Source organism: Bombina bombina, chromosome 7, assembly GCF_027579735.1.
Source record: "Bombina bombina isolate aBomBom1 chromosome 7, aBomBom1.pri, whole genome shotgun sequence".
NCBI lineage: Eukaryota > Metazoa > Chordata > Amphibia > Anura > Bombinatoridae > Bombina > Bombina bombina.
In genome coordinates this window covers 298,197,552-298,269,640 of record NC_069505.1, presented here as the reverse complement: position 1 = coordinate 298,269,640, position 72,089 = coordinate 298,197,552, and the positions used below count along the sequence as shown (strand labels likewise).

At 38.5% G+C, this 72,089-nt stretch overlaps 1 protein-coding gene across 3 annotated transcripts; it reads left to right on the top strand.

The window, feature by feature from the left end:
• Nucleotides 1-14,981: 14,981 nt before the first annotated feature.
• Nucleotides 14,982-43,569, top strand: CCDC51 (coiled-coil domain containing 51). Of its 3 annotated transcripts, none has more exons than XM_053720876.1 (4): nucleotides 14,982-15,205; nucleotides 32,657-32,993; nucleotides 34,708-34,872; nucleotides 42,397-43,569. In XM_053720876.1, the coding sequence occupies exons 2-4, from the start codon at nucleotides 32,721-32,723 to the stop codon at nucleotides 43,171-43,173; spliced, it is 1,215 nt and encodes a 404-aa protein (XP_053576851.1). In that variant the 5' UTR covers nucleotides 14,982-15,205; nucleotides 32,657-32,720; the 3' UTR covers nucleotides 43,174-43,569. The 3 variants fall into 3 exon arrangements, with proteins under 3 accessions (XP_053576851.1, XP_053576852.1, XP_053576850.1); XM_053720875.1 differs by lacking the exon at nucleotides 14,982-15,205 and adding an exon at nucleotides 15,323-15,541; XM_053720877.1 differs by lacking the exons at nucleotides 14,982-15,205; nucleotides 32,657-32,993 and adding an exon at nucleotides 15,322-15,541.
• Nucleotides 43,570-72,089: the final 28,520 nt, after the last annotated feature.

The following is a 72,089-nucleotide window of genomic DNA, read 5'->3' as shown; positions in this document are numbered from 1 at the left end:
ATTTCTCCTTAGAATTCTTAGGATTAGGACATAATGAAGGAACCACAATGTCTCTACTAATGTTGTTGGAATTCACAACTTAGGTAAAAATTCAAAAGAAGTTCGCAACACCGCCTTATCCTGATGAAAAATCAGAAAAGGAGACTCACAAGAAAGAGCAGATAATTCAGAAACTCTTCTGGCAGAAGAGATGGCCAAAAGGAACAAAACTTTCCAAGAAAGTAATTTAATGTCCAATGAATGCATAGGTTCAAATGGAGGAGCTTGAAGAGCCCCCAGAACCAAATTCAAACTCCAAGGAGGAGAAATTGACTTAATGACAGGCTTTATATGAACCAAAGCTTGTACAAAACAATGAATATCAGGAAGAATAGCAATCTTTCTGTGAAAAAGAACAGAAAGAGCAGAGATTTGTCCTTTCAAGGAACTTGCGGACAAACCCTTATCTAAACCATCCTGAAGAAACTAATATTCTCGGTATTCTAAAAGAATGCCAAGAAAAATGTTGAGAAAGACACCAAGAAATATAAGTCTTCCAGACTCTATAATATATCTCTCTGGATACAGATTTACGAGCCTGAAACATAGTATTAATCACAGAGTCAGAGAAACCTCTTTGACCAAGAATCAAGCGTTCAATCTCCATACCTTTAAATTTAAGGATTTCAGATCCTGATGGAAAAAAGGACCTTGAGACAGAAGGTCTGGTCTTAACGGAAGAGTCCACGGTTGGCAAGAGGCCATCCGGACAAGATCTGCATACCAAAACCTGTGAGGCCATGCCGGAGCTACCAGCAGAACAAACGAGCATTCCTTCAGAATCTTGGAGATTACTCTTGGAAGAAGAACTAGAGGCGGAAAGATATAGGCAGGATGATACTTCCAAGGAAGTGATAATGCATCCACTGCCTCCGCCTGAGGATCCCGGGATCTGGACAGATACCTGGGAAGTTTCTTGTTTAGATGAGAAGCCATCAGATCTATTTCTGGAAGTTCCCACATTTGAATAATCTGAAGAAATACCTCTGGGTGAAGAGACCATTCGCCCGGATGCAACGTTTGGCGACTGAGATAATCCGCTTTCCAATTGTCCATACCTGGGATATGAACCGCAGAGATTAGACAGGAGCTGGATTCCGCCCAAACCAAAATTCGAGATACTTCTTTCATAGCCAGAGGACTGTGAGTCCCTCCTTGATGATTGATGTATGCCACAGTTGTGACATTGTCTATCTGAAAACAAATGAACAACTCTCTCTTCAGAAGAGGCCAAGACTGAAGAGCTCTGAAAATTGCACGGAGTTCCAAAATATTGATCGGAAATCTCACCTCCTGAGATTCCCAAACCCCTTGTGCCGTCAGATACCCCCACACAGCTCCCCAACCTGTAAGACTTGCATCTGTTGAGATTATAGTCCAGGTCGGAAGAACAAGAAGCCCCCTGAACTAAACGATGGTGATCTGTCGACCATGTCAGAGAGTGTCGTAAAATCAGTTTAAAGATATTAATTGAGATATCTTTGAGTAATCCCTGCACCATTGGTTCAGCATACAGAGCTGAAGAGGTCGCATGTGAAAACGAGCAAAGGAGATCGCATCTGATGCGGCAGTCCTAAGACCCAACATTTCCATGCATAAGGCTACCAAAGGGAATGATTGTGACTGAAGGTTTTGACAAGCTGATATCAATGTTAAACTTCTCTTGTCTGACAAGGACAGAGTCATAGACACTGAATCTATCTAGAAACCTAAAAAGGTTACCCTTGTCTGAGGAATCAATGAATTGATTGGTAAATTGATCCTCCAACCATGAACTTGAAGAAACACTACAAGTCGATTCGTATGAGATTCTTCGAAAATGAGAAGACTGAGCAAGTACCAAGATATCGTCCAAATAAGGAAATACCAAAACCCTGTTCTCTGATTACAGAAAGAAGGGCACGAGAACCTTTGAAAAAAATTCTTGGAACTGAGGCTAGGCCAAACGGTAGAGCCAAAAAACTGGTAATGCTTGTCTAAAAAGAGAATCTCAGACACTAAAAGTGATCTGGATGAATCGGAATATGCAGATACACATCCTGTAAATCTATTGTAGACATATAATGCCCTTGCTAAACAAAAGGCAGGATAGTCCTACAGTAACCATCTTGAATGTTGGTATCCTAACATAACGATTCAATAATGATAGATCCGGAACTGGTCTGAAGGAATTGACCTTCTTTGGTACAATGAAGAGATAAAATAAAACCCCAGCCCCTGTTCCAGAACTGGAACTGGCATAAATACTCCAGCCAACTCTAGATCTGAAACACATTTCAGAAATGCTGAGCCTTTGCTGTGTTAACTGGGACACGGGAAAGAAAAAAATCTCTTAGCAGGAGGCCTTAACTTGAAGCCAATTCTGTACCTTTCTGAAACAATGTTCTGAAACCAGAGATTGAGAACGGAATTGATCCAAATTTCTTTGAAGAAAACGTAATCTGCCCCATACCAGCTGAGCTGGAATAAGGGCCGCACCTTCATAGGTACTTAGGAGCTGGCTATAGGTTTCTATAAGGCTTGGATATATTCCAAACTGGAAATAGTTTCCAAACTGATACCGCTCCTGAGGATGAAGGATCAGGCTTTTGTTCCTTGTTGTGAGGAAAGGAATGAAAATGATTATTTGCCCTGGAAAGAAAGGGAAAGCAAAGTTGACTTAGAAGACATATCAGCATTCCAAGTTTAATCCATAAAGCTTTTCTAGCTAAAATAGCTAGAGACATATACCTGACATCAACTCTAATGATATCAAAAGATGGTATCACCAATAAAATTATTAGCATGTTATAGAATAATAATAATGCTATAAAATTATGATCTGTTACTTGTTGCGCTAAAGCTTCTAACCAAAAAGTTGAAGCTGCAGCAACATCAGCTAAAAATATAGCAGGTCTAAGAAGATTACCTGAACATAAGTAAGCTTTTCTTAGAAAGGATTCAATTTTCCTATCTAAAGGATCCTTAAATGAAGTACTATCTGCCGTAGGAATAGTAGTACATTAGCAGGAGTAGAGACAGCCCCATAACCTTAGGGATTTTTGTCCCAAAAAACTCTAATCTGTCAGATGGCACAGGATATAATTGCTTAAACGTCTAGAAGGAGTAAATAAATTACCCAAATTATTCCATTCCCTGGAAATTACTTCAGAAATAGCATCAGGGAGATAAAACACTTCTGGAATAACTACAGGAGATTTAAAAACCTTATTTAAACGTTTACATTTAGTATCAAGAGGACCAGAATCCTCTATTTCTAATGCAAATAATACTTCTTTAAGTAAAGAACGAATAAATTCCATCTTGAACAAATACAAAGATTTATCAGCATCAACCTCTGAGACAGAAACCTCTGAACCAGAAGAACCATTATCAGTATCAGAATGATGATGTTCATTTAAAAATTCATCTGAAAAAAAGAGAAGTTTTAAAAGACTTTTATGTATACTAGAAGGAGAAATAACAGACATAGCCTTCTTAATGGATTTAAAAATAAAATCTCTTATGTTATCAGGAACACTCTGAAAATTAGATGTTGACGGAACAGCAACAGGTAATGTAACAGTACTAAAGGAAATTTTATCTGCATTAATAAGTTTGTCATGACATGCAATACAAACAACAGCTGGAGAAACAGATACCAAAAGTTTATAGCAGATACACTTAGCTTGGTAGCTCCAGCACTGGGCAGTGATTTTCCTGAAGTATCTTCTGACTCAGTTGCAACGTGGAACATCTTGCAATATGTAAAAGAAAAAAAAACAACATATAAAGCAAAATTGATCAAATTCCTTAAATGACAGTTTCAGGAATGGGAAAAAAATGCCAGTGAACAAGCTTCTAGCAACCAGAAGCAATAAATAATGTGACTTAAATAATGTGGAGACAAAAGTGACGCCCATATTTTTTAGCGCCAAAAAAAGACGCCCACATTATTTGGCGCCTAAATGCTTTTGGCACCAAAAATGACGCCACATCCGGAACGCCGACATTTTTGACGCAAAAAAAGTCAAAAAATGACGCAACTTCCGGCGACACGTATGACGCCGGAAACAGAAAAAAAATTTTGCACCAAAAAAGTCCGTGCCAAGAATGACGCAATAAAATGAAGCATTTTCTGCCCCCGCGAGCCTAACAGCCCACAGGGAAAAAAGTCAAATTTTTTAAGGTAAGAAAAAATGATTGAAACAAATGCATTTATCCCAAATATGAAACGGACTGTCTGAAAAATAAGGAATGTTGAACATTCTGAGTCAAGGCAAATAAATGTTTGAATACATATATTTAGAACTTTATAAACAAAGTGCCCAACCATAGTTTAGAGTGTCACAGAAAATAAGATTTACTTACCCCAGGACACTCATCTACATGTTTGTAGAAAGCCAAACCAGTACTGAAACGAGAATCAGCAGAGGTAATGGTATATATAAGAGTATATCGTCGATCTGAAAAGGGAGGTAAGAGATGAATCTCTACGACCGATAACAGAGAACCTATGAAATAGACCCCGTAGAAGGAGATCACTGCATTCAAATAGGCAATACTCTCCTCACATCCCTCTGACATTCACTGCACGCTGAGAGGAAAACCGGGCTCCAACTTGCTGCGGAGCGCATATCAACGTAGAATCTAGCACAAACTTACTTCACCACCTCCATCGGAGGCAAAGTTTGTAAAACTGAATTGTGGGTGTGGTGAGGGGTGTATTTATAGGCATTTTAAGGTTTGGGAAACTTTGCCCCTCCTGGTAGGAATGTATATCCCATACGTCACTAGCTCATGGACTCTTGCTAATTACATGAAAGAAACTAACTTTTATGTCTTATATTGGTATATTTGTAGAGTGCTTTAAGTCTCACAGGGAGAAAAGCGCCATATAAATCGCAAATTATTATTATATTATATATTTACATTATAGACCTAAATAATTCTTAGTCCTATGACAATACACACACCTTTGTCATTAGTAATACTGAAATGTGAATACACATACTGTACACTTATTCATGTATTTACGATGTTGTTCTGTCCCAAATTTGCTAATATTAAACACAAAAAAGTTATATAGTTAAAGGTTTAGGAGCATTGCATCGTACGTTATAGAATTTAAATTATTTTGAGTCTATTCTGTTTCCAAGTGTACCTTTGATGTTATGAATGTTGGTTTAAATGGACATAACCAAAAAAACCACATTTAAACTTTTATTCTCTTTGTGTCATTAAAAAGCAGGTAGGTGCTATATGACAGAGAAAGTAAATTTAACAGACGTAAATAAAGTTTATAAAATTGTACATTCTTTCTAAATCAAGAAAGAAATGTTGGATTTGATGTCCCTTTAACAGGGATCAGTTTGTCTGCTTTGTAGATAATAAATAACGTATAGCACATAATACACTGTAAAATTGTACCCTCTACACTGAGTGTATTGAATAATTCCAACATCAGATAAAAAACGCAACAAAAAATGTTTATTATCGCTGTACACAAAGAGAAACAAGAGTTTCAGGACAAGTATCTATTAAACAAGGGAAATTCTCACTGTCCAACTCAGCTGCTAAAGCAACGTCTTCATCAACCATGTTAGGCTGCAGTTTAAATAATTATTTCTTCCCAGACTTCTTAATCCCACCGCCAGCTGTAAGTACAACAAAAAAGTATTAAACAGAAGGTTTGGTAAACCTATACAAATCAGTGTTAAAGGGACAGTTAATGTATTGCCAATAACTTGTTATACCAGCTACAGAGTATAATATGTATGAAAATTGCAGTTTCAGGTTTGTGTATATGAATTAGCTGGTTTTGTGCTTTTAAACCACAGCCTGTTACAATGGGTTGAGCTTGCAGGTAATATCAGCTCTCATTATGTTATCACTATGTGTACACAAACTTGCAATTTGTGATAAAGGATTGCAACAAGATGGAAATATGAAAATAAAAAGGTTTTGTGAAAAAATGTCACATTTTTACGATCTCTTGAATGCTGCAAACTTTATTTTTACGTTTAATTCTCAGCATGTTTTCTCCCTTATCAAGCTGCAGGCAGTGGCTACACTGAGAATTTGTAAATTACCAGTTTGCAAGCAAACAAGTTGTTTGACGTTTAATACGATCTGCTTCTTTTAGCTTTACTTTTATTTATTATTTTATTTTTTACTAAAAGGAGCATTGTTTCATATCCCTTTGACAAGTCAACTCAAAATTTGTTCATATTCCAACAGATAAAGTTTCAAATGCTTAATATTGCCAACTGTAGCCCAATTTTGTAAAGATATATATTTTTCCAGTAAAAACACTTACAATTTGTGCCTCATCGTTTTGAAATAGCTGCCTGCCCCCTCCCTCTTTCGTCACCAGCAACTTCCTCATCTGCCTGTGAACGCAGTCATTTTTTGATACGTCCCTGTGTTTGGCACATGTGCAATGCGCCGATTTTATTGAAGGGGGACGTTTCAAAAAAAGGAACTAAAAACAGCTCATTCTCTTCAATAAAATCAGCGTATTGAGTATGCGCCAAACACGGGGACGTGTACAATCGCAAAGTTACTGCGATCACAGGCAGATGAGGAAGATGCTGGTGAGGAGGGGGGCAGGTGGCCATTTCAAAATAGCCAAGGGACAAATTGTAAGTGTTTTTACTGGAAATATCAGTAGGAATTTAGTAGTTGACTTGCCCTTTAAATATGCAGCAATGTGCTGCATATAAAGAAATGATGGACACACAGTTACAGTGAAAGTGCTACTAAAAAAAAAATCAATGGTCTCAACACACTGAGGGAAATGGTGTAACCAGAGGAGAGAAAAACCACACACGTTAGCACAGGAAGTTAAAGGGACAGTAAACATTCAAAATAATGATATATAAATTCTGAACATAGTGCAGAATTATATAGCATTATCTTAGCGGCACCTTTAAACATCTAAAAGCATTTCCTGATTTTTTTTTATCCCAAAGTTGGACTCCGTTCAAGGTTCTACTGAGCGGGTCTAGTTTTTTTTCAAATGCGCTTCTTGGGTGCGTTGTCTAGTCACAGCCTGCCCGATCGCGCCATTGAAGTGAATGTAGCTTGCTACCGCTACCAGATCAGAGCGGGAGCAAACTGCATTCACTTCAATGGCGCAATCGGGCAGGCTGTGACTAAACAGCACGCCCACGAAGAGCATTTGGGGGAAAAAAACAAGACCCTCTCAGTAGAACCTTGAGCGGAGTCCAACTTTGGGATAATAAAAAAAATAAATCAGGAAATACTTAATGATGTAAAAAAGGTGGCCACTAAGATAATGCTATAGAATACTGCACTATGTGCAGAATTATCTCATTATTTTAAATGTTTACCGTCTCTTTAAGACAAAATCACACATTAACGCTGATTTTTTTTTGTTTCTCTCATTTTGCCAAACCTACACGTTCAGTTTGGAAGCCCGGGGGCAAATCACATGACTTACTCAGAGGGCCCTTTTGAGACGCTTTGCTCTTTAGTTCATCGAGCTTCTTCTGCTCTTCTTTCTGCTTCTGCTTGAACGCAGCATCCTCCTGTTCAGAGATGAAAGGAAGAAGAAATAGATTGAGATCACAGTGATGCTCGCTGTATGCTGTGGCCCTTACAGAGTAAGTTTAATAGAGATATTCAAACTATTTGTCTTCTTTGCTGCATCTAATATTGAACATTTTAAAAGAACATAGTGCAAAAAAAATAAATTAAAAAAAGGTTGCATGCATGTAAAAAGGTCAGAGTATGTAATTTGAACACTAGCGACCCAGCAATGCTGTGTGTTTAACACTCACAAAAGGGGTTAAACATAGTTAAAAGGGACAGTCTACTGTAAAATTGGTTACCCCTTCTTGTGATTCCAATGACTTGTTATACCAGCTGCAGAGTTTAAAATGGATGAGAAATTACTCCTTTTGGTATACTTTTGTATATGAAATAGCCGGGGGTTTTTTTTTTACTAATTGCTGGGGTTAAGCACACAGCATTTTCCAGGCACTAGCACTAAAGTTACATGGTCTAATAAATTACAGCATGTCATTTTTGCACTAACGTCCCTTTAAAGGAATAGAAAGGTAAAAAAAAAAAATTTTAGATGTTCATGGGTGCATTTCGATTTGAAATAGAAGCATTTTTGCAATATACTTTCATAAGAAAAAATGCTTCTAGGTTAAGTTATTACTGTTTTTCGGTGGCATACGCACATATCCTGTGAGGGCCCAGTGCACCAGTATTCAAACACCATGCCTGCTCAGAGAGGTGGCTGTGGTGTGTATTGCTTCTGAAGATGTAATTTGTATCATACAAGCCACTGCTGACCCACTGAGAATATGTGGTTCACAGGCCCTCACAGGATATGTGCGTATGCCGCAGAAAAACAGTAAACACATTTATTAGAGGCATTTTTGCTAAAGAAAGTATATTGCAAAAAAATGCTTCTACAAACTGAGATGCACCCATGCACATAATTTTTTTACCCATCTATCCCTTTTAAAGGGACATTATAGTGCAAAAATGACATGCTGTAAATTTATTGGACCATGTAACTTTAGTGCTAGTGACCGGAAAATGCGTGTGTGTTTAACCCCTGCAATTAACAGTAACAGCTATTTCATATACAAAAATATACCCAAAGAAGCAATTTTCCATCCATTTTAAACTCTTCAGCCAGTATAAATATAACATTTAAAATAAAAACTATGGATTCAGTGTTTTATAGGTTAAAATGGTATTTTGTAGTTATGCACTTTATACTTTAAAGGGATAGTAAATCCAAAATGTTTTCTTTCATGATTCAGATAGAGCATACAATTTTAAGCAACTTTCTAATGTACTCCTATTTTCTTCTTCATTCTCTTGCTATATTTATTTGAAAAGCAAGAATGTAAGCTTAAAAGCCGGCCCATTTTTGGTTCAGAACATGGGTTGCACTTGCTAATTGGTGGCTAACAGCCACCAATCAGCAAGTGCAACCTTGGTGCTGAACGTGCAGTCTCCTTAAAATTGTATGCTCTATCCGAACCAAGAAAGAAAAAACATTTGGGTTTACTATCCTTCTAAACTGAGAGCATTACCTGTATGAGATAGAGATATATACACACACAGTATCTCACATAAGCGAGTACACCCCTCAAATTTTTGTAAATATTTTATTATATATTTTCATGTGACAACACTGAAGAATTGACACTTTGCTACAATGTAAAGTAGTGAGTGCACAGCCTGTATAACAGTGTAAATTTGCTGTCCCCTCAAAATAACTCAACACACAGCCATTAATGTCTAAACTGTTGGCAACAAAAGTGAGTACACCCCTAAGTGGAAATGTCCAAATTGGGCCCAGAGTGTCAATATTTTGTGTGGCCACCATTATTTTAAAGCACTGCCTTAACCCTCTTGGGAATGGAGTTCACCAGAGCTTCACAGGTTGCCATTGGAGTCCTCTTCCACTCCTCCATGACGAAATCACGTAGCTGGTGGATGTTAGAGACCTTCTGCTCCCCCAGATGCTCAATAGGGTTTAGGTCTGGAGACATGCTTGGCCAGTCCTTCACCTTTACCCTCAGCTTCTATAGCAAGGCAGTGTTCGTCTTGGAGGTGTGTTTGGGGTCGTTATGTTGGAATACTGCCCTGCGGCCCAGTCTCCGAAGGGAGGGGATCATGCTCTGCTTCAGTATGTCACAGTACATGTTGGCATTTACAATTCCCTCAATGAACAGTAGCTCCCCTGTGCCGGCAGCACTCATGCAGGCCCAGACCATGACACTCCCACCACCATGTTTGAATGTAGGCAAGACACACTTGTCTTTGAACTCCTCACCTGATTGCCGCCACACATGCTTGACACCATCTAAACCAAATAAGTTTATCTTGGTCTCATCAGACTTCCAGCGACCAGTATGAGAGAGTGTGAGAGCGATCACACCAAATTAACACACCTGTTCCCCATTCACACCTGAGACCTTGTAACACTAACGAGTCACATGACACCAGGGAGGGAAATGGCTGAATGGGCCCAAATTGGACATTTCCACTTAGGGGTGTACTCACTTTTGTTGCCAACGGTTTAGACATTAATGGCTGTGTGTTGAGTTATTTTTAGGGGACAGCAAATTTACACTGTTATACAGACTGTACACTCACTACTTTACATTGTAGCAAAGTGTCATTTCTTCAGTGTTGTCACATGAAAATATATAATAAAATATTTACAAAAATGTGAGGGGTGTACTCACTTTTGTAAGAGATAGAGATAGAGATATAGATATAGATATAATATTTTAAGTTTATTCCTGTAAATTATATACAATTATGGTAAAGATTACAAAAAACAATCTTCATAGAATGACTCATTACAGATGATTAAAGGGATAGGAAAGTCAAAATTAAATGTGCATGATTCAGATAGAGCATGTAATTCAACACACTTTTAAATTCACTTCTATTTTCAAATGTGCTTTGTTCTCTTCGTATCCCTTATTGAAAGGATATGCACATATCCTACACTAGTGGGAGCTAGCTGCTGATTGGTGTCTGCACACATTTGTCTCTTGTGATTGGCTAACTAGATGTTTTCAGCTACCTGCAATGTTATTCCTTCAGCAAAGGATAAGAGAATGACGCAAATTTTATAATATAAGTAAATTGGAAAGTTATTTAAAACTGTATGTTCTATCCAAATACTGGATGAAAATGTTGTGGTTTTCTGTCCCTTTAAAAACTTTCCTCTCTGGGCAAACGTAGGTGCCACTCCTTTATTTTATGCCCTTTGAATTTAAATTAGAAACAAAGTTGCGCTTATATATAAAAGCATCTTAAATAAAGGTTATAAATGTTTTTCAATAAATATTCTCTTGGAGGCAAAATCATGTTTTGACCACAACTTTGAGAATTTTACTATGTACTTAAACACTAGAAAAAAATAATACAGACAAAGAAAAGATTAGTCTAAGAATAACATGTAGATGTATTTTTAAGTTTCATTAGCCATTTAAATATTGACAAATTAACTGTAAAGTTTTAAATGTCTATAAAGCAATGGGAGCTGCCATGTTGTAACTTAGGTTACTTTCTCTGCTGTGGCCAATTAGGGACAGTTATAAATAGGTCACTAGAGAGAGAAGCCAATGGCTGTGTGGAATATAACAGTGTTCTGCACTTCCATTTCTAACAGAAACGTTTACAATTTCATAAGGGATTTACAGGAAAAGGGGACAAAAAGAATATTGCAGAGTTATATATATAATTTGTCATTTTATATTACCATCTCAAAGTGTTTCCCTTTAAAGTGATTGTAAATTTTAAGGAATTAGTCCCCAGTATCTAAAAATAATCTTAAAACAGAGGCACTTTAATTCATTAAACTTTACAGAAGAGGATTCTTTTTAAAAATATTTACCATTGTGTTATGGTAAGCATACCGCTGATCCCCCGCCCGCATCTCCTACTGTATTGAGCAGATCAATGACTAATCCAGCTTCCTTCAATCGTTGCATGCCCCCTTTAGCGTCCAGCATGTAGCGATTGGAGGAAGCTAGATTTGTCATGGATATGCTAACTACAAGTAGGAAATGCAGGCGGAGGATCTGCGGTATGTTTACCATAACACAATGGTAAAAATTTTTTAAAGATGCGTCTTTGTAAAGTTTAACTTACTAAGTGCACCTGTTTAAAAAGATTATTTTTACATACTGGACAGTAATTAAACTTTACAATCACTTGTTAAAACAAAGACACCAGGGTGATTAATAATTTAGACGGGTTTTGTAAATCGTAGTATAAACCAAGCTTTTGTACACATGTAATACATCATGGGCTGCAATCGTATCAGTTTTGATGAATGTGCAGGAAATACAGGCGCATACCTCATCTAACTCTCTTGCTTGTTTTTTCGGCTGTTTCAAGGGCTTTTTCTTTCCTCCTACATTAGAAAAGAGAATATTAATTGTATACATTTAAGAACTAAAATGTCACATATCCGTATTAACATGGGACAACAACAAATTAAAGAAAATGTACACATCTAGAACAGTGCACCCCAAAAGGATAGGACCATCCTGAAAAGAACACAAGGAAACACAACTGAGCAGTATAACTGGCAGATAAGGGAAATTGTACACGCATTCCTGAACAATAACCACCTCCACAAACAAACATAAATTAATTAATTAAAAAAATACAATTTAAAATACTCTGATATGCACAAGGCAATAAATGTTTTTAGGTTTCCAGCAACAATATTTTGGCAAATACTGTGATAAGTTTGTGATTTGTTTTTGGAGAAACAAGAAACACTTTTCCCTCCTTCCTTTAAATGATCTGCAACATGTTTCTCAGTAAACGCACTGTTTATTGAAGAAGAAAAGGTGTTGCAGATATAGGTTTTTCAGGCGTACCCTCCTGTTTGCATTTCCTGGAATACATTCCGAATTTTTTTACAGCTACATTGTATTTACAGCTACCTGAATGCAAGACTATCACTTAAAGGGACACTAAAGTAAAAATTTAAAGGGACACTGAATCCAATTTTTTTCTTTCATGATTCAGATAGAGCATGCAGATTTAAACAACTTTCTAATTTACTCCTATTATAAATTTTTCTTGATTCTCTTGCTTTCTTTATTTGAAAAAGAAGGCATCTAAGCTATTTTTCTGGTTCAGAACCATGGAAAGCACTTGTTTATTGGTAGGTGAATTTATCCACCAATCAGCAAGAACACAGTGTGTTCACTAAAAATGGGCCGGCATCTAAACTTCCATTCTTGCATTTCAAATAAAGATACCAAGAGAATGAAAAGAATTTGATAATAGGAGTAAATTAGAAAGTTGCTTAAAATTGCATGCTAAGCATGAATTTAAAATGAGAAAAAAAAAAACCCAGTATACTTCCATTATCCAAATGTTCAGTCTTCTTATATGAATACTTTCGGAGGCTCCAGCTACTACTGAGCATGTGCAAAATGCACAGTATATACATATATGCATTTTGTGATTGGCTGACGACTGTCACATGATACAGGAAAATTTGATTAACCCCTTCAACACTGGAGCAAGTGGATGAGACCCGAAGTAAACAAACTAGAAAAACGGAAAAATGCTGATTGGATCCTGGGATACTGCCTACTTTTACAAGACACGTCCCCCCAGTAAGATCTTCCGTTTACTCATTGAAGAGGGTAGCAGGACGCCATAAAACTTAAAGGACCAGTCAATACAGTAGATTTGCATAATCAACAAATGCATGATAAGAAGACAATGCAATAGCACTTAATCTGAACTTCAAATGAGTAGTTGATTTTTTTTAAATAAATTGCAAAGTTATGTCTATTTCCACTCCCCCTGTATCATGTGACAGCCATCAGCCAATCACAAATGCATATACGTATATGCTGTGAATTTTTGCACATGCTCAGTAGGAGCTGGTGACTCAAAAAGTGTAAATATAAAAAGACTGTGCACATTTTGTTAACGGAAGTAAATTGGAAAGTTGTTTACAATTGCATGCTCTATGTGAATCAGGAAGTTTAATTTTGACTTGAGTGTCCCTTTAAGTTCCATGTCTTCCTAAGGTTGTTAAAGCCCAGTGCTTTTAGGATGGCATGGAACCTGGAAAGGCATCAAAAAGGGATAACTTTGAAAATTGCTAGAAAATATTATACTGCTAATTTGTAACAAAGTGCTATTGATTTGTTTTTATTTTGTATTTGCCAATTATTAAATTCTACTTTATTTAGTGATCCTTTAAAGGGACAGTAATGCCAAAATTAAACGTTCCAATTAGCATGTCATGTTATACATCTTTCCACTTTCATCAGCATCACATTTACTTTGTTCTCTTGGTATAATTTTAGAGCATACCTAGGTAGGTGCTGGAGCAGCAACTACTCGGGAGGTAGCTGCACATATATGCCCTGTCATTGGATCCCTGTAGAGCATTGCTGCTCCTTCAACAATGAATATCAAGAGAATGAAGCAAATGTGATAACTGAAATAAATTGTAAAGTTGTTTAAAATGACATGCTATATCTGGACTGTGAAAGTTAAATTTTTACTGTCAAATCCCTGTAAATACCTACATTTACGTGACCTTAGCAGCCTTTAACAAGAATGGGAATTATTTCATCCTATCCTATAAATAGATTGTAACACTAGTGAGATGGAAAGTCGCACTTTAATGGGTTAGCTCCTCTCCAATAACATCTAGTTTAGCTCTTAGGTTGGTGAGGGTTAAATAGCATTCGCCTATCTGCTAATGTTCACACCCACTAAGGTGTAAGGAAACATGGGAGTGCTATTTAACCCTTACCAACCCTCGCCTTCATTTTTAAATAACTGTTCTTGCCTGCTAAAACCACCGCCAAGACTAAATATAGTCAGTTGAGAAAGGCTATGCAAACAAGAGTGCATATTTTCCCAGGCAGCATATTCTCCCAAAATATCCATTTTCAATTGTTCTATTTTAATGTGCAGCATGCTCATTGTGTGTGTGTGTGAGACAGAGAGAAACAGACAGGAGAGGATAGAGAGAAGTGTAGACTCCCACATTTTATTTTTGTATTGTTTTTAAAACACTGATCTAAATTCCAGGGATAAGCAATAACCAGCTGTGGTTGCTGTTATAAGCAATAGACCTGGACCATACTCCTGTTTGAACATTGGGGAAAGAGGCTAAGCTCAGGAGGATGTGTGATGTAGTAGGTTGGTGTTGCAGCCTATACGGTATAACAATGAAGCCAAATAACAATTTGCTGCCTTACCTCAGACTCCATACTTCTACCCCAGACCCCAAACAACGCCCCGCAACAGACACTCAGTGAGGATGCAAACAGATCCTATACAGCCCTTCTCCTCTTACCGTCTCTGCCAGACATCTCTGCAATCAACTCTTCCCCGCTCAGGCAGCTGAACCGGAAGTAATAGAGCTACTCAGTGTCAGAACCAATGCACTTCCGGTTTAGACTCCTTGCTTGTACAACTTTATGAAATCACGTAATGAGCAAATATCTTGCTGGTGATGTGTGTCCGCAACAAGTATAATAAATATCGGTTACATTATTGAATAAATACATAGGGGACGTGTTGCTCCTCCTTTGTACAAAAAACTGGAAACACCGGAAGTGCAGAATCGCCATCTTTAAACTCCTAGAGGAATGGGAAATTCAAAAGCAACATAAGAGTTGTAAGATATTAATAATACATATATTCCACTATACGATATGATGTTATTTCGTATACATTTATAACAATGTATAAAACAATATTGATTCAGCCATGTATGTACACCAGGAGTCGTAGTGCGGATAATTTGCACCGGAAGTACACCTGGCGCCATGTTACTACACCCGATAATATAGGAAGCTAGCACTGGTGTCATGCTCTTGTCAACCGATAACATGGTGCTATGATGGTTGCTGGGGCGAGGAATGAATGATTTTTTATTTATATCTAAACAGGCGAGCAAAGATATAAAGGTCACAGTGTGATATGGGGTTGTGTTGTCATGAGTATTAAGGAGGTGAGTTATAACCCTATATACAAATCGTTTATCCCTAAGGTAATATATGAAGTTGCACAGTAATTATTAATTACAGGGTTATAAAAATGTTTTGACCAATGCAAATGTGTTAAACACATAGTTAAAAGTCAGATCAATATGCACGACTGGGACTTTACTCATCACATCTTTTAAGCCAATGTCAAGTGGCATATGGGTGTAGCCACCAATCATTAACTAAAATTCTAGTAGTGCATTGTTGCTCTAGAGCTAGTTAGCTGAGCACATTAGGTGATCCAGTAACAAAACATAAATGTGTGTATCCACCAATCACCAGCTAGCTCCCAGCAGTGTAGGATGTTTATGTATTCATTTTCAACAAAGGATACCAAGTGAACAAAGGGAATTTGAAAACTGAAGTAAACGTAAAAGTACATGTTCTATCTTAATCTCCCTTCCAAACTTGTTTTCTGTAGAGTAGGATCCTGTCTTTGCTGGTGTTCTGGGAAAATGGCAAACTTGTTAAATTAGCTGGCATCAGCTGTTTCACAAAGTTTGACCATAATGCGCATGCGTGTCAGCATCATTACATCAGCACACAATTATTGCAGCACCTGTCTAATTCACCAAGATCAAAAATAGTCCATATAGCAGTGTATTTATCGGGCCTGTTTAATACCCACAACAATTGGACTGCATAGTCCTGCCATAAGAAAGTATCAGTAGCACAGGATCCCCAATCGGCTTATAACTTTCAGTTAGCCCCTTGACTTAATATGTCCAATTCAACAGTACCTCTCCCCTTCTTTTAGTCTCCTGATCATACCGAGACTCAAATCTGCACATTCAGTCACTGTTACATGCACCGGAATATCAATTATAATAAATTGCAATAAGAAATTCTTCATTAAAACTTTAGGCTCACCCACATGATCTGATCTGGAAGACGAGTCCGTGACGGTCTTTGGGGCAGTAAGGTATGTCCTCAGCGTCCTCCGAGCCCACTAGCCCGCAGCTGCAAGACCCTAATACCTGTGGCCCCTCTTTCAGCACGCCGTCATAGAGCCCATCCGCATGTGCAATCCATATGTTCCATTGCTCGTCCTCGATGCCGTGAAGCGTGCAGCGTGTGTTATGGGGAGGTGGAGCTTACATGCCGTTCACTCCGGGAATGCTCATCGAGGTACCTGTGCTACAGTTGGGGAATAGGGAAAGACAAGGCCCGTAGCTGCCCTCTTTATTCCGTGCTCTCAATCGTGAGATCCTGCTCTCCAAAAGAGAAGTTTTTTTGATCCATAGACTTAAAGGGACACTGTACCCAAATTTTTTCTTTTGTGATTCAGATAGAGCATGCAATTTGAAGCAACTTTCTAATGTACTCCTATTTTTAAATTTTCTTCATTCTCTTGATATGTTTATTTGAAAAGCAAGAATTTAAGTTTAGATGCCGGCCCATTTTTTTGTGTACAACCTAGGTTGTCCTTGCTGATTGGGCAGCACCAATAAACAATTGCTGTCCATGGTTCTGAACCACAAATGTGCTGGCTCCTCAGCTTAGATGCCTTCTTTTTCAAATAAAGATATCAAGAGAACGAAGAAAATTGATAATAGAAGTAAATTAGAAAGTTGCTTAAAATTGCATGCTCTATCTGAATCAAAAAAGAAAAAAATTGGGTACAGTGTCCCTTTAACACAAGGGTCCCAAATGGATTCAATTCTGAATTTGACCTCATAAATCATTGGCACTAGAGATAGCACCAACAAGTTCCTTACCTACACATTAAGATCAAGATTCAATATGGTTTCAGCACTGAACTCTGATGATGATAATATATGACACTAATTGACAATTCTTTGCAACTAGGTTGCAGTCACTCGTACATTTAAGATCTGTGTGGGTCACTACAACTCACTTTACGTAAATACAATTTGCTTAAGTATGTCAATTTTGGATAACAAGCAGATTGGGGTTAATTTTGATGCCCAGTAACGTATAGATAGAAGCATAGAGAGTGTAGTTCATATAGGCTTGGCACCTTATGATCATAAATGTGATAGTGTAAACGGTACTGCTGCACTAATCCGTTGTATATGAATACAATATGTTCACAATGACCCCTTATGATAAAAAGCCTAAAAGTGTGATGCCCTCACTCATATAGGTATATTTTCAGTAGTGAGGATAACATAATCCTGTTGGAATCAGAAAGATGCCAATAGAGAGCGCTACAATATCCCTGCTAAGGGGATAAGTTGCTTAAGGTGGTGTCCACAATATATATTAACATATAATATAAGATGAATCTTGATAATAAAGCTGGATGTTAGAGATATGTGTAGTACAATATATAAAAATAATTTAATGAACAATATGCTAAAAATACAATATATTGATATACAATGTTTAAAACTTACAATATTCAAAATTATTAGGAATAATACAAATATATGCAATGTGGTACAGATAAAAGTCTCAATACATGGCGTTCTATTGTCTAATGCTCAGTAAAAAGGCATAAGAAAGGCATAAGATATGCGATTCTGGAGGACATATACAGTTCTAGCAAAATTGGCCGGTGAATAGTTCAAGAAATGTCCAAAGAAAACAAGTCCCACAATCAATTGTCCAGAAAATAAGTTCTATTCAAATTGCATCAAAAAAGATATCAGTGGTGGTGATGGTGAATCCGTGTATGGTGGGTAATGTGAAAAAATCCAAAATGTCAAAAAATCTATATCCAAAAGGTAATCCAAAAAATATGTGTATTCAAAAATTATATTCCAAATAAAAATAAAAAAAATGTAAAATGTGTTTTGTGAAAAAAATGTGGCTAAATGTGAAAAAAGGTTGTACACCTAAAAATATGGAAGTCTTAAAAAAGCCCTAAAAAATAAGAGAAGTGCTAAGGATGTACCTTCAGACTGGTATATGTCTGAGGATCCTTTTGTATGTGAATCCTTATTATCCCATTGAGTGTAATATCCCAAATATGATGATAGTTGTGATGTTTTTGTCTGATAATTTTAACCTCTATTGATATTCTTCTTCCAGATGTGGTTTTGGTAATATAAAAGTGACATCAAAATCCTATAAAGAAATAAAAAATGGACATAGTGCAATAATGCCTCTATATTGGAACAGAATAGGTATTGTACTTACCAAATATGCCTGAGCCGTAATACTAGTAACAATCTACACGTTTCGGTCGGTAGGGACCTTTCTCAAGACCAGTCTTGAGACCAGGGGGTGCACTGCTTACAGGGCTGTGTACTTTTTAACAATAACAAATGATCACATTTTCAAAGTGAACATTTTATAAGTGAGGCACTAATTTTTAAGAATTATACAAGAATTGAACAAGGATTGGGGAAGGGGTAAGACACAAGGCAAGTACTCTTGTAATACTATGTTTTATGTATCTCATTGTATCCTTTTGCAAGTGCTGCGGTTACACTGTGTCTTATGTGTTTACTTGGTTCCCACTTTCATAATAATGCTCAGTATCTTCATACTCCTTTTTGCTACCTCTTGTCTCTAACAAACTACATTACTCACTTACTCCTTCTCCCTCTCCACCTGCACTGTTCATTAGCCCATCTCTCTTATACTCACCTTACTTTTGTACTCATGAACTTTACCTATTCCTAAACACTCTCTCCCCCCTGCACTTCAACCAAACAACAGTCTCATTACTGTAAATCTGCTTCTCATCTCATGTCACTCTCCCTCTTGCTCATACTAGCTGCTGGCGACATCTCCCCTAATCCTGGTCCCTCACAACCTCCTAACCTTTCACATCCTTGTGTGCCTTTCAATAGACTTCATAAACTAAACTCTGGTAACCTTAATCGCATTCCTCTGACATCTAAAAACCCCTTCACTTGTGCACTCTGGAACTCTCGCTCTGTTTGCAACAAGCTCACTTCTATCCATGATTTCTTTATCTCCCACTCTCTTAACCTTCTGGCTCTTACCGAAACCTGGCTCTCTGCTTCAGACACAGCATCCACTGCTGCACTGTCACATGGGGGTCTCCATTTCAGCCACACTCCTTGGTCTGTCAATAGACAAGGAGGTGGTGTCGGTATTTTACTTTCCTCTCGTTGCACCTTCCAACAAATACAGCCCTTCTCTTCACTCACATTTTCTTCATTTGAAGCACACATGATTTGGTTATTCTCTCCCCTCTCTATATGTGTTGCAGTCATATACTGCCCCCCTGGCTCCCCAACTCAATTTTTAAATCACTTTGCTGCCTGGCTTCCTTATTTTCTTTCCTCAGACACCCCTGCCCTCATTCTTGGCGACTTTAACATCCCTCTTGACAATCCCAATGCCTCCTCTGCAATACAAATTCTTCAACTGACTTCATCTTTCGGCCTGTCACAATGGACTGACTCTCCCACTCACAAAGATGGTCATTCCCTTGATCTGATTTTCACCTATCGATGCACTCTTTCAAATTTAACAAACTCCCCTTTTCCTCTCTCTGACCATCATCTCCTAACTTGCAACATCACTTCCCTACCTACAACTCCCCCTCCCTCTACACCTCACACCAAACTTCACAGAAGCACTAAGTCACTAGATCTGCATCAGCTTGCTAGCTCTCTCAAACCTCTCCTCTCATCCATCACCTCCTTTTCCTGCCCTGACCAATCTATCTGCCAGTATAATTCCACCCTTACATCAGTCATTGACACTCTGGCCCCTCCAACCTTAGCTCAGAAACCACACTCTCATCCTCAGCCCTGGCATACTCCTCTGACACGATACCTACGCAGATGCTCCCGTACTGCTGAGCGACATTGGAGGAAATCTCGGAGTTCAGCTGACTTTCTTCACTAAAAGTTCATCCTGAACTCCTACTATTCTGCCCTTAATCTTTATAAGCAACAATATTTTTCTAATCTCATCTCTACTCTTTCCTCTAACCCTAAACGTCTGTTCTCCACGTTCAACACTCTTCTCTGCCCACCCCCACCTCCTAACACAATCTCTCTCTCAGCTCAAGATTTTGCAAGCCACTTCAAAAACAAAATTGACTCCATCAGAAGTGAAATCAGCTCTCAACATACTTCCAATCTCCCACCCCCTCAAAAGCTCACGATCACCCAAAACCCAAATATCCAAAAATGCAGCTTTTGCCCCTGTTAATGAGGATGAAGTTTCTGCCCTTATACTGTCCTCCCACCTCACTACCTGTCCCCTCGACCCCATCCCCTCACAGCTACTCCTCTCCCTCTCTTCTACCCTCACCCCCATACTCACACACATTTTCAACCTCTCCCTCAGCACTGGTATATTTCCCTCATCTCTAAAACATGCACTGGTCACACCTATCCTCAAAAAACCTTCCTTCGATCCAACCTCCCCTTCCAATTACCGCCCTATTTCCCTACTCCCTCTGCCTCAAAGCTCCTTGAAAAGCTAGTTTACGCACTTCTATCCCATTTCCTTATACTAAACTCTCTTCTTGACCCACTGCAATCTGGATTTCGTTCCCATCACTCTACAGAGACGGCAATTATCAAGGTTACCAATGACCTACTTACAGCAAAATCCAAAGGCCACTTCTCTCTGCTTATCCTCCTTGACTTGTCTGCAGCCTTTAACACTGTTGACCACCCTCTTCTGCTCCAAACCCTCCAATCCTTCGGCATCTGTGACACAGCTCTCTCGTGGTTCTCTTCCTATCTGACTAACCGTACATTTAGTGTAGCCTTCTCCGGAGCATCCTCTGCCCCGTTACCACTTTCTGTTCTGGTACCTCAAGGCTCTGTCCTTGGTCCCCTTCTCTTTTCAATATACACGTCGTCACTAGGTTCCTTAATAAAGTGCCATGGGTTTCAATACCATTTTGTATGCTGATGACACCCAAATCTACCTCTCTGCACCAGACCTACCTCCTTCCTTACTAACTCGTGTCACTAACTGTCTTTCTCACATCTCATCTTGGATGTCCTCTCACTACCTTAAGCTAAATCTCTCCAAAACTGAACTCCTTATTTTTCCCCCTTCTTCCAATGTCTCCACCCCCAAAATTTCTATAACTGTTGATAATTCCATCATTACTCCTACCCCGCACGCCCGTTGTCTTGGGGTCACACTTGACTCAGATCTTTCCTTCACTCCTCACATTCAGTCCTTGGCTAAAGCCTGGCACTTTCAGCTTAAAAACATTGCTAAAATTAGACATTTCCTTACACAAGATACAACCAAGATTTTAATCCACTCATCTTTTCCCGCCTCGACTACTGCAATTCCGTCCTCTCTGGTCTCCCCAGCTGCCGCATAGCTCCTTTACAATCCATTATGAATCCCTCTGCCAGGCTCATCTTCCTTACTCGTCGCTCTTCATCTGCTGCACCTCTCTGCCAATCCCTTCACTGGCTTTCTCTTGCCTCTAGGATTAAACATAAAATCCTCACCCTCACATATAAAGCTCTCAACTGCACTGCTCCCCCCTACATCTCAGAACTTGTCTCTAGAAACTTTCCCTCCCGTCCCCTTCGTTCAGCTCAGGATCTCCGCCTCTCTTGTTACTTCCTCACATTCACGTTTACAGGACTTCTCCAGACTGGCCCCCATCTTGTGGAATTCCATAAGACTCTCCCCTAGTTTTAACAGCTTCAAGCACTCCCTAAAAAATCTACTATTCAGGGATGCATACAACCAACACTAACCTTTCCTAACGCCATTGCTTTCCCCTTGAACCCCTTAGATTGTAAGCCTATGGGCCCAGCTGTTTACAGATGGCTTCATAAGAGCCGACTACAACAGGGAAACTCTCGGCAGAGCCCTCTACCCACTTGACCCCTACAAAAGCTATCCTGTACACCGACTATGTTTACAGCGCTGCGGAATCTGTTGGCGCTCTACAAATACCTGATGATGATGATAATAATCTAGAATATTGTTTTATATTGTAAGTTTTAAACATTGTATATCAATATATTGTATTTTTGGCATATTGTTCATTAAATTATTTTTATATATTGTACTACACATATCTCTAACATCCAGCTTTATTATTAAGATTCATCTTATATTATATGTTAATATATATCGTGGACACCACCTTAAGTAACTTATCCCTTAGCAGGGATATTGAAGCGCTCTCTCTTGGCATCTTTCTGATTCTTTCATTGAGACCCAGTTGGGAGATCTCGCCGTTTTGAGAAGGAGTTTGTGTGGTTGTATCTTTTGGCGCTGTTTGATAACATTTCTGTTAACATAATCCTGTTGGTCAGATACACATAGAAGGGTTAGTTGACATTGAGGATGTTTTAGTGTTAGCGGGAGCAGCTAGCTCATAATCTCATTATGATAACCTTTAGCATTTCCCTTTTACATTTATATTTGTTCACAGGTAACATGAATTTCTTGTAGATACATTAGGCATATGGTAAGGCCAGTGTAGAGCTATAAAGGATCATGATAGAAGCTAATTCTCAAGCAGCTAGCGCACAGTAACCAGGATGTTAACACGCATTCTAGTATATGCAAGGAGCGAGAATGGAACATGATGTGAGCCTATCCTCAATCAGCTAGCGTGTCATTTCTAGGATATTTATAAGCATGCTAAAACTGTTTTGCAGGTAGTGCACAGAAACAAAACAGTTAAGTTAGAACATTTTGTCAGGGAATTAAACAATGAGACCCATAAGTAGGGATTGACTGGAGCGGCGTGTCTTTATTTATGAATACAATCTACCTCCAATATAGGCGTGTTTAGTGTTCCAAACTACAGGTGTAAGGGTGAAGTCACAAGTGTTTTAACCTATGAGCACTGTTTAGATTTTAGCATTTAAAGGGTGTGGATACAGGTACCCATTAGCTACGAATACGGCTAAAGACGAAACGCGTCAGCCAGAGGGTACGTGATTACCCACACCTCAGAGATACGCCTGTCCGGTTATGTGTTGTATCCGGGCCTTTTTCATGTTTTAACAAACAAATAAAGAAGTTTTTTTTTTTTCACTTTTTTCATATTCCAGTGCTCTCGTCTGTGTATTTTTTGTACAGCATCATTTCATACCTGGCCACATACTACATTGCTACAGTTTGGAGACTGGTGAAATTCCTGGACCCTCTGTACTGCACATGCATTTGAACCTGTCAATACCGTGCCCCGCTTTGCCATACATCTATATGCATTCCCATTACAGTACAGTATTTAGTTTATTTAATGTCACTGTTTAACTGTAATGGGAATGCATACAAATGTAAGGCAAAGCGGGCGTGGCATTGGCAGGTTCAAATGCTGCACATGCGCGGTAGAGAGGGTCCAGAAATTTCACGGGTCTCCAGACTGTAGCAGTGACGTATGCGGCCAGGTATGTAATGATGCTGATGCGCATTATGGTCAAACCTTGTGAAACAGCTGATGCCACATCGGTTCGCAAATTTCACAAGTTCGCCGCTTGTGTCGCTGTCTGTGAGAATCTGGCAATCTGCCTTCATATGTTAACAGGGCACTGATCATGCTCCTGTTACCATATGAAGGCAGATGCTGGAAAGACAAAAAAAACAGCAAGTCTCGTTTGTCAATTTACAACCAAGGATGCTTGGGCTTCCAGCATTATTGATGTAGATCTACGTTTTGTGGTATGTGCTATGTACCACATAATGTAGATCAATGTCCATTTGGGCAAAGGGGTTAAAGGGTCATGTAGCCCAATATTCTTTCATGATTCAGATTGTACAATTTTCAACAACTTTCCAATTTACTTCTGTTATCAAATTTACTTTGTTCTTCTGGCATTCTTTATTGAAAAACAGGCAGCTAAACAAAAGCCTGGGCATTTTGCAAAAATACCTTTATCAAAATTATATATTGCGTAACCACTGCTGCCATCTAGTGTTCAAAAGCATTCTTACAAAATTGCTGCCATATAGTCTTCCAGGTATTTTCTGTTTTATAAAACTTTTTTTTTTTTTTTTTTAAGATCTTTTGTAATGCAGTGTTAATTGCTTAAAGTGAAGGTCAAGTCTGGCTTAGTTGATAGCTCCGTTCTGCAGTTAATTAAAAATCACCTTGATGTTTATTCATAATTTTTACTCAATTTGTTCATAAGCTTTTATATTATACCTTTCAATTATTGCTCGTTTTACCTTTATTGTCCGCCCGCCATCTTGCCAGTTTTGATTGACAGTGTTTTACAATTTAATCTCCAATAGCCGTTTCCCCGTTCAGCCCCTTTTTACTAACGTCATTCTTTATGTGCATGCGTTAGTCCCACTAGCATCATCAACCTGTCATGCTCGTGCATGAGATGCGCATACGTTTTTGAAGCAGGGGAAATATAGAGCGCTTACAGTCTTCACAAAGTTCTAGCGAGTATCACGATTGCATAGTAATCAATGAATGAATGTTTTCATTCATTGAATACTATGTTTCTATGTTATGGACTGTAATATTGTAACGCATGCGCGATTGCGGGGACTGTACGCATGCGCAGTTCTCTGTATTGTGCACAAGCTTTGCGGTGACGCTGCGTCACTAGTGCCGAATAAGGAAGTGGTGGAGGGGAGGAGAAAACATGTAAAACAGAGGTATAATATACTTTTAATTTATATAAAAAAACGACAAATAAAAAATTAAGTTAGCGACTTTAATGCTGATAGGTTAATAGGTAAATAGATGCATTCCAGTATCATAAAACTGACCTTCACTTTACAGGAGCATTATACTCAACATTTCTTTCTTTCATGTAATTGGCAAGAGTCCATGAGCTAGTGACGTATGGGATATATAATCCTACCAGGAGGGGCAAAGTTTCCCAAACCTCAAAATGCCTATAAATACACCCCTCACCACACCCACAATTCAGTTTTACAAACTTTGCCTCCTATGGAGGTGGTGAAGTAAGTTTGTGCTAAGATTTCTACGTTGATATGCGCTTCTCAGCATTGTTGAAGCCCGATTCCTCTCATAGTACAGCGAATGTCAGAGGGACGTGAAGGGAGTATCACTTATTGAATACGATGATTTCCCTAACGGGGGTCTATTTCATGGGTTCTCTGTTATCGGTCGTAGAGATTCATCTCCTAGCTCCCTTTTCAGATCGACGATATACTCTCAAATTACCATTACCTCTACTGATAACTGTTTCTGTACTGGTTTGGCTATCTGCTATATGTGGATGGGTGTCTTTTGGTAAGTATGTTTTTTATTACTTAAGACACCCCAGCTATGGTCTGGCACTTAATGCATTTATATAAAGTTCTAAATATATGTATTGTACTTATATTTGCCATGAGTCAGGTTCATGTATTTCCTTGTGCAGACTGTCAGTTTCATATATGGGGAAATTAAACATATTAAGAAATATTTTTTTCTTACCTGGGTTTTTTTTTTTTCAAATTGACTTTTTACTTTCAAATTGCGGGCAGCATTAGGCCCGCGGGTGCGCCAAATGCTAGACTTTATTGCGTCATTCTTGGTGCAGGAATTTTTTTGGAGCGGAAAATACGTTCGTTGACACTAGTTCATCACTTCCAGCGTCGTAGTTGACGCGGGAGTCTTACACACGGTTGCGTTGTTAGTAACGCAAATGTGTCATTTCCAGATGTTGGCGCCAAAAATTTTTATCTCACGTTGGGCGTCATACTTGGCGCCAAATTTTTCAGTAGTTTTATACCCCATTGCTGTTTTGCCTCTTGCCTTTCTCTATGTCAGAGGGCTATGCTGTTTGCATTTATTTCCCATTCCTGAAACTGTCATATAAGAAAATTGATAATTTTGCTTAATATGTTGTTTTTTCTTTTACATTTTGCAAGATGTCTCAATCTGATCCTGCCTCAGAAGTATCTGTTGGAACGTTGCTGCCTGACATTGGTTCTACCAAAGCTAAGTGCATTTGTTGTAAGATTGTGGAAATTATATCTCCGAATGTCATTGTAATAGTTGTCATGATAAACTTTTAGACGCAGAGAATGTATCCATCAGTAATAGTGCATTGCCAGTTGCAGTTCCTTCAACTTCTAATGTACATGATATACCTATGAATTTTAAGGAATTTGTTACTAATTCTATTCAGAAGGCTTTGTCTGCATTTCCGCCTTCTAATAAATGTAAAAGGTCTTTTAAAACTTCTCATAAAGTTGATGAAATTTCAAATGACCGACAACATAATGATTTATCCTCCTCTGATGAGGATCTATCTGATTCAGAAGATCCTTCCTCAGATATTGACACTGACAAATCTACTTATTTAGTTAAAACTAGTACTAAAGCCCGTGTACACGAGCCATTTTTTTGCAGTACAGCGGTCCCAACCCTTGCTCTCTCTCCCCCTCTCTTTTGCTCTCTCTCCCCCCTCTCTTTTGCTCTCTCTCCCCCTCTCTTTTGCTCTCTCTCCCCCCTCTTTTGCTTTCTCTCGACCCTCTCCCCCCTCTTTGGCTCTCTCCCCCCTCTTTGGCTCTCTCCCCCCTTTCTTTGGCTCTCTCCCCCCTTTCTTTGGCTCTCTCTCTCTCCCCCCTTTCTTTGGCTCTCTCTCTCTCCCCCCTTTCTTTGGCTCTCTCTCTCCTCCCTTTCTTTGGCTCTCTCTGCCCCCTCTTTTGTTCTCTCTGCCCCCTCTTTGGCTCTCTCTCCCCTTTCTTTTGCTCTCTCTCCCCCCCCCCTCTTTTGCTCTCTTTCTCCCCCCCCCTCTTTTGCTCTCTTTCTCCCCCCCCCTCTTTTGCTCTCTTTTCCCCCCCTCTTTTGGCTCTCTCTCCTCTTTTGGCTCTCTCTCCTCTTTTGGCTCTCTCTCCTCTTTTGGCTCTCTCTCTTTTGGCTCTCTCTCTCCTCTTTTCTCTCTCTCTCTCCTCTTTTTGGCTCTCTCTCTTTTGGCTCTCTCTCTCCTCTTTTCTCTCTCTCTCTCCTCTTTTTGGCTCTCTCTCTCCTCTTTTTGGCTCTCTCTCTCCTCTTTTTGGCTCTCTCTCTCCTCTTTTTGGCTCTCTCTCTCCTCTTTTTGGCTCTCTCTCTCCTCTTTTTGGCTCTCTTTCCCCTCCCTCTTTTTGGCTCTCTTTCCCCTCCCTCTTTTTGGCTCTCTTTCCCCTCCCTCTTTTTGGCCCTTCTCCCTCCCCCCTCTCTTGCTCCCTCTCTGGCTCTGTCTTTCAAACCCTTTGACTCTGACCACGCCCCCATCGCGGCGGCACCCACCCGGCCGCGTCCGACCGCGCCCCTCATCGCGTCCGGTCATGCCCTTTGCCGTGCCCGGTCACGCCCCCACCGCGACGCTCCCGTCGGCCACGCCCCCTGACACTCCGCTTCAGCCTTGCTCTGTGCTGAGTGTTAGGATCCAAACGACCAGGTATGTTTGTCATGTGTAGTCTCTACTGCGCATGACTGCATCTGACAAACATACTTGGCCTTTTATTATATAGGATAGAGTATATTCGTTCTTTGTTAAAAGAAGTGTTAATTACTTTTAATGTGAAGAGGACTAGCTTCCTCAATATCCAGACTAGTAAGCGTTTTTAAACCTCCTGTGGTTACTCCAGAGGTTTTTCCTATTCCTGATGCTATTTCTGATATGATTTCTAAGGAATGGAATAAGCCAGGTACTCCTTTTATTCCTTCTTCAAGGTTTAAAAAAATGTATCCTTTACCAGCAAAATCTATAGAGTTTTGGGAAAAAATCCCCAAAGTTGATGGGGCTATTTCTACTCTTGCTAAACGTACCACTATCCCTATGGAAGACAGTACTTCGTTTAAAGATCCTTTAGATAGGAAACTTGAATCCTATCTAAGGAAAGCCTATTTATATTCAGGTCATCTTCTCAGGCCTGCAATTTCTTTGGCTGATGTTGCGGCTGCATCAACTTTTTGGTTGGAGAATTTAGCGCAACAAGAGTTGGATTCTGACATACCTGGCATTGTTCGTTTACTGCAACATGCTAATCATTTTATTTGTGATACCATTTTTGATATTATCAAAATTGATGTTAGATCCAAGTCTTTAGCTATTTTAGCTAGAAGAGCTTTGTGGCTTAAATCTTGGAATTCTGATATGACATCTAAATCTAGATTATTATCTCTTTCTTTCCAAGGTAATAATTTATTTGGTTCTCAGTTGGATTCTATTATTTCAACTGTTACTGGAGGGAAAGGGGGGTTTTCTGCCTCAGGATAAAAAACCTAAGGGTAAATCTAAGGCTTCTAACCGTTTTCGTTCCTTTCGTCAGAATAAGGAACAACAATATAATCCTTCCCCCAAGGAATCTGCTTCCAATTGGAAGCCTTCCTCAAATTGGAATAAATCCAAGCCATTTAAGAAACCAAAGTCAGCCCCTAAGTCCGCATGAAGGTGCGGCCCTCATGCCAGCTCAGCTGGTAGGGGGCAGATTAAGGTTTTTCAAGGATTTTTGGATAAATTCTGTCCAAAATCAATGGATTCAGAGCATTGTCTCTGAATAGGATTCAGAGTAAGACCTCCTGTGAGAAGATTCTTTCTCTCACGTATCCCAGCAAATCCAGTAAATCCAGCAAATCCAGTAAAAGCTCAGAAAAAAGAAAGTGTGTTTCAGACCTGGAGTCTTCAGGGGTAATCATGCCGGTTCCTTTTCAGGGACTGGGGTTTTATTCAAATCTATTCATTGTCCCAAAGAAGGAAAATTCACTCAGACCAGTTCTGGATCTGAAATTTTTTATTGCTATGTAAGAGTACCAACTTTCAAGATGGTGACTATAAGGAGTATTCTTCCTTTTGTTCAGCAAGGACATTATATGTCTACAATAGACTTGCAGGATGCATACCTTCATATTCCGATTCATCAGAACATTATCAGTTCCTGAGATTCTCTTTTCTAGACAAGCATTACCAATTTGTTGCTCTTCCATTTGGCCTAGCAACAGCTCCAAGAATCTTTTCTAAGGTTCTAGGTGCCCTACTTTCTGTAATCGGAGAGCAGGGTATTGCAGTGTTTCCTTATTTGGACGATATCTTGGTACTAGCTCAGTCTTTACGTTCTGCAGAATCTCACACAAATCAACTAGTGTTGTTTCTTCAAAGACATGGTTGAAGGATCAATTTACCAAAAAGTTTCTTGATTCCTCAGACAAGGGTCACCTTTTTAGGTTTCCAAATAGATTCAGTGTCCATGACTCTGTCTCTAACAGACAAGAGACGTTTGAAATTGGCTGCAGCCTGTCGGCACCTTCAGTCTCAGTCATTCCCTTCAGTGGCTTTGTGCATGGAAGTTTTAGGCCTCATGACTGCAGCATCGGACGCGATTCCTTTTGCTCTTTTGCACATGAGACCGCTCCAGCTTTGCATGTTGAATCAATGGTGCAGGGATTATACAAAGATATTAAAGTTAATATCCTTAAATCAAAATATTCGACACTCTCTGACGTGGTGGTTAAATCACCAACGTTTAGTTCAAGGGGCCTCCTTTTGTTCTGCCAACCTGGACTGTGATCACTACAGACGCAAGTTTTTCAGGTTGGGGAGCTGTTTGGGGATCTCTAATAGCACAAGGGGTTTGGAAATCTGAAGAGGCGAGATCACCAATCAATATTTTAGAATTCTGTGCAATTTTCAGAGCTCTTCAGTTTTGGCCTCTGTTGAAGAGAGAACTGTTCATTTGCTTTCAGACAGACAATATCACAACTGTGGCATATGTCAATCATCAGGGTGGGACTCAGTCACCAAGCAATGAAAGAAGTATCTTGGATACTTGCTTGGGCGGAATCCAGCTCCTGTCTAATCTCTGCTGTGCATATCCCAGGTGTAGACAATTGGGAGGCGGATTATCTCAGCTGTCAGACTTTACATTCAGGGGAGTGGTCTCTCCATCCGGATGTGTTTTCTCAGATTGTTCAGATGTGGGGTCTTCCTGAGATAGATCTCATGGCCTCTCATCTAAACAAGAAACTTCCCAGATACCTGTCCAGGTTCAGGGATGTTCAGGCGGAAGCAGTGGATGCGCTGACACTTCCTTGGTGTTATCATCCTGCTTACATTTTTCTGCCTCTAGTTCTTCTTCCAAGAGTGATATCCAATATCATCATGGAACAATCGTTTGTGTTGCTGGTGACTCCAGCGTGGCCACACAGGTTTTGGCATGCGGATCTTGTTCGGATGTCCAGTTGCCAACCTTGGCTACTTCCATTAAGGCCGGACCTTCTGTCTCAAGGTCCATTTTTCCATCAGGATCTCAAATCATTAAATTTGAAGGTATGGAAATTGAACGATTAGTACTAAGTCATAGAGGTTTCTCTGACTCAGTAATTTATACTATGTTACAAGCTCGTAAATCTGTCTCTAGGAAGATTTATTATCGAGTTTGGAAGACCTACATTTCCTGGTGTTCTTCTCATAAATTTTCTTGGCATTCTTTCAGAATTCCTAGATTTCTACAGTTTTTTTTAGGATGGTTTGGATAAGGGTTTGTCTGCCAGTTCCTTGAAGGGACAAATCTCTGCCCTTTCTGTTTTATTTCATAGAAAGATTGCTAAACTTCCTGATATTTACTGTTTTGTACAGGCTTTAGTCATTAAATCAATTTCTCCTCCTTGGAGTCTTAATTTGGTTTTGAAGTCGTTACAGGCTCCTCCATTTGAGCCTATGCATTCTTTGGACATTAAATGACTTTCTTGGAAAGTGTTGTTCCTTTTGGCCATCTCTTCTGCTAGAAGAGTTTCGGAGCTATCTGCTCTTTCTTGTGAATCTCCTTTTCTGACTTCATCAGGATAAGGCGGTTTTGCGGACTTCATTTAAATTTTTGCCTAAAGTTGTGAAGTCTAACAACATTAGTAGAGAAATTGCTGTCCCTTCCTTGTGTCCTAATCCTAAGAATTCTATGGAAATATCCTTACATTCTTTGGATGTGGTAAGAGCTTTGAAATATTATGTTGAAGTTACTAAAGATTTCAGGAAGACTTTTAGTCTATTTGTTATATTTTCGGGTCCTAGGAAAGGTCAGAAGGCTTCTGCTATTTCCTTGGCTTCTTGGTTAAAGCTTTTGATTCATTCAGCTTATTTGGAGTCGGGTAAGTCCCCGTCTCAGAGAATTACAGCTCATTCTACTAGATCAGTCTCCACTTCTTGGGCTTTTAAGAATGAAGCTTCAGTTGAAAAGCAAAGCAGCAACTTGGTCTTCATTGCATACATTTACTAAATTCTACCGTTTTGATGTATTTGCTTCTTCAGAAGCAGTTCAGGCAGCTATTTCAGTTTGATTCTTCTGCTGATGTTTTAAGTTTTTCTTGTCATTAAAAGAATAAACTTATTATTTGGGTTGTGGATTATTCTTTCAGCGGAAAATGGCTGTTTTTTCTTTTATCCTTCCCTCTCTAGTGACTCTTGCGTGGAGTTCCACATCTTGGGTATTGATATACCATACGTCACTAGCTCATGGACTCTTGCCAATTGCATGAAAGAAAACCATAATTTATGTAAGAACTTACCTGATAAATTCTTTTCTTTCATATTGGCAAGAGTCCATGAGGCCCACCCTTTTTATGGTGGTTATGATTTTTTGTATAAAGCACAATTATTTCCTTTGTTGATGCTTTTTACTCCTTTCTTTATCACCCCACTACTTGGCTATTCGTTAAACTGAATTGTGGGTGTGGTGAGGGGTGTATTTATAGGCATTTTGAGGTTTGGGAAACTTTGCCCCTCCTGGTAGGATTGTATATCCAATACGCCACTAGCTCATGGACTCTTGCCACGTTTTTATGTATATATAAGAGCAGAAGTTATTTTTCTTTTGCTTAAAAAATCTTTTTGTAAAAGCTCTTTATATTTGAAGTGCATTAACAAGAAGTGTAGCTAATACATGGGTATTTATTGCAATTTGGCTATGAAAATGTGTGACCTGAAACGCGTTTGCATGTTTGGACTTGATGGGCTCTAAATACTGTTATTATTCCTATTTTTAATGAATTATCAAAAAAAATTCAAGTTTCACTACTTTTTCCAGATGCTACCCGGATTAATTTATTAGTTGGTTTATTCACAACATGGACAATTTTTTCCGAATTAAAGCGCATATTGAGTTTTTTTTTAAATGCTGTCTTTCAGATAAAGCATAGACCATTTTTATGTATTGTGTCCCTTTTAAATGTTACGTCTATTATACGTATATAAAATAACAATTGTTTTTTTTTTCTTGGTTTTTTTTTCTTGGTTTTTTTTTAGCCGTCGAATAATCCATGAGCTGGATATAAGAATTATCAGTACCATTGTGATCGTGAAAAGCATAATGACGCCGCTTTACTCACAGCCTCTATTTCTGAGTCACAGAATTAATTTGTTCAGAATAAGAACTAGATACTGTTCTGCTAAAGTGCCTGATATTAATCCTCCGAAAGAGGATTTAGGTGCAAGTGTAATGCAGCGATGGGGAGAAATTGGGAAAACAATGGCTAGAAATTCTATGCAGAGAATTTCCATCACTGCTAAAAATTGGTGGGATCGATATGAAGAGTTTGTGGGCATTGTAGAAGTGCGCGAGGCCCAAGGGAAAGTAGCAGAGGTAAAGTGTGCACAGTTAGTGTCCTGTGTGTGTTTATATGTGTGTGTGTGTGTGTGTGTGTGTGTGTGTGTGTAGGTATATGTGTATATGTATGTATGTATATGTGTGTATGTGTGTGTGTATATATGTATATATATATATATATATATATATATATATATATATATATATATATATATATATATATATGTATATATGTGTGTGTATATATATATATGTATGTATATATGTGTGTGTATATATATATATATATGTGTGTATATGTGTGTGTGTATATATATATTTATATATATATATATATATATATATATATATATATTTATATATATATATATATATATTTATATATATATATATGTGTGTATATATATGTGTGTGTATATATATATATATATATATATATATGTATGTATATATATATATATATATATATATATATATATATATATATATATATATATATATATATATATATATATATATATATATATATATATATATATATATATATATATATATACACATACACCACACACACTTACTAGATAATTATACAGGTAGCAATTTTGCTTTTTTTATTTTTAATGAAAGGGGTATGGTTAGAATTAAAGGAACGTGAAACAACAAATTTTTCTTTCATGATTTAGGTAGAACATACAATTTTAAATAACTTTCCTGTTTACTTCTATTATAAAATTTCATTCTCTTGGTATCATTTGTTGAAGAAGCAGCAATGCACTACTGGTTTCTAACTGAACACATGGGCTAGCCAATGACAATTGGTATATATGTGCAACCACCAATCAGCAGCTAGAACCTAGGTTATTTGCTGCTCCTGAGCTTACCTAGATAAACCTTTCAAAGGATAACAAGAGAAGGAAGCAAATTAAATAATAGTAAATTGGAAAGTTGTTCAAAATTGTATGCTCAGTCTAAATCATAAATGTCTAATTATGACTTTACTGTCCCTTTAAACTTTCATGATTCAGACAGAAGTAAAGTGGAAAGTCTTTTAAATCTGCATGCTCTATTATTAAATGTACTTTGTTCCCTTGTTATCGTTTGTTGAAAAGCATGACTGTAGGCTCAGGAGCAGAAATTCACTACTGAGTGTTAGCTACTGATTGGTGGCTGCATATATATATGCCTCTTGTCATTGGCTCACCCAGTGCTAGTTCCCAGCAGTGCTCCTTCAACAAAGAATACCATGAGAATGAAGCAAATTTGAAAATAGAAGTAAATCTAGAAGTTGTCTAAAAAAGTATGCTTTGTCTGAATCATAAAATAAAACAAATGTGTTTATGTCCCTTTAAGGTCTTAAAGGGAAGGTAAACTTGAGCGTACTCGCTCAAGTCATAGGATATCATTTAAAAAATTAGCTAGACTTTAATTCATGAAATCTGAAATTTATACAGATCTTCTTAGATATTTCCATTTTAATGAAAGAACAATAACTGCCGTTCCTCCGCCCGCCATAGTCTTCAGTTGATTGACAGATGACTCATCTGCAATCAACGCACGCATTTCTTCAATAGAATGCCCGAGAAAGGACCCAGAGTACCATGGGTTACATGTGCCTAAAACATATTTTGAAAATGTGACACATTCTTGTCAGTGCTATTGTTATAGTGATATGCAGCTTAGTGGAGGGGCTTATTCTGCCACCTACAATTTTGTTTTTGTATTCTTTAAAATGTTTCTCCATATCCCGCAGGCGGAGAAGGATTTCATGGTTGCCCGTGGTATAGTGAGAGAGGCTCGTGATAGCTTAGAAGCCCAGCAGCTGAAACTGAAGGAAGTTCGAGATCGTCTGGACAGAGTGTCCAGAGAGGATGTCCAGTATTTGGAGCTGGCAACTATGGAGCATAAATTGCTGCAGGTATGTGGATAGGATACCAGATCATGTGCTCCAGAGAGTTCATTTAAAGGGCAGACAGAAAACAATCCAGAGTTATAAAAAATTATCATAATTAAGGGCTAGATTACAAGTGGAACGCTAATTTAACATGCGTCCGTAAATGGTCAAATTTGCCCGTTTATGGTGGTGCACATTAAATAACCAACCATTACAAGTGTCTGGTTAATGCTACCACAAGCTCTTTGTAGCACTTTGTGCCTCGAAAATTAACCAGAGGTCAGACCTCTGGTTAATTAAAAAAAATGTCCCCAATCGGCCCCCAAATAAAGTGTATTGTTCCTTTCTTAATGTAAAAAATATGACCATTTTTTATTAAAACTGCACAAAGCTGTTTTAAGGGGTTAAAGTGAGTGTATGTGGGGTGTTAGAAAAAAACGGCACTGAAAAGTGCCATTACATTGCAGTCTATGGGGACTGTGATTATACTGTAAATATATGTGTATATACACAAATAAACACATAAATATATATGTATAATGTGTATTTGTTTATACGCACAAACAGATAATAGCCAGCAGGACACTTCAGCAAATAAAGACTAAGTGCAGAGTCCACAAACCATTAAAGTGAATGTAAAGTTGAATGAATGAGTGGCCGGTTTTTAAAAATACTATTAAAAACAGGGACACTTAATTAATTGAACTTTACATTGCAGCATTTTTATTTAAATACCTTTTTCTTTAGCAAACCCGGACCGGCGATCCTCAGCCCGCAGCTCCTCTGTACTTACCTCAGCAATGATGAAACCGGCTTCCAGAGCACTCCAGAGCGTCCAGCTTGTGAGGCCACGCCATGATTGGAGGAAGGAGGTTTCGTCATTGAGGTGCTAAGTACAGCATGAGAAGCGGGCAGAGGATCGCCGGTCCGGGTTTGCTAAAGAAAAAGGTATTTTATAAAAAAAAACGCTGCAATGTAAAGTTAAATGAATTAAGTTCCCCTGTTTTTTATAGTATTTTTAAAAAACGGCCACTCATTCATTCAACTTTACATTCATTTTAACTCGAAGAATAACCATTGCATTCTTCTTAGAAAGTGTTTACAGCAATACAAGTAAATGCCACATCAGTGGGCAACATGCCAACCAGTTAGCTGTCAAAGCTACAAAATAAAGCAGGAGACAAGAGCATGTCGGTAAGTAAGGCATATTCCAGGATGCCATGACACTAATTTATTAAAACAACTTGTGAGTATTTCGGCAGCGATTCTCGTCTGTTTCATATAGTCCTGCAACTCCCTGCACATAGAGCCTGAAAATAAAATAATTGGAAACAGCAGCAGCTATTCAACCAAGACCTGAAGTTTTATTAATTAGATTTCCTTCGACCAGGCCTTGGCTAATCCGATAAATAACATTACGTACAACATGTGTTATCTGTCTACAATTGTATTAGATGTATCATTATACTAAACATAGTCTTATCTTCCCCTCATGTCCTGTAATATGCTCTGTATAACATGGTACTGGAAAACTGATTTCTAGATTAACCCTCGCTGTGCCTCACTGTTGTAAGGAGAAGTTGTACTTTGAATGAAATGGGTAATGAGTAAACTAGTTGATTGGTAACTAGATAGTAAAGAATTAAGCTGTGGCTTTTAGGTAACCTAGTGAAAATATTCCTTAATTTATATTTATTTAATGGCCATTCATTAATTTTGCCTGAAATCGTTGTAATTTTAGCATTTCTGATAGGCCGGTTATGCCACTGCTTTCCATAGCGTTACCTTGCACTATATAAAATTGCATTGCCACTGACCCGCACAAGGATAAGGACAAGGGTTTGGTAGTACTAGATATGCCGGGTTACACAAACGTCCTGCGGTAACGAAAGCAAACTCCTGCTATTTATATTCATATTGGCTACTTTATTTCAAAGGGAGTAGGAAGAATGGAACGCTTTAATCCACATTAAAGGGATACTAAACCTAACATTTTTCTTTCATGATTCAGATAGAGCATACAATTTTAAGCAACTTTCTAATTTACTCCTATTATCAATTTTTCTCTTTGTTCTCCAGGGTTCAGCACTCTGGACAGCATTTATCCACCAATCAGCAAGGACAACCCAGGGTTTGAACCAAAAATGGGCCGGCATCTAAACTTACATTCTTGCTTTTCAAATACAGATAGCAAGAGAATGTTGCTTAAAATTGCATGCTCTATCTGAATCATGAAAGATAAAATTTTGGTTCAGTGTCCCTTTAATAACCCTTAAATTATCCCTTTAAAGGGCCATAATAGTCAAAATATGACATTCTCTAATTTTGTTAGTGCATTAAATTTTAAGAGGACTGACCTAGCACTAACGTGTGTTTTAATTCCCCACAAAGTGGTTACACACACAGTAAAATTACCTTTCAGGACCCGCGGATCACTGTTGATCTCGATTGGCTCAGCGTCGTTGGTCACATTACTCAGATGTGTAACCAGCAATGCTGATTGGATCAGCAGCTGTTTCCATTTGAGACCAGCAGTGCAGTTCAGCTAACCCTACTACATGCAACAAAATGATTTATTAGAACAGAGCAGGAGTTCATTTACATGTGTCTTCTAATTGGCCACAGTAAAGACCAGGTAAATATTCTTAAGTGGGTTTTCAAAGTGCTTTGTCCCTGGATTGCTCTGTTTTTGTAAAACACTGGAAAGTTTGCCAACATGAACATTTTAGATGCATGTAAAATAATTATTATTTTGTATGCAGATCTTTTGTTTGCTTCTTTTTTGATAGGATACTTTTTGTATGAACATTTAATAAAAAAACAATATATTGTCCCTTTTAAGAGTCATTACTAAGGTAATGCAAGCCCTGTTATGTAACCATAAAAATGTCTGTAAAATAAAATACACCAACCTCACTAAACGGTGGTAGGTGTTAAGAAATGGTGATTCAACAGCCAATCAGGCAGACATAAAATTTTGCTAAAATATGTATATGGACATGGTTTTTTACTTGACTTAATTGGACCCAAATCTTTTAGCCTTTTTGGTACTTTTTATAGTTTATTAAAAATTCTTATCATTGTACTTTTTTAACAAATAATTTATGAGATATTCACTGCATGCTTGAATGACATAGTGATGTAATTATATTAGAACAAAATACTGCTAAAATATTTGTTGCTTAAAAAAATCCTGCCAGATTTCTGTTCAAATTTAACAATTGTTACTTAATCCAAGTTATTTTACTTTATTGTAATATAAAATATTTTAAGAAATACATAGTAAAAAAAACATTGCAATATACTAGTATTAGTTATGTTGTCCCCATTTCCTGTCATTTAACTCTGAAAATTTTAGTTTTTTTCAGAATTTGAGAATTGGAAGTGTACACTGCAGACTTCTTAAAAGGACAGTGTACGGTAAAATAGTTTTCTCCTAAATGTTGTTTCCTCCAATTACTTGTTATATCAGCTGCAGAGTTTAAAATGTATCAGAAATGTGTTCATTTATGTATATTTTTGTATATGAAATAGCGGTTTCTGCTAATTGAAACCACAACCAAATACAATGATCTGATAGTGTTGGGTTAAAATACCTGTCTAAATATGTACACAAAGTCCTCCTTATCTTCTTTGTTACTGTTTACTCAAAGGCCAATACTTAGGGCTTAATGATAGATTACTTGAAGGAAAATGGGAGAAAAAGAGAGGCGCTTGTGTGTACCAGTCAGAACAAAACAAAGATTGAATAAATCCAAAACAGGGTACTCACATTTTTCAATAGCACTCATACAGTGCTATCAGGCATATACTGGGTAATCGCAGCAACCCAGCTTGCTTGAATTCCAACGTGTATACAGGAACACTTGTACTTTAAATCCTTGGAACAGGATCACAGGAACAGCTCCAGCAGCAAGAGGCCAGAAGGCCAACAAATTCAATCCCCAATAGGGAAATAGGTGAATGGTGGTGGGTGTATAAAGAGATCAGTAAAGGTTCCAATAAAGTTAAAAATAGAATTTATTTAAAATAATAAAAACAGGAACCAACAGGCAGGGCATATAATAACCCTCCTTGTACACATGCAACACGTTTCTCAGCACCAACGCTGTTTCATCAGGCATGCTGAGAAACGCGTTGCATATGTACAAGGAGGGTTATTATATGCCCTGCCTGTTGGTTCCTGTTTTTATTATTTTAAAAAAATTATATTTTTAACTTTATTGGAACCTTTACTGATCTCTTTATACACCCACCACCATTCACCTATTTCCCTATTGGGGATTGGATTTGTTGGCCTTCTGGCCTATTGCTGCTGGAGCTGTTCCTGTGATCCTGTTCCAAGGATTTAAAGTACAAGTGTTCCTGTATACACATTGGAATTCCAGTAAGCTGGGTTGCTGTGATTACCCAGTATGTACCTGATAGCACTGTATGACTGCTATTGAAAAATGTGAGTACCCTGTTGTGGATTTATTCAACCTTTGTTTTGTTTTGATTGGTACACACAAGTGCCTCTCTTTATCTCCCATTTTCCTTCTAGACGTCAGTCCATTTTTGATGTGAGGAGAGAGCAGCTCTACTGATTTAATCTGTTTTGCTGAATGGATCCTTCGCTATTTCCTTGATCTGGATCTATCATTGGGACCTTGTGCCTCAAAAGGGACTATTTGGTTATATATAGATAGATAGATAGATAGATATATATATATATTTTATATCTGCATATTTATTGCTATATACATTTTTGGGTTGATATTTGATATTGTGCGCCCCCTATCAGGATCTCTGTATTGAGATTCTACTTGTTATGATAATCGATTACCCTGCTTGGAGAGAAATTATAGTGTAGACTTTCCCAGGGGCTGAATTCACTGAATGCTCAAAGTAAAAGGATGGAACCTAGAAGTCCCAGAGAGATGAGAAATGCCACCCGTAAAACTCTCTGCTCAGGTGAGATAATCTAAAATTATTCTTAACACTGCTAGAACTCTCACAAGATTTTAGATAGGCTTATTTTGCTATACTTCTCTAAGGGGCATTTCTGTATATGAAGGAGAAACAAGCCCAGTGCAATATAACGCTCCATGACATGACAGTTCTGCTGCATTTACACTTTGTGCTTTTGTATTTTAAATTACTTTATACTTCAGATTGGGCCCTTTCAGTATTATTGCATTTAAGCTTTACACTTTCTCTTCTGTGATTTTACAAATTATCATTATGTTTTTAAGGTTTATCTGTTACTTTAACAAATCACTATTCTCTGTATATTTCTCTGTATCTTTTACAAACTACATTGCACTTTGTATTTGTTTTATGTAAAATAAAACACAGTTTCAGAAAGTGGGAGGGACAGGGTAGTTCCCTGGGCTGAACAGGGGAGATCCCAGGTTATGTATGAAGCTCTTTCACAAGTCTTATGAAATAATGTAAGTATTTTAAACAAGCTGGTCTCACAATACACTTATGTAACTGACGGAAAACTAATATATACTAAACAAGAGGCAACTGCAAGTTTAATTGTAGTGAAAACTTTTCATTTTAATTTGTACTTGCTTCAAACTGAGCCTTTGTCAGTCCCAGGTGTACCCCTGTTAACTCTTCTCTCCGCTGTAAAAGTCTCTATCCCACAGTGTCTCGTTACTTTATATTGGAGGCATCTCTTATCTCTCTGGGGGCTGCCAGGTTCCGTCCTTTTTCTTATATAATTCAGCGATTTCATCCCCTGTGAAGTCTGCACGATAATCTCTCTCCAAACTAAAGAATCTTTGATCATCTGACCCATAGAAACTACATGTATACTCTATGAACGTGTGCATATTCTCAGTAGGAGCGGGTGCCTCAAAAAGTATGTATATAAAAAGAATGAGCAACATTTGTTAATAGATTTAAATTTGAAAGTCTGTTAAAACTGCATGTTCTTTATGAATAATGAAAGTTTAAAGGGACAGTCAACACCAGAATTTTTGTTGTTTAAAAAGAAAGCTAATCCATTTATTACCCATTCCATAGTTTTACACAACCAACACAGTTATAATAATAATACACGTTTTACCTCTGTAAATTGTATCTAAACTTCTGCTGACTGCCCGCTTATTTTATTTCTTTTGACAGACTTGCATTTTAGCCAATCAGGGCTCACTCCTAGGTCACTTCACTTGCATGAGCTCAATGTTATCTATATGAAACACATGAACTAATGCCCTCTAGTGGTCAAAATGCATTCAGATTAGAGGCAGTCTTCAAGGTCTAAGCAATTGGCATATAAACCTCCTAGGTTTAGTTTTCAACTAAGAATACCAAGAGAACAAAGCAAAATTGGTAATATAAGTAAATGGGAAGTTGTTTAAAGTTACATGCCCTATTTAAATCATGAGGGTTTTTTTTGGACTTGACTGTCCCTTTAATTTTTATTTTAGTGTCCCTTTAAAGATGCATATAAATATACAAAGTTGAGCCTAATTTGTTATAGTTACTCAAACTGTCAAAGCATAATCATAATTTGTAAATTCCTAATCTTACAGTGCTGTATACAGAATATAAATGCATTAAATACAAAGTAAAAAGCAAAGTTTAAATGTAATACAACTTAATCTGAAGTGTAAAGTAATATAAAATACAAAGCACAATGTGTAAATGCAGCATAACTGTCTTGCAGTGTTTTATTGCACGGGCCCTGTCTCTCCTTAACATACAGAAATGCAGGGAATGTCCCTTAGAGAACTATAGTAAAATCTGCCTTTTAAGAATCCAATGAGGGATCTTGCAGTGATGGAGGATCATCTTATATCATCTGATCTGAGTGAAGAGCTTTGGAACATCAGGCCGTCAGAACAAAGGAAACATGAACATTTTAGTACCTCTCTATCACAGCCCCCCTCTGGGAACATTTTATCTAAACCTTTTTTTTTTGTAACCAGAACTTAAAGGGATCTAAAACCCAAACAATGTTCTTTCATGATTCGTACAGCATACAATTAAAAACAGCTTTCCAAATTACTTTGATCTAATTTTGCTTTGTTCTCTTGATATTCTTTGTGGATAAGAATATGTAGGTAGTCAGGATCTGGGTGTTATCTGTTGATTGGTTGCTCCACATGTATGCATCTTTTCATTGGTTTATGCTAGTTACCAGTAGTGCATTGCTGCATCTTTAATAAAGGATACCAGGAAAATGAAGCAAAATTGATAATAGAAGTAAACTGGAAAGTTGTTAAAATTTGCTCTATCTGAATAATGAATTGTTTTTTGGGTGTCATGTCCCTTTTAAGTTCAGAAATGTTCAGTATGGGTGTGGATACAACAGGCAAAATCATCTATTTCAAATTAAAAAATAAAGGTGCAGGAGCTATTTGTAAACAATTGAATACACTCCAGCAGATAAAATGGATACTTGGGAACACATTAAAGGGGAGAGTAGAGCCTCAGTAGAGCTAGATAGATAATACAAAACAATTACAAGCGGTGTATGTCCTTTTAAAACCCTTTTTTGTTAGCAGTGCTTTGCAGTAGGGTTTTTATTTATCTATGTATGTTTTATCTCAGGAAGAAAAAAGGTTGAGAGCATCCTATGTCTTCTCAGAAGAAAGTGAAAGAGAGAAGTTTTCCCTCTTTTCTGCTTCTGTGAGGGAGAGTCATGAGAAGGAGAGAACAAGAGCAGAACGGACAAAGAACTGGTCCGTTATCGGGTCTGTGTTGGGAGCAGTCATTGGTGTAATGGGATCAACATACATTAACCGAGTCAGGCTACAGGAACTAAAGTCTTTGCTGCTAGAAGCGCAGAAGGGGCCAATCAGCTTGCAGGCGGCTATTCATGAGCATGCGTCTGTGCATCAGTCCCAGCAAAAGGACCTCCGTGATCTCATTGCAGCCTTTACCAATATGCTGCCAAGTTCATCGGACCAAGACACAGAGAAGGGGTTCGTTGCTCTGCCAGTAAATACTCGACCTGCAGAGGGTGTGGATCCAGTTCTGGTCGCAGTAAAGGAAAACTTGGCACAAACAAAGAAAACTGAAAAATTCTTGGAGAGTTTGGAAAAGCAGTATGGCAACCTGGACAAGACTGTCTGCAAAATAGCGACTGATGTACAGAACGTAAAAGCCAGGGTTTTCCCTCAGCTGTCTGAAAGAACCATTAACTCCTTCACTCAAGTTGAAGAAGGTCATACCGGGCAGTTGCAGAGTGTTGTACAGGAACTGACTGAAGTCGAGCAAAGGCTCGGAATTCACATCAACAGGAATTCCATTTACAGCACTGCTTTAACATGCACAGTATTTGCTGTAACTCTTCCCATATTATACATTTTATTGAAAGGAAATTAGATGACATAATAAAATCTATTAAAATTTTATAACTAGATATTGTTATTTTTAAAAATTTATATTGTTTTATTAAAATAATTTTCATTAAAGGACCGTTTAAATAAAGTAGAATTTCATAAACAAATGTATGTACTAAATACAACATAACACTTTGAAATTCAAATAAGCAGAAGTTGTTCTAACAAAATGTAAAGTTTACTTTTTTATTTCCCTGCCTCTGCATCATGTGACACCTATCAGCCAATCACAGATTCATTTATGTATATTATGTGAACTCTCACATGCTCAGTAGGAGCTGGGGACTGAGAAAGTGTGTGTATAAAATGACTGCACAATATTATAATGGAAGTAAATTGTAAAGATTTTTAAAATTACATGTTCTACCTGAATCATGAATCAAGTTTACTTTTCACTTTAGTGTCCTTTTTTACAAATCTTTGTGTATTTACTAAATACAAGTTTCTTGCACACTGTTAAATGTTTAATTATGTTTAGTAAGAAAAGGTTTTTAACCCTTTGAGTGCTAATGACGGCTCAGAGCCGTCATGAGCACTCTCCCACCTTGAGGGAGATCTGGGGGCTCCTTACTGCTCCTACCCCGGCGATCGTGCCTGTAGAGTGACAGGCATCGCCGGGGCTTCACGTGATGCGCGGTGACGTCACGCGCAATTGCGTGATGACGTCACCGCACAACTTTATTCTTAACAATGTTAAGTATAGGAGGAGGGGGCATGGTGCTTAGAAGCCTGTATCTCAGGCATCTAAGCATCTACAGACCCCCAAGACCCATTGTTGGAAAGGTAATCGCCTCTGTAAAAAAAAAAAAAAAAGTTAAAAAAAAGTTTTCAAAAATGTAAAAAATTATAATGAAAAAAAATATTAGCACCCAGGTGGGAAATGGCTTAGCAGCCAAAGGGTTAATATACTTTCATTATTGACTTTGTCCCCTTCACCCACGGCAAAATACTATTTTCCTTCTTAATATAAGGAGAGTCCACGGTATCATTCCTTACTGTTATTATTATTATTATTATTATCGGTTATTTGTAGAGCGCCAACAGATTACTGTTGGGAAATACTGAACCTGGCCACCAGGAGGCGGCAGAGACACACCAGCCAAAAGCTTAATTACCTCTCCCACTTCCCCCATCCCTCAGTCATTCTTTGCCTTTTGTCACAGGAGGATGGCAGAGAAGTGTCAGAAGATTTCAGAGTAGTTCCTTAGGAGGGGTATCTGCCTTTTGATATGGGACTGGAGTTTTAAGTAGTCTTGTCAGCCTCTCAGTGAGAGCATTGACGAAAGTAAGAGTCTGGAGATGCAGGGAGAGTCTTTCTTCGAACCCATCCAGACTGCCTGCTAACAACTCCTTAAGCAATCAGTGTTGATGAGTTTCACTGCCTGCTCCTTTTCTTCTCAAAAGTCCATGTCGGGAGCGATGCTACAAGACTGTCACACTTGAGAGGCTGTGTTTCTGTTCCACAGCATGGATTCTGGTAAGGTCGTTTCAATTTTTACATATATTGAAAACGCTAGAAGACGGGGTCACAGTGTGGCTCCTTTTATCTTAATAGAATCATGGGTTAATATCTCCTGAGGGTGATTATTGAACAAATGTGTTGCTTTGATTTTATGCTGCTTTATGTGTGAGATTTTATTGGGCTCATAGACTGTTTGTTATGTGGCTGGAACACACAGGTTTTTACTTTCACTTTGAACGCTGCACAGCTTGTAGCTTGGCACGCTTTTTCTCATAGCAGGGGCGGTCCTGCCGTGCGCACCACATGACCGGGAGTGGTCTCACTTTCATTTCCTCTTTCCTGACCAAGCTGGCTGCCGGAGAAGACTCTTTTTCTCTGTATTGTCTGGGTCTAGGAGGTGGTGAGTACCCCAGCCATTGGGAGTATAAAGGTGCCGTTTTTGGGAGAAATAAAAAGATTGTTTTATTCTGTGTCCTACTGTCATTAGCTTAAGCTATGGAGGATTCTGATATTTTCTTGAGGGTACTTCCTCTATTCCTAATAGTAATACCTGTTTATATTGTGAGGAGGCCTTGATATGCCCGCCCTCTCAACTATGTTCCACATGCCTTAACAACGTTCTTATGTCAAAGGTTAACCCTTTTAGTACCACTGAGCCGTCCACCTCTGAGGATTCGCCGTCCCATGAGGTGCATACCCATCAGTCATCTCTCTCACCACATGCAGCTTCCCATAGCAAGCCTGATCCTCCATCTGAAAGGAAGCCTTTTACCATCAGGTTTTACAGCGCAGTTAAAGACAACTGTGTCTGAGGCCCTCAGTGCTTTACCTCACCCTGCCAAGCGCAAGCAAAAGTTTAAACATAGCTCTTTTGCCCAGGGGTCATCAAGTAATTTATTGGATTTATCTGTTTTTCAAGTATCCGGCTTCAGAAGGTGAACATTCTGGGTTGGACTCTGCTACCTCTAATCCTCCTGCTGTGGAGGAACCCGCCTTTAGGTTTAAGATTGAGCACTTACGTTTTCTTCTAAAGGAGGTCCTGTCTACATTAGAGGTTACAGAGGCCAACCTGCCTGATGAACCTTTGATTCCTAAATTAGACAGTTTACGAGGACAGGGTAGTGCAGTTAACTTTTCCTGTTCCTATAAAAATGGCGAACATTATTAAAAACGAGTGGGATAGAATTGGAACTTCCTTTTTCCTTCGTCTTCCTTTAAGAAATTATTCCTGGTCCCGGACTCTCAATTGGAGTTGTGGGGTTCTGTCCCTAAGGTGGATGGCGCTATCTCCATGCTGGCCAAACGTACTACTATTCCTCTTGAGGATAGCTCATCATTCAGAGAGCCGATGGATAAGAAGATGGAAACCTTTCTAAGAAAAATGTTTCAATATACAGGATATTTGTTTCAACTGGCAGCGGCTGTTGCCTCGGTTGCTGGAGCTGCGGCCTACTATTGCGATTTGATCAAGGTAGAGGGTCCCCTTGACGTTATCCAGGAAAGAATTAAAGCATTGAGAATTGCTAATTCTTTTATCTGTGTTGCAAAAATGCAGATTATTTTCCTAAATGTTAAGGTGTCTGGATATTCAGTTCGGACCCGTAGGGCTCGCTGGCTGAAGTCCTGGTCTACGGACATGACTTCTAAGTCCAGACCTCTCACCATCCCTTTTAAGGGAAAGATTTTATTTGGTCCAGGCCTGGACTCCTTCATCTCCATGGTTACAGAGGGGAAGGGTGCCTTCCTACCGCAGGATAAAAGGAGCAAGTCTAAGGGACAGAGTTCTATTTTTCGTTCTGAGAAATCCCAACGACAACAGTCCTTTAAGCCCGAGCAGGCCAAGAGTACATGGAATATACAACTGTTGATAACACCTAGGTGTCCAACACTAGGGGGCGCTATAATATGGTAGATAAAATTGGGCGAATTATCAATACAAAGTATATGGATCTATCTCATGTGTGACAATCTGTGAGTATAGTTTAATTATAATAGGTAAGTTATCACAATGTAACCTATATAGGTAGTATACATATACATAAATAACAGATATACAACCAGATGATTTCAGTCATAAGCACCAGTTGTTAGTAAAACACTTAGCTGAGTCTTTATGGGGGTTTATGACACAAGTTCCAAATATCAAAATTGTCCTGGTATATTCATCATTTGTAGTAACTCATCCGAGTATGACAATCCAAATGTAGCCAGTGAAAATCAATTCAGAAGATAATGAGCAGCTCCTCTCATGGATAGACAGCAAAAAACAGGAATCTGTGAAAAGGATCACAAAGAGAGAGGGCGCCTCCTAGTGCAACACATTGCGTAAGTAGTAATAAAACAGATCTTGTAATAAAATGATAGTCACAAATGGAGCAGCACCAATGTGCTAATTGACACAAGCTGGGGAATCACAGTGACCCAGCTACACTGATCCTGCAATAGGATGTTGGGATCCAGGATATCCAAGTGGTGTGGTAGGTAAGACAGGATCAGGCTTCCATATAATACAACATATTTATTAAAGGGACAGTCTACACCAGAATTTGTATTGTTTTAAAAGATAGATAATCCCTTTATTACCCAGTCCCCAGATTTGCATAACCAACACAGTTATAATAATATACTTTTAACCTCTGTGATTATCTTGTATCTAAGCCTCTGCAAACTGCCCCTTTTTGCAGTTCTTTTGACAGATTTGCAGTCTAGCCAATCAGTAATGGCTCCCAGATAACTTCACGTGCACGAGCACAGTGTTATCTATATGAAATACGTGAACTAACACCCTCTAGTGGTGAAAAACTGTTAAAATGCAATCTGAAAGAGGTGGGCTTCAAGGTCTAAGAAATTAGCATATGAACCTCCCAGGTTAAGCTTTCAACTAAGAATACCAAGAGAACAAAGCAAAATTGGTGATTAAAGTAAATTGGAAAATTGTTTAAAATTACATGCTCTTTCTGAATCATGAAAGTTTATTTTGGCCTAGACTGTCCCTTTAAAATGGTTGATAAAAACAAAAGGGTGTAAGGACTTCACCCAAAGACATAAAAACAAATGTTGTAACAGATTGCAACGCGTTTCTCAGCCCAACTGGCTGTTTCCTCAGGCATCTGTTCAACTAATGGAAGCTCTGGCTTTTAAAACTGTAGGTAAGCCTGATAACCCCTCCCACCACTTGTTTCAGCAATTATACTTAATTAACAATTGACTGAAGCATCAAAGTCCTGCATATATTGGATATAACATTTTACATAGAAAACAAACTATTATTATACATGATACCAAACACCCAAAAGATCATCATTACATTGTTGCCTCATAGTAAACCATTAAAAATTAAATATAGATACAATAAAAGAACATAGTAACGTGGCTCCACAAATAAAATATACAATAAACAAATGGTTGGCTCCATAGAGATGGATGTTTGTGCACATTTTTACAAGATTGTACTATTCCACTCTCTTTGAATCAGTCAAAGCCTTGATAATTATGTTATGATAATATATGTGCAAACCTTAAAGCTAACCAATATCTAGGGACAATAGGTTTTCAACTGATACATTTATATATCCTTTTTATGTTTTTTTATTTTTCACAATCTAAGTGCAGTTTTTTGTGTTCAATCATTCTATGATACACTATATGTTGGGGTTGTTAATGTTTCATAAAAGACTATTAGCGTAGTTGGAAAAGGTACCTTATTTACAAACTGATGTAGGTTTGTTAACCGATTGTAGCTCCGTTTGTTAGTGCAATGACACCTTACTCTGAACTATGGCATGATCAGAGGGGTGTGTCAGTAAATGATAGGAAGTGCGTGATTGGGTATACACCTTAGGAGGATGTGAAACAAAAAATGAGAGTTAATGCGCGATTGGGTATGTCTTTGAGAAATGTCCACGTCCTGTGGGGTGTGTGAGCTCGTCATCAAGACCTTGTGTAGTGTATCACTGAGTGCGTGATATTAGAGAATACGCTATAACCATACATGTCCAGGTGATCTAAAGATCTGTACGCTCCTCACCTGTATCTTGCCACCAAGGCCAAAGCACCTGTGAAGGGAGAACATTGAGTCCCTGCCACTTTTATATTGCTCCAATATGTGAGACTGAAACATAGCACAGTATATCAATACCAAAATAAAAAGGTTGGTCATTGACAACAAAAACTATTTGTAGATGATCCATTTATATAGCCCATCTGGGAGTGTTTTAGCTACAATGTATACGCTTTGCTTATTTATTTATTTTAAGAACATTATACTCCTAACCAAGCCCCAAAGTGTCAGATGTATACACCAGTTTACAGAATCATGCTGACTCCTGTTTATATAATCTGTCTTTTCATATACAGGGAGGGGGGAGTGTGTGTTCTTGTTTACTCAGCCCCTTTCACTGGGTGTCCCAGACTAACCTCATCAACAGTGCTAAACTGGGATTTTCTAAGTAAGTTTTTAAACGGTTTTATATTGGATATTTATATCAGAATCTGCATATTCTTCTTTATAGCAGTGTCTATTTCATGCAGTTATATGAAAAATTGTGTATACTGTCCCTTTAATTATTATTTATTTGTATAGCCCCGCCCAATTCCGTAGCGCTGGGTACAATGATAGGGGTATACAATGACAAGGATTTGTGATAAAATACAAAACATAACAGAACTAAATAAATCTAGTACAGGTGGAAGAGGGCCCTGCTCCAGAGAGCTCACAGTTTACAGGTTTAGGGTGCAGAGACATAAGGTTTGGGTAGCGTGTCACATTGGTTGTTGTTGCAATGAGTCAGGCAGTTCATGTATTAGTTTGCTTAGGATGAGAGATGGTAAGCCTCTCTAAAAAGGTGGGTTTTCAAGGAGCGTCTGAAGCTATACAAGGTTAGAGACAGTCTTATGAAGTGGGTAGAGAGTTCCAGAGGACAGGAGGTGCACGTGCGAAGTCTTGGAGACGGGAGTGGGACATAGAGATAACGGGAGTGGAGAGACGTAGGTCAGAGGTTGATTGAAGAGGGTGGGATGGGGAATATTTCATGATGAGAGAGGAAATATAGTTGGGAGTTACAGTGTTGAGTGCTTTGTAAGTTAGGGTTAATACTTTAAATTGTTTTCTGGAGTGTATGGGGAGCCAGTGTAGAGACTGGCAGAGCGGAGCAGCTGATGTAGATCGGCGACTTAGGTGGATGAGTCTAGCAGAAGCATTCATAATAGATTGGAGGTAGGAGAGGCAGTGTTTTAGAAGGCCATTTAAAACTAGATTGCAATAATCAATGCGTGACAAAATGAGGCAATTAATAAGTATTTTTGTAGTTTTTTGAGTAAGGAAGGGACGAATTCTGGAAATGTTGCGTAGGTGTGAATGGCAGGATTTGGTAAGTTTTGAGTCAATGTGAGTTCTGAATCAAGTGTAACCCCATGACAGAGGACCTGGGGTGAGGTGTGGAAAATAGAGTCTCCATCCGTCAGAGAAATGTCAGGTGTTGGATGTCTCGAAGAGGGGGGAATAAGAAGCAGCTTGGAGGTAGTGTGAAGACATCCAAGAGGAAATTGCAGAGAGGCAGTTGAAAATCTGGTTAAGTAAAGAGGGAGAGATATTAGGAGAAGAAAGATAGATTTGGGTATCATCAGCATCTAAGTGGTACTGGAATCCAAAGGAGGGTATACATTTTCCAAGGGAGGATGTATAGAGAGAGAAAAGCAAGGGACCCAAGACATGATTATTCAAACTATAACTGTAAATTGTAATTTCTATTTGGGTCTTCATATTTATACAGTCTTGTATATAATATTAGTGGGTAGCAGATGTATATACTGGTTCCCACATTTTTAGATGCCAACCCTACACACAAAGGTGGCTCCAATCTTCATTTAAAAATTCTTGAAGAATTTTCTTTGCAGTTTGCAGATTCTAGTATGGAACAGGCTAATCCCTTATAAAAAAAAATCTATTTTTTTTTTCTCTAAACTACAATCAACATATTTTCTTTGTCTGCCCAAGGACCCTTGGGAATTGTGTGCTGTATAAACATTATTGTATAAAGATAATGCCGCTGAGATAAGACCCATCCAAGAGTTAAATATGTATCATGGCACATAGCCATAAATTGTTTTTTATCTAAAGGGTTGATTGAGTCGATGCAGTGTTTAGAGCAGCTATAAATATCACTATAACTAAGTCCAGACGGTTTCTATAACAACATGATGGTGCTGTGACTATTATAATCTGGGTAGAAAATATATGCCTTGGCATGTAGTGGCAAATATAAATGAGAAATGCACCCCATATTGTAAAAAAAAATTAGAGGACTGGCTCTGTTGTGCACTCACATTGGCTTCTGTAAGATGCTGAGTATGTATATAAAAGCTTATACTACTGAAGTTTGTAAATTGCCTAAGGAAACTGCCACGCTTCTGCCGTGAAACACGTTGTGAGGTTAATAAGTATTATTATTTTAAATTATCATTGCAAGATATATATATATATATATATATATATATATATATATATATATATATATACATTATAATGATTATATAGCATTTATAGGACGATCCTGCCTTGGTGTTTTTTTTTATTCTTGGGTGACACTTTGAGTCCCTGATTGGGGCAGTTGTCTAACTGTATTGTTTCTATATACACATGTTAATCTTTGAAGGTTGCACATTTCTTAAATGATTATCACATAAGGGTAATACAGGAACTAGTTGTATGAGCTAGCTGGACAGCTCATAAAGGTCTGGAATGCACATGTTGCAGCTTTTGGTGCTTTTATCTTTAAAGTATATATTTAGCTATTTTGAAGATTTGTGGTGATATATCACCTTTGGGGAACCTTTTTTTGCATTTCTTTATTACTGCATCTCATAGCCCAAGTCACAGCACATATGAAAGGAAACTATTGACTCCCTGTTTTATTGTATACCACTCCCAATAACCGAGGCTGTAACATAGGTTGACCAGATGGTATGATGGGAAAAAAAGATGAATTATTAGACTAGGTTTGGTTGTAGTATTTCAAACCATTTATTTTAAATTAAATGGAGTTTAAAATCCCCTATTAAAGTGTTCCCAATGGAAAATTTTACCTGCTGTGGTGTATTTACTTGTTGGCAAACAGCTACTTTACCTTTTATTTGTTCTTTGAAAAGCTAATTTTGCCTGTTGTATCCTCACCTACACTGAAAATGTGAGTAACAAACATTTTCTCGTATAGAAAAGCTAAGTAAATAGAAGACAATAGCTCTGATTAATCCCCCCGTGGGGTGTGTGAGGGAGAGATTTTGTATGTGAAATAGCTGCTTGTGTTTTTTCAACACCCTCAGCCAAAACTATAATTTAAATATCTAACATAAATATCTTTAGCATGTCTGCTTTACTTGGAGGTTTGGCCTATTAAGAGGAAACAAATTTTATAGTACAGTGTCCCTTTAAATAACGAATGAAAATAATAGCTGCCACTATTGTCCGTATTAACAGCTTCACATGCAACATTGCTGAAAACATACAGATAACAATATATACCAGGGATAGTCAACTGGAATTCCTACCACTTGTTACTGATGATTTTGTGCTGCAAGTTCCGTTATTTTCAGCGCGTTTATACCAAGCTGAGCACCACCAGCCACCCACGGCAAAACGCTATTTCCTTAAGGAGGTGGTATTTCCACCTCTTATCCTTTAGCATAATGCTGATTGGCTAAGAGGTGGAAACGTCACCTCATTGAAGAAATAGCGTTTTGCCGTGGGTGGCCAGAGGCGCTCGGCATAAACTCACTACAAATAAAGGTACTTTCAGAATTAAGTTTTGTGTTTTTTTTTGGGGGGGGGGGGGGGTTCTTTAATCTTTTTATTGAGGGAGTTTTGGCAATATTGCAAACAAAAAGCGATTTCAATCACATGAAAGTGTAAAGAAAAGAAAAACACAATAATGACCGTACATTGTCAAAAACTGCCACCTAGAACTTTTGACAAACCAAAACTAGTCACATGATTGCAAATTCTTACATGCCATTACCCCCGTGTTTTTTCCTCTCTTTTTTTTTAACCCTCTAATATACCCTGAAACACAAACTCCCGCAGATTTTGAGGAGAGGGAAAAACATAAAGGGGAATTTTAGTCATGAAGTATAAAAACTTCATGCTGAAATTTCCTTTATTGCAGTGAGTTTATGCCGAGGTGAGAACCTTCGGCCATCCACGGTAAACTCTTAGCCAATAGTGTGCTATTCATACAGCATAATGCTGATTGGCCGGCACGGCTATTGGCTAAGAGTTGAAAATCTCACCTCATTGAAAAAATAGTGTTTTGCCGCGGGAGGCCAGAGGTGCTCAGCTCGGCATAAACTCGCTGCAAATAAAGGTACTTTCAGCATGAAGTTTTTTATACTTAATGACCGAAAGTCCCCTATATTTGTAGTACTAGTAAACCCTAGAATTTAAAAAAACGCTAGAATTTACCAGCACTTTAAAGTGGTCAATATGGATGAATTAGTTTCCGGTTTTTAATAAACCTATTAAAAACAAGAACACTTTAATTCATCAAAATTGACATTTCACTCCTTTTCTTCAAAAACTTATCTTTTTTTATTTTTTAAATAATTTTTATTGAGATGAAGTAACATACAATTACTATATGACATTTCTCCAGCTTATCATATGACAAAATACACAAATAATATGTAATAACATAAATATTATAGATTAGGACATCCTATAAATACTGTCATAGAATAATGTAAGATACTAGAGAGAAGGATTGTCTTAATGTGTATAGGTGTAGATGAAAGAAATATGCCGGTTTTGTGGCACCTCATTTTTAAATTTTTAACTTATATATATGCTCATATATCCCCTTCAACTATATTTAGACAGCTTATGAAGTTTTATCCCCAAGTAGTAAGTTAGGGCCTCTCATGGACCCCTAAGCGTTAATTTGGACTAAGGGGAATTTTAAGGGGGATAAGGAAAAAAGTAGGATGCATTTTCCTACGCTTATTAAATAAGCAAATTGTGGGGGGGCGGGGGAGAAAATGTTAGCGAATATGTATTATACAAGCTCACATGACTATATACATTGCAACCTAGGAGATAAAGTATTAAACAGGGAAATATGCATTATTGGATTGTAACATAAATGAAATAAGCACTCACTCTAGTTTAAATAATAGATGAATTAATGGCTATGATTGTTACCTAAACTTATAGGAGAGAAAACATATGATGCTCAGTAATTGTTCCCAGATTTCCATATAGAAACTGTATTACCTAGGGAGTGTGTTCGAGATATAACATATTACTGAACATATATAAGGTGTTGACTAGTTTGCATAAAGTAATGCTAAACTGGTGATGATATCACCTCGTAATAATAATTGTTGTTTGTCTATAGGTATAGTCTCTTATAGCTCAAGGGCACCTTAAATACAATTTTTTGGGTATCATTTAAATAGACAGAAAGTAAGTTTTTAGCACCTTGAAGGCACATATATGACAGAAATAAGTGTACATCCTGAATTAATCTGCAAAATGTCGCTCAGAACTTGCTATTTACTTTCTACATCTAGTGTGTGTAATTGTCAGCTACCGATTTTACTCCTAAGGGTAGGCTAGTGATATAGAATAACTCTTATGTGTTAAGTGTACAAAGCTGAATTTGACCTTACACGCACAGCTATCTTCCCCTGTCAAGTTTGAAGCCGGTCACTTAAATTAATAGGTAAACTTGTCTCCCTAGTGAAAAACTATCTTATTCGCATACTTTTTTTAAGAATAAGGTGCACCATGAGTAGTATATATAGCTGTTAAATGTAACTTCTAGTAATAAGGTTAAGTTAGTAAGAGCCTCTTCCGTAAGAAGCATCATTATCATAATAAACAGACCGGGGTCACAAGGAGAGAAACATATATCTGACAACTAGTAAACCATGTGAATGTCCATTAGTTATATAGGAGGTTGGGACAGATATGGGGCTATCCGCCCCTACAACATATTAATGTTAGATGGTCTATTGACTTATGTTTATCTTATCTTAAGTGAGAGGATCATATGGTAATATATAGCTGGGGTTATATTATCATGGAGAGCTAACAAAGATAAATAGCCCACCATATTATCATAATGTCTGTGTAACCCATCTGTGTGGCATGATGCCGTGCAAATCAACAAAAACATTATCAACATTGTGCAGCAGATTATATCAGTATTGGGATAGTTGCAGCCTATTTGTGTAAGAAAAGACATGTATTGAGTGAGAAACATTTCCCTTATCCTTCAGTAGTAGTCTACACATATTGTCTCTCTATATCACATAGTTCTAGTTACTGAGGTTCATTTCTTTATGATGGATCAATGTTCTAATTTGCAGTTGGCAACTGTGACTATTTCCATAGATATTATAACAATACAAACTATTCCCAACTTAAACTTGTCAGCATATATTAGCAACATATATAATGTAGAGACAAACAACTTTAATGCACTCATAGAGATCCCACAACAAAGGTCCTGAGCGTTAAAGGGACACTGTACTCAAAAAATTTCTTTCGTGATTCAGATTGAGCATGAAATTTTAAGCAAATTTCTAATTTACTCATATTATCAAATTTTCTTCATTCTCTTGGTATCTTTATTTGAAATGCAAGAATGTAAGTTTAGATGCCGGCCCATTTTTGGTGAACAACCTGGGTTGTCCTTGCTGATTGGTTGGTAAATTCATCCACCAATAAAAAAAGTGCTGTCCAGAGTACTGAAACCAAAAAAAAAGCTTAGATGCCTTCTTTTTCAAATAATGATAGCAAGAGAACAAAGAAAAATTGATAATAGGAGTAAATTAGAAAGTTGCCTAAACTTGCATGCTCTTTCTGAATTACAAAAGAAAAAATTTGGGTACAGTGTCCCTTTAAGCAAGTGCCTGTGGGCAGGCAACTGTCTCGTACCGATTTGGGGAACTAAGGCATCTGACTTAAAACTTATTCTGTTGCCACATGGAGAAAAAGGAACAGTGACTTTCACATAAGACATATTATTTATTGGGTTAAAGAGGTGGAGTGGAATAAACACACAACGTCCAAGTTAAATGTCCATGATTTCACATAAGACCTGGCTATAGCACTAGGTAGATTTGAGTCTCTGTGGTTTTTAACCAACTCCTTTTTTTTGGTGTAGCTGGGAGGTAAGGGACCGCTCTGTCAGTCAGGCATGCTAGATTTTCTCTCCTGCTCCCAAGGTGGTGGATACCCGCTTCTGGAAAATATAAAGTGGGTGCTCTGTAGAAGGGATAAGATAGTTAGCATACAGGTTTCAAGGGGAAAGTTTCCAGCTTTTGAAGGCTTTCTTCCATCTCTGTTTTCCGGTATATTTGGTTAACTGGTTCCCAGTGTGTCGTCCTAATATACTTTGTGTAATTACAACTCTGCTCATATGTCACAGCGGACAGTTCCGCCAGCCCTGCAGTAATCAGCCGCTTCACCGCAGATGCAGACTTCTCCCCTATTCTATGAGGTAGACCGTGTGATTAGCCCATCTCCTTAGGTAAAGCGCCCTGAAAGTTGTATTTTCCGATGTTTACTGGATTGTTGAATGTTGAAGTAGACTCCTCTTGCTGTCCGAATAAAGAGTGTCCCTCAGTTTCAGTATCTTTTATATACACTGGACTCACAACTGCTCTATCTTGGGACATCTGCTTGTGTATGGTGTCCCATTCTGATGTGAACCAGTCTAAAAGATATCTGAAATGAGCATTTAGCAGGTGGGAAATAGCGGTTACTAGCTCATCGTCACAGATTGCCATTGCGGTATTGCTGCGGTATTACTATGAGCTTTTCCCGAAGTAGTACTACAGTCCCTCCATGAGTAGGTCAAACAATTATTACTAATGTTGGGTAGTAATCGTACCTCTTCTGTCCGGTTTCTATGGTCTAGCTCTTTGTGCAAAATGATCTCTAGATTAGCTCCAGCGTTTGTTAGCTTCCATGTGGATGAGAAGATGGCCGCTCCTAGGTTGTCTGCACGTTAGTCGGCCCATAAAATATCGACTATCACCTTCTTCCCAATCGGTGTCCTAGTTATCACTGTCGTGATCTCAGGAACTGGGTGTACCTTTGGTATGGATTTAAGCCAGGCTGAATAGTCTGATAAGTAGAATGATATACTATTTCAGCGGAGCTGAAGTAATGTTCGGCTTCTAAGCTTGCTCCGCCCCCCAAAAAAAGTACCTTTTAATCCTGAAAGCCACTCTAGCGATTCCCCCGGCCGTCTGAAGTCTCTTCTTACGTCAGAAATGATGAATTCGGCTTCCTCCAATCATGGCTTTCCCCCCGGGAGGGATCATGGCCTGATGCAACACCGTGATTGGAGGAAGCCGGATTCGTCATTTTGGACCCACGAAGAGGGCTTGCGACGGGCGGCTGTCAGGATTAAAAGGTACGTTTTTGAAGAAAAAGAATGAAATGTCAATTTTGATGAATTAAAGTGCCCTTGTATTTAATAGGTTTATTAAAAAAACGGGCACTGGGGGCGAAGCTAGCCTATGAACTGAACGGACACGTTTTCTCAGAGCTCCCACTCATATTTATATTATACTTATTTTCACTGAGAACCCAGGTGAGATAAGATCAGCTACTTTTCTAGGATATTGCCTACAAGAACCTGAAGTCTTAGGAACAACCAAGTCGAGTGATTTTACTGAGTGGGAGCCCTGATGAAGCGGCCTTGATCCTGGGAAGCATTGAACTTTCATCACTGTCCTGTTACTTTTCCCTAGTGGATCTGGACAATAAACCGGAGCTCTGGTACATAAGCCACAGGCAAGCGCATAGAAATCTCATATAAATCTGGCGCAAACGGCCATTTCTGACCCGCATGTATGTGCCTTCTCACCTAAAGTGCCTGAACATAATGAACTACAACTTCCGATACCAATATCAGGGCTGCAGAACCCCCACTATCTACATTGCATTCAATAATTGGGTCACAGTACTGTACTCTGATGGAACACACGGGTGAACCTTCCTACATGCTTCATAAGACTACGCACCAATTTGGTAACGCTCGGGAGTCCATTGACAGATGAGAAAGTCTAATCCTTCTACGCATAGACAAATCCTTTGACGACCTTAAGCAGAGCATTATCAAAGTTTGGGAACACACAATCCTATTGCCACAAAACATACCAGCTTTGCCAAGCCAGGGAGATTATAAAGACCTGCCAGTACCTGCAAATGCCTCCTCCATGAGTGCAGGAGCTGAGGACAACTGCCGGGAGCCGTTGTGCACAGTCCCTGACCTGCCCTGCATTAGAGCCTGGAGCCCTACATCTGTGACGGTTTTTTCCAGGTCACCATAGGCCTCAGGCAGTCTGGCCATTCCACTTAGAGATGTAAGAGTCTGCGAGAGTAAACCCGCAGCCCCCAAACTTGAGGTCGGTAGCAGAAGCCTTAAGAAACGGTCACCAAAGTTTTTTACCCTACCTAGAGATAATGAGAGACTGCTCAGCATCCAAGCAGAGGGCACGGTCCCCTTGTTACTATCTTCACTGCGGGTAATAAGGCAGTGTATTGGACCTGTGACCATTACCACCTTATTTTACTCTAGAATTGCATACGTCCGGCATTGGTTAAACTGACTATTTACATTGTGTGACTAAGAGCTCATGCCCTCATTGTTATGGGCCTTTGTGTAATTTTTGTATTTCCTTTCTTCTTCTCAGCGGTTGTTAGAATTCTAATGTTATAACTGAGGTGGCAGCTACATCTCCCTAATTCATTGATGTTTCTTTTGAAAATTGTCTATGTTTATATGACGCTTAGTGATCACAAGAACTAGAAGCTTATATGTAGATCTGAATGTTTTCCTATCCTAACCATTACTGTTTCTTTCATGTAATTGGCAAGAGTCCATGAGCTAGTGACGTATGGGATATACATTCCTACCAGGAGGGGCAAAGTTTCCCAAACCTCAAAATGCCTATAAATACACCCCTCACCACACCCACAATTCTGTTTTACAAACTTTGCCTCCCATGGAGGTGGTGAAGTAAGTTTGTGCTAGATTTCTACGTTGATATGCGCTTCGCAGCAGGCTGAAGCCCAGTTTTCCTCTCAGAGTGCAGTGAATGTCAAAGGGATGTGAAGAGAGTATTGCCTATTTGAATACCATGGTCTTCCTCTAGGGGATCTATTTCATAGGTTCTCTGTTATCGGTCGTAGAGATTTCTTCTCCTATCTCCCTTTTCAGATCGACGATATACTCTTATATACCATTACCTCTACTGATTCTCGTTTCAGTACTGGTTTGGCTATCTACTATATGTAGATGAGTGTCTTAGGGTAAGTAAGTCTTATTTCTATTCATGACACTCAAAGCTATGGTTGGGCACTTTATATGTAAAGTTCTAAATATATGTGTTAAAACTTATATTTGCCATGATTCAGGATAATCAGTATTCCTTCTTTCAGACTGCCAGTTTTCATTTTTGGGAAAATGCATATAAATTATATTTTTTCCTACCTTAAAAATTTTTCAATTGATTTTTTTTTTTCAAAATTGCGGGCTGTTAGGCTCGCGGGTGCAGAAAATGCTTCTATTTATTGCGTCATTTTTGGCGCGAGACATTTTTGGCGCAAAAATTTCGTCATTTCGTCAAATTTTCACGTGATTGCGTCATTTTTGACGTATGTGTGTTGCAGACGTTTTTTTCTTGGCGCCAAAATATGTGGGCGTTATTCTCGGCGCCAAAAATTTGGGCGTCATACTTGGCACCAGTTTTGTTCACATTATTTCAGTCTCACCTTTTAGTTGCTTCTGGTTTTCTAGAGGCTTGTTTCATTTTGCATTTTTTTCCATTCCTGAAACTGCCATTTAAGGAATTTGATAATTTTGCTTTATATGTTGTTTTTTCTATTACATATTGCAAGATGTCACTACCTGACCCTGGATCAGAATCTACTTCTGGAAAAACGCTGTCTGATGTCGGTTCTACTAAAGCTAAGTGCATTTGTTGTAAACTTTTGGTAACTGTTCCTCCGGCTGTAGTTTGTGTTAGTTGTCATGATAAACTATCAAACGCAGATAGTATTTCCATTAGTAATAATCCATTACCTGTTGTTGTAACTTCAACATCTAATGTTCAGGATGTTCCTGTTAATGTTAAAGAATTTGTTTCTAATTCTATTCGGAAGGCTCTGTCTGTTATTCCTCCTTCTAGTAAACGTAAGAGGTCTTTTAAAACTTCTCATATTTCAGATGAATTTTTAAATGACCGCCATCACTCTGACTTATCTATTTCTGATGAGGATCTATCTGGTTCAGAAGATTCTGCCTCAGATATTGACACTGATAAATCTTCATATTTGTTTAAGATGGAGTTTATTCGTTCTCTACTTAAAGAAGTGTTGATTGCATTAGATATGGAGGAGTCTAGTCCTCTTGATATTAAAACTAATAAGCGTTTAAATTCAGTTTTTAAACCTCATGTAGTTATTCCAGAAGTTTTTCCAGTTCCTGATGCTATTTCAGAAGTAATTTCTAGGGAATGGAATAGTCTGGGTACTTCATTTACTCCTTCTCCAAGGTTTAGGAAATTGTACCCTTTGCCATCTGATAGATTAGAGTTTTGGGAGAAAATCCCCAAAGTTGATGGGGCTATCTCTACTCTTGCTAAACATACTACTATTCCTACGGCAGATAGTACTTCGTTTAAAGATCCTTTAGATAGGAAGCTTGAATCCTTTCTAAGGAATGCTTATTTATGTTCAGGTAATCTTCTTAGACCTGCTATTTCTTTGGCTGATGTTGCTGCAGCTTCAACTTTCTGGTTGGAGGCTTTAGCGCAACAAGTGTCAGACCATAATGCTTATAGCATTGTTAAACATTGTCTTCTTCAACATGCTAATAACTTTGTTTGTGACGCCATTTTTGATATCATTAGGATTGATGTCAGGTATATGTCTTTAGCTATTTTAGCCAGAAGAGCTTTATGGCTTAAGTCTTGGAATGCAGATATGATTTCTAAGTCAACTTTGCTTTATCTTTCTTTCCAAGGTAATAAATTATTTGGTTCTCAGTTAGATTCAATAATTTCAACTGTTACTGGGGGGAAGGGAGCCTTTTTGCCTCAGGATAAAAAATCTAAGGGGAAATATAGGGCTGTTAATCGTTTTCGTTCCTTTCGTCAGAATAAGGAACAAAAGCCTGACCCTTCCCCTAAAGGAAGGTGCGGCCCTCATTCCAGCACAGCTGGTAGGGGGCAGGTTACGATTTTTCAAAGATGTCTGGATCAATTCGATTCAAAGTCTTTGGATTCAGAACATTGTTTCACAAGGGTACAGAATAGGTTTCAAGGTAAGACCGCCTGTGTGAAGATTCTTTCTCTCACGCATTCCAGTAAACCCAGTAAAGGCTCAAGCGTTTCTGAATTGTGTTTCAGACCTGGAGTCAGCTGGGGTAATTGTGCCAGTTCCAGTTCTGGAACGGGGCCTGGGGTTTTATTCAAATCTGTTCATTGTTCCAAAGAAAGAGAATTCTTTCAGACCAGTTCTGGATCTAAAAATATTGAATCATTATGTAAGGATACCAACATTCAAAATGGTGACTATAAGGACTATTCTGCCTTTTGTTCAGCTAGGGCATTATATGTCCACAATAGACTTACAGGATGCATATCTTCATATTCCAATTCATCCGGACCACTATCACTTCCTGAGATTCTCTTTTCTAGACAAGCATTACCAGTTTGTTGCTCTTCCTTTTGGCCTAGCAACAGCTCCAAGGATCTTTTCGAAGCTTCTCTGTGCCCTTCTCTCTGTAATCAGGGAGCAGGGTATTGCGGTATTTCCTTATTTGGACGATATCTTGGTACTTGCTCAGTCTTTACATTCTGCAGAATCTCACACGAATCAACTTGTGTTGTTTCTTCAAAGACATGGTTGGAGGATCAATTTACCAAAGAGTTGCTTGATTCCTCAGACAAGGGTAACCTTTTTGGGTTTCCAAATAGATTCAGTGACCATGACTTTGTCTCTGACAGAGAAAAGACGTCTGAAATTGGTTTCAGCTTGTCGAAACCTTCAGTCTCAATCTTTCTCTTCGGTAGCTTTGTGCATGGAAATTTTAGGTCTCATGACTGCTGCATCGGACGCGATCCCGTTTGCTCATTTTCACATGAGACCTCTCCAGCTTTGTATGCTGAACCAATGGTGCAGGGATTATACAAAGATATCACAATTAATATCCTTAAATCCCAATGTTCGATCTTCTCTGACTTGGTGGTTGGATCACCATCGTTTAGTTCAAGGGGCCTCTTTTGTTCGTCCAACCTGGACTGTGATCTCAACAGATGCGAGTCTTTCAGGTTGGGGAGCTGTATGGGGATCTCTGACAGCGCAGGGGGTTTGGGAATCTCAGGAGGCGAGATTACCAATCAACATTTTGGAACTCCGTGCGATTTTCAGAGCTCTTCAGTTTTGGCCTCTTCTGAAGAGAGAATCGTTTATTTGTTTTCAGACAGACAATGTCACAACCGTGGCATATGTCAATCATCAAGGGGGGACTCACAGTCCTCAGGCTATGAAAGAAGTATCTTGGATACTTGTTTGGGGCGGAATCCAGCTCATGTCTAGTTTCTGCGGTTCACATCCCAGGTATAGACAATTGGGAAGCGGATTATCTCAGTTGCCAGACGTTACATCCGGGTGAATGGTCTCTTCACCCAGAGGTATTTCTTCAGATTGTTCAAATCTGGGGACTTCCAGAAATAGATCTGATGGCCTTTCATCTAAACAAGAAACTTCCCAGGTATCTGTCCAGATCCAGGGATCCTCGGGCGGAAGCGGTGGATGCGTTGTCACTTCCTTGGAATTATCAACCTGCTTATATCTTTCCGCCTCTAGTTCTTCTTCCAAAAGTGATTTCCAAAATCCTAATGGAGCATTCATTTGTACTGCTGGTGGCTCCAGCATGGCCACACAGGTTTTGGTATGCGGATCTCGTTCGGATGGCCAGTTGCCAACCTTGGACACTTCCGTTAAGACCAGACCTTCTATCTCAAGGCCCATTTTTCCATCAGGATCTCAAATCATTAAATTTGAAGGTATGGAGATTGAACGCTTAATACTTAGTCATAGAGGTTTCTATGACACAGTGATTAATACTATGTTACAGGCTCGTAAATCTGTGTCTAGAAAGATCTATTACAGAGTCTGGAAGACTTACATTTCTTGGTGTTCTTCACATAAATTCTCTTGGCATTCTTTTAGAATTCCTAGAATTTTACAGTTTCTTCAGGATGGTTCGGAAAAAGGTTTGTCTGCAAGTTCCTTGAAGGGACAAATCTCTGCTCTTTCTGTTCTTTTTCACAGAAAGATTGCTAATCATCCTGATATTCATTGTTTTGTACAGGCTTTGGTTCGTATCAAGCCTGTCATTAAGTCAATCTCTCCTCCTTGGAGTCTCAATTTGGTTCTGAGGGCTTTACAGGCTCCTCCGTTTGAACCTATGCATTCTCTGGATATTAAATTACTTTCCTGGAAAGTTTTTTGTTCCTTTTGGCCATCTCTTCTGCTAGAAGAGTTTCTGAGTTATCTGCTCTTTCTTGTGAATCTCCTTTTCTGATTTTTCATCAGGATAAGGCGGTGTTGCGGACTTCATTTAATTTTTTACCTAAAGTTGTGAATTCTAACAACATTAGTAGAGAAATTGTTGTCCCTTCTTTGTGTCCTAATCCTAAGAATTCTCTGGAGAGATCTTTACATTCTTTGGATCTAGTAAGAGCTTTAAAATATTATGTTGAAGCTACTAAAGATTTCAAAAAGACTTCTAGTCTATTTGTTATCTTTTCTGGTTCTAAGAAAGGTCAGAAGGCTTCTGCCATTTCTTTGGCGTCTTGGTTAAAGTCTTTGATCCATCATGCTTATGTGGAGTCGGGTAAATCCCTGCCTCAAAGGATTACGGCTCATTCTACTAGGTCAGTTTCTACTTCCTGGGCTTTTAGGAATGAAGCTTCTGTTGATCAGATTTGCTAAGCAGCAACTTGGTCTTCTTTGCATACTTTTACTAAATTCTACCATTTTGATGTTTTCTCTTCTTCTGAAGCAGTTTTTGGTAGAAAAGTACTTCAGGCAGCTGTTTCAGTTTGATTCTTCTGCTTATAATTTCAGGGTTTTTTTCATTATAAGATTAAAACTTTTTGATTTGGGTTGTGGATTAATTTTTCAGCGGATTTGGCTGTCTTTATTTTATCCCTCCCTCTCTAGTGACTCTTGCGTGGAAGTTCCACATCTTGGGTATCTGCTATCCCATACGTCACTAGCTCATAGACTCTTGCCAATTACATGAAAGAAAACATAATTTATGTAAGAACTTACCTGATAAATTCATTTCTTTCATATTGGCAAGAGTCCATGAGACCCACCCTTTTTTGTGGTGGTTATGATTTTTTTGTATAAAGCACAATTATTCCAATTCCTTATTTTGATGCTTTTGCTCCTTTCTTATCACCCCACTTCTTGACTATTCGTTAAACTGAATTGTGGGTGTGGTGAGGGGTGTATTTATAGGCATTTTGAGGTTTGGGAAACTTTGCCCCTCCTGGTAGGAATGTATATCCCATACGTCACTAGCTCATGGACTCTTGCCAATATGAAAGAAATGAATTTATCAGGTAAGTTCTTACATAAATTATGTATTCCTATGTAATTTTTTATATTCCCCCTCCCCTGAAGGGATCTGTTTACCCCTAACGTTATATATGTGCTGACAGTTGAATTGGTTTGCCCCACTTACAGTATACTCCTCTTAAAGTTCCTCCTGTTTACATGACCCCTAAAGACTATAGGACCCAGAAAGATAACAAGTTTGCATCCACATGGGACATATAACTAGAGATCCCATAGATTTTCATTTGCTTTGCAAGCAAAACAATCCCTATCTACACCAATACCTAATAGACATTTAGTTTTTCCACTTGACTAGAACGTACTGGGTATCTTTCTCCTATAAGGACATAAGTAGTTCCAACGTCGGGCGTGCCGATGGCCGGGGCAGCATCCCGTCTACTGAAAGTTAAGGAAGAATCACCAGATAACTTGAAGCACCAGAACACTTTAGGGATTATGTTATTGCTTAGCAGCCTCTGTAGGATACAACATGTCTCTTAAAGGTGTACATCAGAATACTATTACGTTACTGCACTACTAGACCAATATCATTTATAACTAGTTATATTACTGAGCGGCTTTTGCCCGCTGTCCTTCCTAAATATTTATCTTTTGTTCATTACCTATATGGCCCAAGAGTGGCCTCATATGTTACTATCATCTGCAATTAGTTTAATACACCAGATGGTCCATATGCGACCTGAGCAGTAGTTACTACAAAGCTATTTAATAGTAAAAGAGGTTTAAATTTTATTAATATAACTTTGTTGCTAACATTCTAGTTACTTATTATTTTTTAAATAGGATCCATTAGACTCCCAGTGTATAAGCAGATACCCTCATATTGTCATATTCAATGTTTGTATTTGTTGGCATCTCAGTAGGAGCATGTGCTTTTTTCTTTTCTACCCTCTTAGCTCCCGCACTAATTTGCACTTAAAGGGACATTATGCACTCATTTTTTCTTTGCATAAATGTTTTGTAGATGATCTATTTATATAGCCCATAAAGTTGTTGTGGTTTTTTTTTTTGTTTTTTTTTTTTTTTAAATGTATAGTTTTGCTTATTTTTAAATAACATTGCTCTGATTTTCAGACTCCTAACCAAGCCCCAAAGTTTTATGAGAATACCGTCAGCTACCTAGTCTAGCTTGGTCCTGTTTGTGTAAAGAGTCTTTTCATATGCAAAAGAAGGGGGAGGGTCTTATTTCCCAATTGCAGTGGGCTTTCCAACTACTTTTTCAACAGAGCTAAACTGAGAACTTCTAAGTAAGTTTTTAAACAGTTTATACTGGATTTTTATATCAGTATCTGTGCATCTTATTCTTTATAGTAGTGTCTATTACATGCAGTTATATGAAAATGAGTGTATACTGTCCCTTTAAGGTATCTCAATTTGTACTTCTATTGTTCTTTGTCTGAAAATAATTTGTAGTCCTGTCATTTATGCAAAGGGTTGTATTCTATTTGTTGTATTGGATAAAAACCTCAATAAAAAGTTTTATACACAAAAAAAACGGGCACTAATTCATCCAAATTGACCTTCACTTTAAGTTGGTTTCTTCTTCTATTTATGGCCTCTATTTTGAAAGGTGTTTCTTCTAGCTCTCACACACCCAAACACATTTGGTGATTTAAATATACAGTCTACAATAGAATTTGTATTGTTTTAAAAGATAGATAATCCCTTTATTACCCATTCCCCAGTTTTGCATAACCAACATAGTTATATTAATACACTTTTTAACTCTGTGATTACCTTGTATCTAAGCCTCTTCTGACAGCCCCCTGATCACATGACTTTTTATTTATTATCTATTGACTTGCATTTAGTGCTGTGTTGTGCTAACTCTTAAATAACTCCTTGGGCGTGATCACAATTTTATCTATATGGCCCACTTGAACTAGCAGTCAACTGTTGTGAAAAGCTAATAAAAAAGCATGTGATAAGAGGCTCTATAGTGGCTTAGAAACAGGCAGAAATTTAGAGGTTTAAATATTATTAAGAAAATAACAAAGCAAGGAGCGCCAAACATGAATAAATAAAATGCAATTAAAACAGCAAGCTCAATGTTAAGGAATTAGTAGCAAGTTAGTTTTGCAAGCTAAAGCACACATAAATTCAAAACAGTGTTAAGTCTTTTAGGGTACGGAATACTTAGTCCCTTAGTAGGTGTTTTATCCTATGTATGGTCGATATGCTGCTCCTTCTTAGCCCACTGGTGTGTACTCCATGGCTGAAAAAAACATGTATCAAACAGATCTGTAAAACAGATGGAGCTCTGACGAAGCGGGGTAGAGCCCGCGAAACGCATTAGGTCATGCCCAGTATACTCTACGGAAGACATGAAAAGTGACGGCTGGACTGAAGCCGGCTTGTACAGATCAGCTATTAATTGAGACAAACGGTTTCCGCTTTTATATTCATTGGTTGTTTGGTCCAGTGGAGCTTATAGAAGTAAATCTGAACTACCGCATTACCTGGGGACTTGTTAAAAATACAGGTGTCTGATACAAACTTGCCCTAGTGTGGACTTCTGGTGAAACGGCTCTGAGGGGACCAACTTGTTAACCATTGCAAATACATACCTCATGTTTGAGGCAGTGGCATACTTAGGTTTTGTGCTGCCCTAAGCACAGAATCATGCATTTTTTTTCCTTTCATGAGAAGCCAGATTTTTTATTAGAAGTTGGCTTTCATGTTGCTTGCCCAAGTCGCTCTATATCATGGAAATCTTACGGCTAGATTTGGAGTTTGGCGGTAAAAGGGCTGTTAACGCTCCGCGGGTTTTTTTCTGGCCGCACCATAAATTTAACTCTGGTATCGAGAGTTCAAACAAATGCTGCGTTAGGCTCCAAAAAAGGAGCGTAGAGCATTTTTACCGCAAATGCAACTCTCGATACCAGAGTTGCTTACGGACGCGGCCGGCCTCAAAAACGTGCTCGTGCACGATTCTCCCATAGGAAACAATGGGGCTGTTTGAGCTGAAAAAAAACCTAACACCTGCAAAAAAGCAGCGTTCAGCTCCTAACGCAGCCCCATTGTTTCCTATGGGGAAACACTTCCTACGTCTGCACCTAACACCCTAACATGTACCCCGAGTCTAAACACCCCTAACCTTACACTTATTAACCCCTAATCTGCCGCCCCCGCTATCGCTGACCCCTGCATTACACTTTTAACCCCTAATCTGCCGCTCCGTAAACCGCCGCCACCTACGTTATCCCTATGTACCCCTAATCTGCTGCCCTAACATCGCCGACCCCTATGTTATATTTATTAACCCCTAATCTGCCCCCCACAACGTCGCCGACACCTACCTACACTTATTAACCCCTAATCTGCCGAGCGGACCTGAGCGCTACTATAATAAAGTTATTAACCCCTAATCCGCCTCACTAACCCTATCATAAATAGTATTAACCCCTAATCTGCCCTCCCTAACATCGCCGACACCTACCTTCAATTATTAACCCCTAATCTGCCGACCGGAGCTCACCGCTATTCTAATAAATGTATTAACCCCTAAAGCTAAGTCTAACCCTAACACTAACACCCCCCTAAGTTAAATATAATTTTTATCTAACCAAATAAATTAACTCTTATTAAATAAATGATTCCTATTTAAAGCTAAATACTTACCTGTAAAATAAATCCTAATATAGCTACAATATAAATTACATTTATATTATAGCTATTTTAGGATTAATATTTATTTTACAGGCAACTTTGTAATTATTTTAACCAGGTACAATAGCTATTAAATAGTTAAGAACTATTTAATAGTTACCTAGTTAAAATAATAACAAATTTACCTGTAAAATAAATCCTAACCTAAGATATAATTAAACCTAACACTACCCTATCAATAAAATAATTAAATAAACTACCTACAATTACCTACAATTAACCTAACACTACACTATCAATAAATTAATTAAACACAATTGCTACAAATAAATACAATTAAATAAACTATCTAAAGTACAAAAAATAAAAAAGAACTAAGTTACAGAAAATAAAAAAATATTTACAAACATAAGAAAAATATTACAACAATTTTAAACTAATTACACCTACTCTAAGCCCCCTAATAAAATAACAAAGACCCCCAAAATAAAAAATTCCCTACCCTATTCTAAAATACAAAAATTACAAGCTCTTTTACCTTACCAGCCCTGAACAGGGCCCTTTGCGGGGCATGCCCCAAGAATTTCAGCTCTTTTGCCTGTAAAAAAAAACATACAATACCCCCCCCCCAACATTACAACCCACCACCCACATACCCCTAATCTAACCCAAACCCCCTTAAATAAACCTAACACTAATCCCCTGAAGATCTTCCTACCTTGTCTTCACCATCCAGGTATCACCGATCCGTCCTGGCTCCAAGATCTTCATCCAACCCAAGCGGGGGTTGGCGATCCATAATCCGGTGCTCCAAAGTCTTCCTCCTATCCGGCAAGAAGAGGACATCCGGACCGGCAAACATCTTCTCCAAGCGGCATCTTCTATGTTCTTCCATCCGATGACGACCGGCTCCATCTTGAAGACCTCCAGCGCGGATCCATCCTCTTCTTCCGACGACTAGACGACGAATGACGGTTCCTTTAAGGGACGTCATCCAAGATGGCGTCCCTCGAATTCCGATTGGATGATAGGATTCTATCAGCCAATCGGAATTAAGGTAGGAATTTTCTGATTGGCTGATGTAATCAGCCAATCAGAATCAAGTTCAATCCGATTGGCTGATCCAATCAGCCAATCAGATTGAGCTCGCATTCTATTGGCTGATCGGAACAGCCAATAGAATGCGAGCTCAATCTGATTGGCTGATTGGATCAGCCAATCGGATTGAACTTGATTCTGATTGGCTGATTCCATCAGCCAATCAGAAAATTCCTACCTTAATTCCGATTGGCTGATAGAATCCTATCATCCAATCGGAATTCGAGGGACGCCATCTTGGATGACGTCCCTTAAAGGAACCGTCATTCGTCGTCTAGTCGTCGGAAGAAGAGGATGGATCCGCGCTGGAGGTCTTCAAGATGGAGCCGGTCGTCATCGGATGGAAGAACATAGAAGATGCCGCTTGGAGAAGATGTTTGCCGGTCCGGATGTCCTCTTCTTGCCGGATAGGAGGAAGACTTTGGAGCACCGGATTATGGATCGCCAACCCCCGCTTGGGTTGGATGAAGATCTTGGAGCCAGGATGGATCGGTGATACCTGGATGGTGAAGACAAGGTAGGAAGATCTTCAGGGGATTAGTGTTAGGTTTATTTAAGGGGGTTTGGGTTAGATTAGGGGTATGTGGGTGGTGGGTTGTAATGTTGGGGGGGGGGTATTGTATGTTTTTTTTTACAGGCAAAAGAGCTGAAATTCTTGGGGCATGCCCCGCAAAGGGCCCTGTTCAGGGCTGGTAAGGTAAAAGAGCTTGTAATTTTTGTATTTTAGAATAGGGTAGGGAATTTTTTATTTTGGGGGTCTTTGTTATTTTATTAGGGGGCTTAGAGTAGGTGTAATTAGTTTAAAATTGTTGTAATATTTTTCTTATGTTTGTAAATATTTTTTTATTTTCTGTAACTTAGTTCTTTTTTATTTTTTGTACTTTAGATAGTTTATTTAATTGTATTTATTTGTAGCAATTGTGTTTAATTAATTTATTGATAGTGTAGTGTTAGGTTAATTGTAGGTAATTGTAGGTAGTTTATTTAATTATTTTATTGATAGGGTAGTGTTAGGTTTAATTATATCTTAGGTTAGGATTTATTTTACAGGTAAATTTGTTATTATTTTAACTAGGTAACTATTAAATAGTTCTTAACTATTTAATAGCTATTGTACCTGGTTAAAATAATTACAAAGTTGCCTGTAAAATAAATATTAATCCTAAAATAGCTATAATATAAATGTAATTTATATTGTAGCTATATTAGGATTTATTTTACAGGTAAGTATTTAGCTTTAAATAGGAATCATTTATTTAATAAGAGTTAATTTATTTGGTTAGATAAAAATTATATTTAACTTAGGGGGGTGTTAGTGTTAGGGTTAGACTTAGCTTTAGGGGTTAATACATTTATTAGAATAGCGGTGAGCTCCGGTCGGCAGATTAGGGGTTAATAATTGAAGGTAGGTGTCGGCGATGTTAGGGAGGGCAGATTAGGGGTTAATACTATTTATGATAGGGTTAGTGAGGCGGATTAGGGGTTAATAACTTTATTATAGTAGCGCTCAGGTCCGCTCGGCAGATTAGGGGTTAATAAGTGTAGGCAGGTGTCGGCGACGTTGTGGGGGGCAGATTAGGGGTTAATAAATATAACATAGGGGTCGGCGATGTTAGGGGCAGCAGATTAGGGGTACATAGCGATAACGTAGGTGGCGGCGATTTGCGGTCGGAAGATTAGGGGTTAATTATTTTAAGTAGCTTGCGGCGACGTTGTGGGGGGCAAGTTAGGGGTTAATAAATATAATATAGGGGTCGGCGGGGTTAGGGGCAGCAGATTAGGGGTACATAAGTATAACGTAGGTGGCGGTCGGCAGATTAGGGGTTAAAAATTTTAATCGAGTGGCGGCGATGTGGGGGGACCTCAGTTTAGGGGTACATAGGTAGTTTATGGGTGTTAGTGTACTTTAGGGTACAGTAGTTAAGAGCTTTATAAACCGGCGTTAGCCAGAAAGCTCTTAACTCCTGCTTTTTTCAGGCGGCTGGAATCTTGTCGTTAGAGCTCTAACGCTCACTGCAGAAACGACTCTAAATACCAGCGTTAGAAAGATCCCATTGAAAAGATAGGCTACGCAAATGGCGTAGGGGGATCTGCGGTATGGAAAAGTCGCGGCTGTAAAGTGAGCGTTAGACCCTTTAATCACTGACTCCAAATACCAGCGGGCGGCCAAAACCAGCGTTAGGAGCCTCTAACGCTGGTTTTGACGGCTACCGCCGAACTCTAAATCTAGGCCTTAGTGAGTAGTAGTGTACATATTGTGGAGGAGATGGGGATGTAATAAATCAATCATTCATGAAGTAGCTGTGACTCTTATAATACCCAGAAAATCAGAAATGCATCATTGGCCAGCTCTAGCACAAAGAGAAGCATATCTGTGCCAGTGTTCCTGCTTCCCAATCCCACACATTACATTACTATACCAGGCGGCCTGCTAACACTTCATCTTAATGCCTCCTCCTCTGCTAGCGACAATTTTATTGCCTACACTACAGACAGTACTGAGTCTGACTCTGTCAGCCAGCGATAAGCCGCCCTGTAAAAATATATATATATATATATATATATTATTTTTTTTCTCCAACATAGGTGTGTCCGGTCCACGGCGTCATCCTTACTTGTGGGATATTCTCTTCCCCAACAGGAAATGGCAAAGAGCCCAGCAAAGCTGGTCACATGATCCCTCCTAGGCTCCGCCTACCCCAGTCATTCTCTTTGCCGTTGCACAGGCAACATCTCCACGGAGATGGCTAAGAGTTTTTTTGGTGTTTAAAAAGTATATTTGTTGGTGTGAATCTAAAGGATTCCCATGGAACAAGATAAAAATTCCGAAGATTCTATCCTTTCTACAGGAGGGTTTGGAGAAAGGATTATCTGCAAGTTCTTTGAAGGGACAGATTTCTGCTTTATCTGTTTTACTTCACAAAAAACTGGCAGCTGTGCCAGATGTTCAAGCTTTTGTTCAGGCTCTGGTTAGAATCAAGCCTGTTTACAAACCTTTGACTCCTCCTTGGAGTCTCAATTTAGTTCTTTCAGTTCTTCAAGGGGTTCCGTTTGAACCCTT

Excerpts from the sequence above, each read along its gene's own strand:
- CCDC51 (XM_053720876.1), top strand. The coding sequence starts at position 32,721 with ATGACGCCGCTTTACTCACAGCCTCTATTTCTGAGTCACAGAATTAAT. Across the intron at positions 32,994-34,707 it reads CCCAAGGGAAAGTAGCAGAG|GCGGAGAAGGATTTCATGGT; the intron begins GTAAAGTGTGCA and ends CATATCCCGCAG. Across the intron at positions 34,873-42,396 it reads TGGAGCATAAATTGCTGCAG|GAAGAAAAAAGGTTGAGAGC; the intron begins GTATGTGGATAG and ends GTTTTATCTCAG.